Genomic DNA, 70891 nt, shown 5'->3' with positions numbered 1-70891 from the left:
CTTATTGGGGACTTGCTCTTGAATGCATTTATAGGAAAAGGTGGTTGAAGTAATTTGGAAATGAGGGGCCTGGCAAAGGGGGAAGGGATCTGAATCTCTGGGAAAAAAAAATCTTTATTAAATGGTACCCAGTTCTGTATTCCTTGTTTTCCCTCCTGCCCTGTTTTAATCTTGTTTTAATTTTGTTTTAATTTGTTTTTTTTGTTGGGGGGATGTGTGGTAGTGGAAGTGAGTGTTTGACAGACAATAAACCGTGCAGTGACAGTGATTAACATTCACAAAAGGTAATTCAGGTGGGAAAAAGCTCGGCAAGTCTAATAAATGCTTCCACAGGAGGATCTGCCTCTCAAGTTCTTGAGGGGAAGTGACACAAACCACAAAAAGAAAACCCAAAACCCACTCTGGGATTTTCAAATTACCCCTGGAGATTGGGCTCGCAGATCACTGGTGGTTTTAATGTGAGCAGAGCATCCAGATGGGGAAATACTGGTTCCCATCACGTCGGATGCCTGGAGGACTCCCAAGTCCTGCCAGGAGCAGTTTCTGCAGGCACTGGGGACTTTGTGCCCCTGCTCTGGGCTTCAGCTGCTCAGAGCTTCCAGCCTGCTGAGTCCCAAGGTTCTAAATAAGCTGTGCTGGGTGAAAGCCCTGAAACTGGGAGAGAAATAGAAATTCCTGAATGTTTCCTGTGCTTTGCAGAAGGCAGAGCTGGACTGGGGAGCTGGATGGGGTCTGATGTTCAGGCAGTTTTTAGCAGGACTGGCCCTGTGCTGGCTTGTACAGAGTCACCTCTGATTGTCTCTTCTGGGCATGTCATCTGTCCCAGCTGCTCTGTCTGCTGGCCAGCGATGGCCTTTTGGACAGATTTATGTCACACCCCTTCCCTGCACCATGACCAATGTCATAGGAAACAATGAAGGAAGCAGATGCACATTATTTCTTAATTATTATTACTTTATTGCCAGCTATAAATAATTTGGTTTTTTTTCCCCCTCCAAAACCAGGTTCCTATTTGCTTTTTTTTCCCCTTTTCTTGTTGTTACTCTAATGGGCTGTCTCGGCTCCACAGCCATAAGAAATCTTGGCTTGATGAGGCTGCTATGAAACATTTAATGTTTTAAATTATAAACTCAGAGGGAGAAAACCAGTGATGCATGATTAGTCGAAAGTTTTAAACATAATAGTCGTATTTTTCATATGCATGTACAGAAATGGCTCATGTCAACTGTAATGTGATTTTTAATGCATATTAATAGAGTCTGTTGCAATGTGGATGGTTTGAACACCTTTTGGCAGATGGCTGTGGTATTAGAGATTGCACAGTATAAATTAGTCATTTAGGGAAAGAAAACAATGCTGGGGTGCTAACATTGACTCTGCTCAGAGATGCGGTTCCAGCACATCATTCCTGCTACCAGAAAGATTAGAGGCAGGATTAAATTTGCCAGGGAAATGAAATAAATGAACAGATAAATTCCTGAGTCAGGAAGGAGCTGGCTGTTGTTACAGCTTGTTCACATCCCTGCTGTGTCTCTGTCTTTTAGCTCCTGTCCCTTTAGAGGTCAGAAGGTGCAAAGCCAAGGCTGGGGCTCACCTCATCCCTGGCAGGATTGGAGTGGAGCAGCATCCCCCACATGGATCCCCAAGGCTGTGAGGTTCAGGTGTGCTGGATGTGAGGGATGGAGCAGCTCTGCTGTGAGGAAGGGATGGAGAATTGGGATTGCTCAGCCTGGAGAAGGCTTTGGGATGATCTAATTGTGACTTTCAGTGCCTAAACGGACTGAGGGATCTGGAGAGGGACCTTTGCAATGGCCTGCAGGGACAGGAATGACTTCAGACTGAAAGAGAGTAGGTGTAAATGGGACATTACGAAAAATTCTTCCTGAGGAGGCCCTGGCACAGGGTGCCCAGAGCAGCTGTGGCTGCCCCTGGATCCCTGGCAGTGCCCAGGGCCAGGTTGGACATTGGGGCTGGAGCACCTGGGACAGTGGAAGGTGTCCCTGCCATGGCAGGGGGTCACACAAGATGGATTTAAGATCCCTCCTGACCCAAACCCTTCTGTGATTCTCTGTGGAGGGCAGTAGCCATTGCCTTCAGACTGATGTAAGATGTGAAAGAAGCTGATGGCTGAGCATTGTGTCCTTTTGGTTTTGTGCTCTGAAGAGAACAGAATTAGCCCGTGATGAATCCCCAGTCCTGTAAGTGTATTCCACTTTCCAGGTAGTGGCCTGACAAATGGCAGGGATTTTGTAGGAAATCACTTTAGTGAATGCTAAAGGGCACTCATCTCTGAGCCAGAGTGCAGCAGCTGCTTGGGCAATTTATTGCTGTGCTCAAATTCCAAATCGAGGCATTTGTTTGTAATCACTGTGCCTGGTAACCCTGGCATGGCTGGGGGAGCCTAGAAGGAGATATTTAAAAGCAATCTGCATTTTCTCCCTTGGAAAGCTTCGGAGCCATTATCATTCCCTGAGTTTCCAACAGGAGAGGCAGTAGCTTTTGGCTTCTGCTGGATGAGGATGATTGTCAGGGCTCTTAATGAGCTTTGTGCAGAGCGAGCGCTTTCAGAACATATGTGTGCGGTGAGAACCTCGCTGCTGCTGGCTGGGCACGCTGCTCCACAGGCAGCCTGCCTCTCCTGAGCCTTGGAACATTTCGGTGTTTCCAGACACCCATCTGGAATTAGGGCAGGTCGCCACTACAGGAGCTCATCCCTTTGAACGTTGCTCCGTGACAAAGCCAAAGTGGAAGCGAATTCTAGCGCGGATCACAAAGTGTGTGCCTCTTTTTACTAGACAGGGATGTGTTTTCTCTGAGAAGAGAATTGTGCTCCAGACCTTCGAAAAGGAGCTTTGTGAGGTGAGGTGGGGGCTGATGTGAGTGCACAATAACAGGCTGACAGGTTTGCACTGTGCTCTGACACGTCGTGTCAGGGCTGCTGGAGATGGAGCCCAGCTCTTTGCTGGAGGTGCAGGAATTGCAGATGGAGTGATATGTAATTTACTGAGCTGCTTGTTAATTCTGTGAGGTGATGAAATCTCCTGGGCATATAATCACTACAAATGTTTGCTTGACTCTACCACATAGCTAGACATTATGCTCCACAAGTTTGTACCTCACTGCAATTACGGCCTGGCTATAAAACGCCACTATTAGGCAGCAAAATATTAAAGAACTATGGATGAGACTAAAGGCATTTTAAAAATGCTTTCTGTGCCTTGGAATTACAACCATTCATCCCATCTCCTGCTGATTACACACTTTGTAATAGCTATTGTTTCCACGGCTGGGGTTTAATTTTCCTCAGCACGTTGGCAGTGCTGGTGATCTCAATAACAATCCTCCCAGCCAGGCTGCGGGGAGGCCAGCGGGGAGCAGCCTGACTGACAGATATTTGAAGCCTTTTTGTGGTTCAGGATTACTGAAACATTCCCAGGCAGACCTGTTGGAGTGGGTGATGTGTGGGATCCCAGCTCTGTCACCTGTAGGGGAGCTGGGGTGGCTTTGGGGTCAGGTTGGTGTCGTTCCTCCCTGCAGGTGACACTTCAGCCTGTGGAGTCAGGAGCAGAGGAAGTGCCACATTTCCATGAAATTAAAGTCACTCTCTCACTGCTCATGGTTGAATTGCTGCTCAGGGGCTTTTCAATGACACAGGCCAGCCCCAGAATTCAGGTATGTGTTTTGAGCTGAACATTTTGGAGTGTAGGGGTCACCAGCAGGTGCTTGGTGAGGCTTTGGGACACGTAACACCATTTCCATCTACACAGCAGTCACGGAATCACTGAGCTTGGAAAAGCCCTCCAGGATCATCGAGTCCCATCTGTGCCCCATCCCCACCTTGTCCCCAGCTCAGAGCACTGAGTGCCATCTCCAGGTGACACCTCCAGGGATGGGCACTCCAGACCTCCCTGGGCAGCCCCTGCCAATGCTTCTGCACCAGGTCTGACAGCAGATGAGCCACACTTTGCACCGGTCTGGACGTTTTCTGGAGTCCTGGATTGTCCTTTTGAGCAGGGAGCAGTGGTGCTAGAGACAACATCCAGCTCCTGGGATGGTTCCTCCTCACCTGCAGATTCCTTTCAGCAGCCCTGGAGCTGATTTTGCAGTGAGAGCCACTCCCAGACGCTTGGGATGCCCAAACTTGTCTTGGATTATAGAAGCTTAAAGTATTTGTTAAAAACACTGATTTCTTTGAGTGTGAAAGTGGTATCCCTCCCTTGTGCCCAACAAGCTGCTGTGAGCCCATTTAAACATTAGTCAAGCTTGAGAATGAAAACAGCTTTCACTCTAATAAAGCCAAAGTTGCAAAATTAAAAATGCTGTTATTACAAAAGAAAAGCAGACAAAATTAGCAAACAGAAACTTTGTGTGCACCTGGATTAGGAGCTGTTGAAGGCGTTACCTCCAAAGGAGGAACCTTGTTTGTCTTTGCTTTGGGGAGTTCAGCCTGACAGTGCTTGGATTTTGGAGAGGTCTCTTGGGGGTGGAAGCCCACCTGGAGGTTTCACTCTCTACTTTTTAATTTTCTGTCTGTTCCATAATGTAAGAGGCATTTTAGAGCAGCTCTCAGGCTTCCCTGGTTTCTGCACTGATTCAAAGGATGTCTGTGTGTTTTTGTTTACCTGCCTGGTGCTCAGAAGAGTGCCAGTGACCTTGGTTTGTGGTGAATGGATCTGAGGGAAGCAGAGGCAATGGGGGCACTGCTGGTTTTTGTTCCTCTCAGGAAACACACAGCATTGCAGTTCTTTGGTGATGTTTATAAACATGTAAATCATATTAATAAATCCCCCCCAGAAAGATTTTGCAGAGATCGGTAGCAGAGAGTGGCCCCAGCCCTGTTTCTCTTCACCAGTTGCTTCTGTTGCAGGAAAGGCATGAGGTGTTGTGGTGCACGAGTGGAATTTGACAGGTTTCCCATGGAAACAGAAGATCAGAATTTTATTTCTTCTTTGCCAGTGAAACTGATGTCAGTCAAGCATCTGTGCTGTCCTCAGAGGATACAACCTGGTGTACACTGGAGTGAGGGCTGAGTCCTCCTGTGCCTGTGTACTGAGTAGTTTACAGTCTTTTCTGCCTTAATGTATCTTATTTATATATGTATTTAAAAATTGCTTGGTGATATGATACTAGTATTTCTTTTGGAAATAAATTTCCGCTGTGGCTCCAGCCTGGGGAGTTCAGGCAGGTTTGAAATACTCTCAAAGGCAGATTTTGCTGCTTTGCTGTCTGATCCCCTTAGACTGCTGTTGCCACTGCAGGGTCCCCAGTTCCCTGCTCAGGGCTTTGAGACCCAGACTCTTTTCATTTCTTCCCCAGTGAGTTGCTGTTCCAGCCTCACCAATTCTCCCGAGTCCCTGTGCTGCCTGTCTCTGCGCAGCGCTGATCCCAGCTCAGCTGCATTCCCACATTTTGCCAGCACCACCCCTCTTCCAGGATCTGTTCCCTCACTCAGGGATGTGGAACAGCAGCTGCTGCTGTCCCAGCCTCGTTTGGTGCCTGCTCTCATTTCCTTTGTCCTGAAACCTCCCTCTCTCCATCTCCATTTCACACTCCAGATCCCCCTCTCTGCTGCTGCTTCTCAGCACTTTTGTCCCTTCAGCCTCGTGGAATCGTGGAGTGGTTTTGGGTTGGAAGGGACTTTAAAGCTCATCCACCCCTGCCATGGCAGGGACACTTCCACTATCCCAAGGAGCCCCAAGTCCCAATGTCCAGCCTGGTCTTGGACACTCCCAGGGATCCAGGGGCAGCCCCAGATGCTCCAGGCACCCTGTGCCAAGGTCTCTCCACCCTCACATCCCTTGCTGCTTCCCCATTTCTGCATGGGGAGGACCCCGAGTGTCTGTACCAGCTGTTGAAACAGCTTTGCTCAAAAAGCATTACATTTTTGTTCCCCTTTTCTACCTCCAGTGCCAAAGTGGTTCTAATGAAGGGCCGTGTTGGGTTTTTTTCACCCTAACTTGGCTCTGCTGTCTCCTGTATGGAAGTAGGTGAGAATCTCAGTCACACCTGGACCAGGTAAAAATGAGTCAAGACACATCTGCTTTATGAAACATCAGCTGGAGCTTTTCCCCAAGCAAGTCAAGCCTTTACTGGCATTGGGTCAATCCTTTAATGCTGTTCCCAGGGTTACCTGCTGGGAAGAACAGAGGGAACAGTTCTGTGCACACCAGTGGCAGAATAAACCCAATGATTCCCTGATCCTGGCTGGGAAATACCATAAAGCATCCCAGAGGTGTTGCTGGACCTGGCTGCTGACTAGGAAGAAATTCTGAGGGCAACAAATGTGTAAGAAACCTGTTTGAAATCTGTATTTCTCAAGAATTCTCTCATTCACGTCATGAAACTCACCTCCATTTCCTGCCTCTGTGTGAACCTGCTTAGTGTGGGTTGTGATATCATTTACCTGATCTACTCCTCTGTAATTGCTGGGAGAGAAGGGAAAAAAACCCAAAAATCTCTTTATGAAGTGCTCTGCCAATTTACCACGCCATAAAAGAGATATGCCACAGTTAGTACTAACATCTAATTATGTAAATTACGTAATTTAATAATCATTATTAAATCCCAGAAAGCTTTATTTCTTTTCCTTATTGTTGATGGTTGTCCTTGATAGGAAAACGTCACAATGCCTATCATAGAAATTAATTTTTGTGGGGATTTCACACCATTGCAGGGGCTTGGAGTGCAGGAGGCTGCGAAGGCAAAGGCTGATTCCCCTTATCTTTGGAAGAACAAATGTTGTCCACAAGGAGAGCAGGGAGGGGAGAGAAAACTCTCACAGCAGCAAATATTTAATTAAAAAAGCTGCTTGGGCCAACTAGTTGTGGCAGCAGCTGCTTAAACAGAGATCTGTCCTCTAAATAACTTCAGCTAAATAAAGGGAGGAAAATGAGAGTGGAGGGGAAAGCTCCAAGGGTTTGTGCTGTAATTGCAGAAGTGGGTTTCATTTTTTTGCATTTTGGTGTCTTCAGTAGCCATGAGCTCCTTCTCCGTCTGTCTGGAAAAACAGGATGCTTCAAGCTCTGGGAGTTCTGCAGAGAGGAGAGTGTCAGGAAAAGGCAATGCATCACCTGCTGCCTGTGCTTGAGGTGTACAAGGTCTCATGAGGAGGGCTTTTCTGCCATGTAGAATAAAACAGAGTTTGGTAGGTACAGAATTAGCTCTTTTCTAGATTCAGGGAGACTCGTGCCAGGGAGCTGCCCCAGCTGTGGGAAGTTTTCTGCATTTAATACCAGACTCCTGGGGAGTTCCCTTTGCACCTTCTGGATCTGCCACATTGTGAGCTGCACTCCTAAAGGGCTCGTGCCATTTATTTAGCATGAAATGTAATTTATAATAACGTAGTCCCATTTTTTAGGGAGTACCTCAGAGCATCCCACAGGCTCCCAGCTGCAGTTCAGTTCCATAATAAATGTTGTTTAGTTGGGCTGGGCAGGATAAAGGAATGTGAGGTGTCCCTGCAAGGGCTGTGTCAGGAGAGCTCTTCAAATGCTCAGATCCCTAAGGAGTAAATCCATGAAACTTTTCCATGCTCTGGGGACATTTCCAGGCTCAGGGCTGCGGGGAAGTGCAGGAGCAGAAGTTTAGTCAGAGGTATTTGAGAGACAAGTGTATGGAGGGCCTTGTGCATAACTAACTCCTCTGTGGTATTTTTAGGGTTTTTTGGCCACTTTCAGGTTTGTCTTTATAAGGAACATAATGAGTATTTATGAGATAATGATTAGAGGTCATTAAATTTATCCATGATGTGACACAAACATAAATACAAACAAGTTGACCAGCAGTACTGACAATTTCTTCTTTAATTTTTTTTTTTTTTTTTTTTTTGAGAAGAAGCAGAGCAATGTCTGTGATGCTGTAGGAGCTCTGGATGGAGTCTGTAAGGCAGTTTTCATGTATGTGGCATGGGAAGCACTTCTCCCACTGTGCAAATCATTGATCAGAGCACCACTTCTGCAGGTGGGCTGGGGAGCAAAAGCCACCCTTGTTCTGAAGAACTTGGTGGTGTGGACAGAATGGGCAGTGAAATCCTGGTTCTGCCTGTTTGACATCCAACATGAAGCTTCCCCTTGCAGTTCTGCAGAACTTTATCAGATTTTAATTGTTCAGGCAGAACTTTCCACTCTTGATATTTGCTTGCTGTACCTTTAATTTGATTTCATTTACTTTAATTTCCGTCAAGGTGGAGTTGGTTGTTTTTTTTTTTTTCCCAAAACTGGGGGACAATGATGGTGGGTTTGTGCTCAGTGTTCAAAGCCACATCGTGGGGAACCAGCAGCAGCTCCAGCTTTTGAAACAAAGATTTCATATTTGGGGTTGGGGTTTAGGTGAGTGGATTTTACTGTTGCCATGGAAGGCAAAAACCAAAACTAAAGGAAAAGCAGGCACCTAAATTGCCCTCTAGTTATTGGGCACTTCCTCCGGGTTGTTTTTAAACTTTCTTGTGTGGCCTTGGGAGATACTTTACCAACCCCTCACCGGTTGAGGAAATAGATTTAGTTTTGCCCAGTTTCCTTCAAAACACTTTTCCCTGGGTACTGGGTAAGCAGGTAAATCATATTTTCCCAAGCAGTCATGTTTTTCCAAGGCTTTTAGGCCGTTTGAACAGTATGTTTTGCTGCCTGTGTTGCTTCCTCATTGTTTTCTTCTCAGCCACCTAGCTGAAGTCAAACTGTACCTCTAAAGATCAGCTGTGCCTTAAAATACACCCCGGGCTTGTGATGTGCCTGATGAAACTTCTCCTGTGATCACCTGGAGGTGCTGCAGCCACTGACAGCTGCTTCTCTGCATCCTGCCAGTGCTGGAAGGGATGATGAATGTGGATCCCGAGGAGAGAGAAGCAGAATTACAGAGTCTCTTCCCTTTCTTTCACAGCTACAGTAGATATATTCAATGTATTGTCAGCCAGCTGTCTTCAGTGTGGCTGATGGATGTTTTGATTTAGTGCCTTGGAGTAAAAAAAAAAAAGGTATTAATGGAGAAAAGCAACTGTTGCAGCTAGAAAATCATTGGTATTTGGAGTGTTTTGAATGATGCTTTTTCCTTACAATGGTAAAACTACCAGAGCAAGTGCAGAAAATTGCTGCTGTGCTCAGAAATAATTCTCACCTTATCAACAACTTGATTTCCCTGAAAGGTTTGCCAAAAAAAAACCCCATTTCCATTAACAGAAGCTATAGGAACAAAATGATGACCAGATAAATTGCAGCATTATGCTACTTAGGAGAATGTCTCAGGCACTGCTGGTATGATTCTGAGCTCTTTACTCCCTGGAGATCCTGACAAAAAATGTTCCCATCTTCCTCATGAGTCTCCAGGAATGATCTCCTAAAAATGCAGGTGAAACAAGAGTGTCTCCCATGGGTGGGCTGGGCTGCTGAATGTGTGTTTTTATTTAGGTTTATTGGGGGTTTTGTTGAGCTGTGGAGAGTAATGGAAAAAGGAAATTGTTGTAGATTCCGGGTGAAATCAAAGAAGGAAATGCAGAATCGGGGTGAATTATCCATGCTCCTCTAATGCCATCCCTTTTGCTCAGGTCCTCAGATTCCTAATGCACAAACTGGGGCAAATCCTCCAATTATTGCCATAAACCAGTTCCTGTGGTGGTACTGCCTTGGCAGACTGTAAGTCCCACTGGATCCTCCTGTAGAATCAGACCAAGATTCCCAAAATGAGAGGTGCTGCTCCCTGTCCAGACAGGACCTTCAGGATCTCAGACTGCTGTGGGTGGTGTTTCACTTGTACCCTTCAACACTTCCATGCAGTCTCTGTGTGAAATCACTGCATTGCACTTTTTTTTTTTTTGGTTATTTTCCCAAGTAATCCCTTGTATCTCTGGCAACGTAGAAAATGTTGGAAGCTTAATGGCCTTGACTTACTGGGAAAAGCAGGAGTGGGGGGATTCTGCAGGAAGCTGAAAGAGCTGATCTCTGTTGTTACAGGGGAAGGAGGAGAATCAGAGGCTGGCAGAGTGCAGAGCCTGCTCGCTGTGAAAATCCCCATGGTCACGAGTCACTGGCTGCAATTTAAATTAGGAACACGCCGTGTCCCAGTGACTTCCATTGCCGTTATGCTGCGATTCAGGGTGAAACTGAGAGAGGAGATTTGCTCCAGTTTTGGGGTCAGTTTTTCTTGGGGTTTAAGATTTTGTGTGTGAAGCCTGCCCAAGATTTTTTCTCTCGAGGTCTTGGGAATACCCTGAGCATCTCCCGAGTCCCTGAGGCAGAGAAGCTCTGTGAGTGTGCATTTTTCCTGGCACAGATGAAGCAGGGAGCTCAGATTTAGGGGTTTTGATACCCGACAGAATTGCCAGTGTTGTACGTCACGGCTGAGCTCACCTGCCTGGGATGCAGCAGGAAAAGATGATCCTCAATGGATCAAGTGGCAATAATAGCTGTTTTCTGCTGTTTATAGAGGTGATTCATCTGCAGTTAAATCCCTTTTCCCCCCTGTTTGTGCTGTCACCTCATTACCAGCACAGGGAGCTCTCCAGCAAACACAAGCCCACGCTGTGAGAATCACCAACACCAAGTGGAGCCCTCAGTGCCCTGCAGTGGTTTCTGCCTTTGTCAGGTGATTTTCCTGGCACTGAGATGGTTCCTGTGCCTGGCATGGAGCCCATCAGGGGCTGGCTGTGTAAATTTTCCCCCTCCTTCAGTACCTGAGAGGGTGCAGGGTTCCTCCCGTGGCAGACTCCCCTTGGCTGTACCTTTGGAGTGTGTTCTGTGCTGTTCTCCCCGAGCTTTCTGCTGACTGAACAATCTCATTAGCCCAGGCAGGGCCTGCCAGAGCTCTGCCTGCCACATCCCTGCCCACATTTCCCAGTCCACAGAGCTCTCCTGGCTTTGTGTGTGCCAAGGATGTGCTGCAAGCAGGAGCTGGAATGGCTCAGAATGGCTCAGAATGGCTGTGCCATGTGCTGGGCTCCAGGAGAGCCTTTCCAGGTGAGGCAGGGCTGCTTCAAGGAGGTGTTTGTTTGTACTAACAGCAGAGAGCTCATGATTTTCCCCACTGTTATGTGTTTTGAAAGAGGCAGAACGAGTGCACAAAAGCAACAGGCACCTTTGCAAATTCGTGTTGAAATTTGGGAGAATTTGCATCGCCTCTGCTGGCACAGGCTGTCATTGTCAGTCTCGTCTGAGCACAAACTGCAGCCTGCTTCCCTTCCCTTCCCTTCCCTTCCCTTCCCTTCCCTTCCCTTCCCTTCCCTTCCCTTCCCTTCCCTTCCCTTCCCTTCCCTTCCCTTCCCTTCCCTTCCCTTCCCTTCCCTTCCCTTCCCTTCCCTTCCCTTCCCTTCCCTTCCCTTCCCTTCCCTTCCCTTCCCTTCCCTTCCCTTCCCTTCCCTTCCCTTCCCTTCCCTTCCCTTCCCTTCGTGCCTGGCTGCCACAGCCTCATCCCCAACACCCACCCCACCTGCTGCTGTCCTCTGCTTTCTGCTTCATGCTTGACCTACCAGCTGAAATGCTAATGGCTGTTGAAAATTTCAATTAATATAAAACTACTTTTGGCCAGAAATGTGCTAAACTCACTTAGGAGATGTAGCACCTCAAGGAAATGCAGAATGGCAAAAGCCTCAGACAACAACTGAATTTTTAACAGGTGTGTCTGCAAAGCTCAGATCTGGGCTGGTTTGTGACCAGCAAGGAGGATGATGGTCACTGTGTGGTTTTAGATCATGACATTCCTCTACTACAGCATTGTCTCCTCATGCTGGGATAATTTCCGTGTTTTCATTGGTTATAAAAGGAATGATATGTGGCCAAAGCTTCAGGTGAAGGGGATAAACCAGACACACGTGGGGGGATTAGGCTGCTCTTACATCTGTAAGTGTGCATATGTAAAGCCAGACCCTTATTTTATGGTGACTAGTACAGGAATTATGCAAAGTACACTTTGTAGTGCAGTGAAGGAATGCAGTCTAAAATTTCAGCATGATATTTTGAATTCCACTCTAAATACCTTAGAAACTTGCTAATTAAATAGATGTGGGTTTTTCAGAAGTCTGCACAGCATCTCCACAAGCAATTTGTGCTGCAGGATGTGGTACATGCACCTCAAGTACACTACATTAAATCCAGATTTCCCCTGAAAGAGAGGTTGGTGCCACAGTAGAACTGGATGAAGGTTTAAAGGAGATGAATGTGAAAAATATTGATTCGTTCCCACTCAAGAAAAGATTGTGTCTAGAGACCTAAATTTGTCTTGTCACAGGAGCTGCTGTAGTGGCCCCAGTGCTCAGAGCTGCTGCCCAGTTAAGCCAGTCCAAAAATGAACTGGAGGAGTTTTATGCGCAGTGAGGATGGGCAGGGAAGCAATTAATTAAATGAAAAAGGTACTTAAATTTCTGGAGGAGGGGCCTGTTGGTATTAAAGAGCAGGTCTGTCCCAGAAACTCCCCAGGAAGCTGCAGGAGGACACAGGATTTCTGTTCTCCCTCTGAGCCAGAGCCACTGTGGGGTCACCTGGTGCCCCATTTCCCTGCTGCTCTCTTCAGATCAATACAGATGCTGGAGTTCACTCACATATTTCAGAACTTCCATAAGGGGGGGATTTGGCTGCAGGGTTGTGTAGTCCTGCTGGAAGGAGTGACCACATGGTTGGTTATCTCAATTTACTGGGAAGTGCCACCCCGGTAATGCCATCACTGAAGTTTAATGAGGTGTCCATCACCAGCAGTGGCCCATTCACAGTTCACATTTATTCCTTTGGCCACAAAGAGGCTAAAGCAGGTCTTGATTTCCACCCTGGATTTTCTTGGGAGTTTTTATTGCAAGTGCTGCTTGGAGGCACTTTGAGGTTCCAGCAGAGCAAGCCTGATGGGGCTGGCAAACCTGGGCTCCTGAGCAGCTCTGCAGGTCACAAATCACATTTCTTCAGCTTTCCATCCCTGTGTGTGTGTGCAAAAGCCATGCCAAGCTTTGAGAAATGTGGTGCTTGTACTCGGTGCTTCAGCTGCCAGATGGACAAAAGCAATTCAATCAGCTCTCCCAGGTGCTGGGCCATTATGTGGGCAGAGGGATGACCAGGAGAAATCATTTGTGGCTGGCTTGTAAACCATTTCAGAGCATAGGGTGTGATCTGATGAGACTTGAGGGGACTGCACTTGAGGGTTTTGCTGGGAGCAGATAAGGGAGTGTTTGTGAGGATGCTGGTGCTGGATGCCTTTTCCTGGGCTCACACCCTTGGGTTCCAAGATGCTCGTGCACCTCTTGCTTCCCCTCAGGGCAGATCTCCAACAGAAACACCAAAACCTGAGTTTCCACAGTATGAGCACAGGCCCCAAAAACTGAGCCATCGGTCAGAGCCAGGGGACAGGGGACAGCACCGTCTGTCACCTGCCCAGCCCACGGAGACCTGCTCCCCCAGACAGCCAGGACCTGGCAAGCTGGCCTCCAAAATCCCATTCCTTAAATTCCTTCAAACTTTGGCCCAGGGAAATTAATTCTGTTGCACTCTTTATTTAATTGAATGTTTTACTGCTACACTGAGCTACAGCCTTGCGTACGTATTTCTTTTTTAATTATATTCATTCCATTTTCGGAGAGGTTTTTCGTTTTGGGAGCTGAAAGACTGACAGATTACAAAATTGGGAAGGTGCAATAGTTGCAGTCACAGTTGATTATAATAGTGAAATAATGCTGAAGTTGTGTAATTACAGTGAAAACTTTTCCTTTAGATGTGCTGTCTGATAATGTTTATGGAGTCCTTGGTAAGATAAATAATGCATGGACTTCTCTCACTAAACCTCCTGAGAGTGGAATTGCATCTAAACCAGAAATATCTCTGAGCCTGTTGTGTGCTGCAGTGTGTTTGGAAATACTTTGCCACGGAAGGAAGAGCAGCTTTCTGATTTGGGTGATTATTTTAATCACCTCCAGCATATGCATCACGGGCTGCTTTTTTAAGAACTGACAACATCCCAGAATAGGTGACTGGGGAAGAGTCAAGTGAAGGTTATCCTCTCCCTGGTACTGACACTGGGGTGTCAAAAATCTTTTTGGGGAAAGCAGTGGGTAATATTGACACCTGAGCTAAAATGGGGTCCTCAGGAACATTCCCTCTCTTTTCCAAACTCTTCAGTGACTCTGCACATTGAGGGGTCTTCAGGGGGAAGAAAGATCTATGGCTGCATCAAAACTGGTGCTGGAGCAGTACATTTATAGCAGAAAGGCAGCAGAAACCTCCACCTTTCCCAGCTAATGGGTGAAGTAGGGAGCTCCTTGAGGTGTGGGGGAGCTCAGAGGTGATTGATTCATTCTGTGAGCTCCTGGATCCCAGCCCTGCCTGCCATCCCTCCTCTGGGAGCTGCTCTGGGGACACTTCAGAGCACTTGTCCTCACCTGGTGAATTTTCCACTCCTCACTTGCTTGAAGACTTTGCAGTGGAGCCCCTGTGCTCTGTCAAACTTTTTTTTTATTATTTTTTTTTTTCCCCCTAGAGTTTTTTCCTGCTGCTCCATAACTAAGGTCACACTAGGGAGGCTGTCATTTCTCATTACAAATAATTTACCAGTGCTATAACATCCATGTCACTGAGAAATTAAGCCTGGTTCTAGTTAAAGAAAAGCTTAGCCAAGGGATGCACCAGTGTTATGCTGTGGGTATCCATTACTTTCCTCAAGATTTGTGCTGTACAGGACTTAAACAAGGAATATTTGAAGAGGGAACCAGAGAACTGAGGTTGATGCCATATTTAGTAGTGCATTATAATTTCTCTTGGAAGTGGTAAACCAGTAATCTGGGAATTTTGGCTGTCATCCTGCTACTATTTGTGAGTAATTTTAATGCAGTAATTACATGTGGGGAAAATTGTTCTCTAGGTTGATGAGATAAATGGAAATTTTTTTTTTTTCTTGTTTGGTTGTCCAATATTTTTACGACATCATTCTGGAAGCAAGGGGATGTAATAAAAGAATCTGGAACTGCATTGCTCCTTGGAAATACTGATAGTTTGAAAGATTTGCTCAGTGTAAGTTAAAGGCAGCTCATTAAACAAACAAATGAGCTGTCCTTAGAGCAATCAGTATTTACTATTAACTGAACAGCACAGTAAATAATGAATTGCAGGTAAGGAACTACAGATAAGTATTTGCAGTGAATTCAAATTACTTGACTTAAGCCTGAGGCTGAAAAAAGCAAATAGAAAGAGAGAAAGAGAAGGAGGAGGGGGAAAGAGGGAGGGAGAGGAGGGGTTGCAAATGTAACATTTGTTGTAGCAATCGGTGTTCATTTGCTGTGCAGAAGAAAGGTTTTCTTGGGCAATGTGGTGTCCCCATCCCTGGTGCAAGGGCTGCTGCAGGGAGTCCAGGTGAGAACAAAGGAGGATGTGGAATTCCTGGGAAAAAGGAGAAGACCTGGGGGAGACCTTATAAATTCTTTCCAGTACCTGAAGGGGGGTTGCAAGAAAGCTGGAGAGGGATTTTGGACAAGAGATTGAGAGACAGGACACAGGGAATGGCTTCCCACTGCCAGAGGGCAGAGATGGATGGGATATTGGGAAGGAATTCCTCCCTGGCAGGGTGGGCAGGGCTAGCACAGGGTGGAATTCCCAGAGCAGCTGTGGCTGCCCCTGGATCCCTGGCAGTGCCCAAGGCCAGGTTGGACACTGGGGCTGGAGCACCTGGGACAGGGGAAGGTGTCCCTGACATGGATGGGATGGGATGGGATGATTTTTAAGGCCTCTCCCAACCGAAACCATCCTGTAATTCTGTGGAAAGCAGGACTCTGGGCCTGACCCAGCTCAGAGAGCAGGGCTGCTGTTTTTCCCAAGGTCAAAATTTTGAGAGTAGGTCCCTGGCACTCTCCTACCCCAAGGACAGAGCTGTGCTTTGGCACCAGTGAGACCCAAACCTGCCCAGGGCTGCCAAGTGCCTGCACAGCTCCCTCAGTCATTTCTCCAAATTAGTTAGGCAGAGAAATTGTTCATTTGCTAGGAGCTGGCACATGTTGAGAAGTTTGGGTTTGGAGCTCAATCATCATTGGAGTGAGAGATTGTGCTGCCTGAAGTTTGGGTGCGTGGCTGTGTCTGAAGCCAGGATGGATGGGCTGGCTGGGGAATATTGCTCATTAAGGAAGGGGCTCGGGGTTTTTTGGGTGCTGGAGGTGAGAGGGGATTTAATCAGGATCTCTGCAGTTTCACCTGAGGCCTTGTGGGACAGCTAAAGGCGTGACAGGCATCCTAAACACCTAAAGCTTGGCTAAACCCTGCCTAAAAGTCACCTTAAAAAAGGTGAAGAGCTTGGCCCAGGTCTCTGCAGGGAAGATGTGCCTCAGCTGGCTGCCTGCTGAGCACCAGCACTGCCCAGAACAGGGCACAGGAGGGACCGGTGAGTGGGGCACATCAGGGGATGTGTGTGAAGTGTTGGCATTCCCTAACCTCTGTCACAGCCAGGAAATTGTCTCTGCTACTCCACCAGGGACAACAGGCAGAGGAGCAGGAGGCTTCTCTTGCTGGGAGGTTGTCACAAGGTAAATATCTCTGCAAAGAGCCTCTGGCTTGGTTCACATCACCCCGGGACTGCACCTCGTGGAAATCCCTCAGAACAAACCAGCCGAGGTCCGAGGCAGCTGCAGGGAGGTGTCCAGGTGGAATTATCTGCTGGATGTGCACAAGTCCATCACTGCTGGTCCCCCTGTGCTGGCTGCTTCCAAATGCTGGTGCTGTCAGCCCCCAGCATTAGTATTCGAGCCAGGGAACAGGAGTGAGGTGCTAGACAGGCCAGCTAATTACAGCAGCCTGCAGAGGCAAGTTGGGCTGTAGCACACGATGAAGGATGTCCTGCTTACTTGGAGTGTTCCTGCTTTGCTCTGGCACTTCATTAAAAAAGAAAAAAATAAGAAAAAGAAATTAAGGTGTGAGCTAATTGGTTCGGTTAAGGAATTGTGCTCTTGTTTTCTTGGATTTAGTCTGAATTTATACAGTGCTTTGTGACACTCATCTAAAACAAAACTTGCCGTGACCTTAGCAAGCTGCAGAGCTGCTGTAATCCCAGCTCCCCTGCCTCTGGCTGCCATCCTGACCTGCCTGCTCCTGTCCCCAGAGCTGTCAGCAGCAGATGGGGGAGAGGAGGCTCTCGCTGCCACCAGCACACCATCTGCAGGCAGCTAGGCTGCTCGGGTTTTTATGAGCCTAAATTGCAACTCTGCATCCATGGGGTTTTCTATCAGAGCATCTGTTTTACTGCAGATGACACAGATCTGGGGCTGAGCATGTGCCAGGAGCAGGTGAGCAGGGGGACAGCCCCATCCTGCAGTGACAGCAGCCATCAGGTGGCTGCTGGCTGGGGCTGCTGCGTGTCCTGCGTGTCCCCTGTGCTGTCACACAGCCCAGGTTTGGGCAGGCTGAGCTTTGGAAAGCTCCACTGCTCACAAGTCAGAGCCAGGAGAACTCAAACCGAGGGAATGTCGGCTGCCACAATCAGAACTACTGGTGTTGCCTTATTCTGGCTGATTTACACCAGGCTAGCTGAGCCTGTTCCCTGTCCCCTGTCCCTGTCCCCTCCAGTGCCCTTCTGCAGAGCGGGGCACTAAGCAGATTAGTCACCTTCTTCCATCAGCAAATACTCCAGGCCTAAGATACTTAAAAGACATCTGGTTTTTAGCCTCATTTCTAAACAAATGAGGCTTATGTGCTTATAGTGTCTGTCGCTTGCCCCTCGTTGGCCAATTTCAATCCTCAGCCGGGGATTTCGGTCTCCCAGATGTGAACCTCCAGGAAGTTTCCGTGGGCTGGTGTCCGTGTGAACAGGAATCCTGGAGGGAGGGCGAGCAGCACAGGCTGTGCTCATCTTGGAGGTGAGAGGAGAGATGTGCTGGGGGAAAGGGAAATCTCTGTTTGTAGGGAAAAGCAGCCATGAGGAGAAAACCCCCATGTTCTGGAGGGTGTAGCTGAGCCCTGCCTCTGCTCCAGATGTGCTGGGCAAGCACAACCATCCACAGTGCCACCTCCTGCTGGCCCCACATGCCAACTGCTCCTGTGATCCCGGATTGCTTTTCTGATCCCTGGATTAACAGGGTGGGACGTGCGAAGATACAGGAGCCGTGTGTGAGGCAGGCTCAGCCTGGCAGGGGATTGCCCTGGTGCAGCTCTGCCCTTGGGCTCGCTGCCGTGGAGCAGAACTGGCCAGGCCATGCCAGGCTGGGCTACCTGCTCAGTCTGTGGCTGCTGCACAGTGGCCTTGTAGTCAAAAGTGTTCTTTCAAAGTTATCCTGACAGCTGAGGTGTGAATTGTCCTGAGACTGATGTCCCTGAGCACTGCTAGAGGGTGCCACAGCTTGTGCTGGTTGATAATTCACTCAGGTACCGTGGATGAAGTTGGCAACTGGAATCCTCCGTGCACCCACTTCTGCAGAATCACAGAATCCAGAGTGCTTTGGGTTGGAAAGGGCCTTGAAAATCATCTTCTCTCACCCCATCCACGGCAGGGACACCTCCCACTGTCCCAGGTGCTCCAGCCCCAGTGTCCAACCTGGCCTTGGGCACTGCCAGGGATCCAGGGGCAGCCACAGCTGCTCTGGGAATTCCACCCTGTGCCAGGGCTGCCCACCCTCACAGGGAGGAATTTCTTCTTGATTTTTGATCTAAATCAGAATTCTCTCCTTTATTTCTCTGCAGATTTCACTTAAATGCTCATTAGAACTGTATCTGTCTCCTTTCTGCAGCTGCACGACTTTGTTGCCTTGTAATTTAGATCCTAAGGATGTCTAATGGAATGTGTAAAACCCACGTAGAGTAGTTCTGGGACTGTTGGGGAAAAGCAAAGTTTTCATGTTCTGGTTTCTAATAATGAGCTAAATGAGATTGTGTCCTTTTTTGAGCATAAATGAAAGATAAAAGACAGATGAGATTTATGAACAAGGTCATTAGTATACCAAATTTCTCTCATTAGATCTGTTACATTACTTTCCAACTTACACAAGTCTCATTACAAAAATTTATGAACTGGAATGATTACAAACATGCCATATCCTAAACCATCCCTACTTTTAATTGCCCAACAGCAAAAAAATAATTATAGTTCTGTGCTACAAGAGAGCTGTACTTCCGTGCATGTGGGGGTTTTTTTGTGTTTTTTTTTTGTTGTTTGTTTGTTTGGGTTTTTTTTTGTTTTTTATTTTTGTTAGCATTTAAATAGAGGTTATTCTTGAAGCCAGGGGATGGGGCAAGAGGAAAATGGACCATTTAGTACAATTCAGCAGCAAACCTGAAATATTGCTTTAATTTTATAAACTTGTCAGACCCAGGTTGATATTGCAGGCTAATATTGCTGTTTGTTCTCCTCACCAGACTCCCACTTTCACATCCCTGTGCCTGATTTGAAGTGACAGTGAGCAGAAGCATAAGGTATCTCTCATTCTGTTTGGACTCCTTGTTTACAGAAGAGTGATGGAGATGCTATTAAGCACAAAAGGCATCACCATATGCCTGTTTTTCTTTGTATTGAGTTTGGCAGCAGCTATTGAAATACCATTATCAGGTGAGTTGTAGCTATTTGCTGTGCACTTTGCTGTTTTGTTTGGTATTCCTTTGCAGCTACCCCGAAGGAAAAATATTAAATCCTCCTTTCCAGTTATATTCCATTTGGAGTTTAATCTCATCACAATGTGGCCTTTGGGAAATTCAGGTCTGATCAAAAACTAAGCTGTCCTGCTTGGGCCTGCTGAAATGGAGCAGTAAAGTTGTCTAACAACATCTCTCGGGTGTTTGCCATCCAGCACAAGGCTTAGCTCCAAGGGTTTGGGTTTGTCCTTCACTTCAATTCCTCATTTTGGCTCTGAATCCCCCTAAAGCTTGTTTGATGTGCACATATCCCTCATTAACTGTGGTGCAAGATGCCATTCCAGCCAGGGAAAGGAGCAGGTGGATGTCTGGATGTCTCAGGGCAAATGTTGGTCCCCAGAGAAGGATTTCACACTCCGTGTCCTGCCCTGGGGAGCAGCTCCTGCATCCCTCACCAGCTGGGATGAATTCAAACTGCTTGTTTTACATGGATCATGAGCTTCCAGGACATGTGTAAAATACAGGATGAGGCTCACAGGGAGCAATCCAAGGGAAGCCAGAAGAACCCTCTGCCTGGAGTACAGCCCAGACCTCCTGAGCTTTGCATTTTTCAGACATAAATGGGCCAGGAGGGCTGAAAAACTGCATTTTGTTTTTCTGTTTTGGTTGCAAAAAGGAAAAAAAAAACCAAAAACAACAACAACAACAACAAAAAACCAACAAAAAAACACCACAACAAAGCAAAACTCAAAAATATGAGGGTTTATGAATTATAGTGGGGAAAAATAAAGAAGTAAACCTAAGGAATGATAAATTTAGGCTATTTTCAGTGTCCCAGAGTAGGACATGGGCCAGTTTCAAGGCATCCTGTGGATCTGCCATGAGCTCTCAGCACTCTGGAGCCTGCCAATAGCCCTGGCTGCAAAGAGGAAGCCAACCAAGCAGGTTTATAGGATATTTTTGTAAAACTATCCAAATTTGCGTTGGGAAGTAGAGGGGTTTCTTTTGGCTTTTTTTTTTGTGTTTTTTTTTTTTTTTTTTTTTTTTTTTTTTTGTTTGTTTGTTTGTTTGTTTTCTTTCAGGAAGGAACTGCAGTGGCTCCTTGTGTTTCAATAAAGCCAAAGTGGAGCTGTGACTGTAAAGCACAGGGCAAACTCTCTGGGCATCCACTGCTTTTATGAACCCGCCCCAGGGAGCCACCTAACCCTTAATTAGCTGTAACGAAGCATTTTATATTATAATAAAAAGTTATTTCTGATCAGTGGAGCTGGTGGGCTTGGAAGCGTTCAGCTTTGAGACCATGTGGTATGACAAGACACTGCATTTCACTCCAGCTTTGAGTTCCCTGGACTTAAAGCAGCACCCAAATATCATTTTAATTCTCTTCCTGGCTGTTTATAACAATGGGGTGATCCTATTATCCCAGCTCCACTGCAGGGAGCATCCTCCTTCCTCTGTTACACAGGCTTTTGTAACACTTTAATTCCCTCAGAAAAAACGAAAAGTTAGTGCAGCCTCCATGCGTGACCACGCAGCTGCACCCTGGGGCAGACATTAAACCAGCCTTGCAGTCCATGGGTTTTCCTGGCAGTTTTATCCAGGGTGGAGGCAGCAGTTTGCTACTTCATGTGTGTGCATCCGTGTCTGGATTAAATCCAGTTACTGACTTCACCTAGGAATAAATTTGCCAGGTCACAGCCCCGTGCTTTGGCTTTGGCTCTGGCGTGGTCCCAGCTCTGCCCTGGGTGGGTTTGGAGGGGAGTGAGGGTGGGCACTGTCCCTCTGCCAGCCTTTCTTTGGTCCCTGAGGCAGTGACAGTGATCAGAGGGTACTGTCCCTGCCAGGGACGTGATGATCTTCTTCTTCTTAAGCCTCACTTTCTGCAGGAATAACAAAATCCTGCCATTGTCCCTCTCCACTCAAGGGGAGCCAGGTTTGGCTGGAATGGGGTTTTAACCCAATTCTTCTTTGTCTTCAGTTTCCCAGCTTCCAACAATCACGGAGCAATCCCACACCCAGGTTGCCTACCCCTTTGATGAGGACTTCACCATTAAATGTGAAGCCAGAGGAAACCCCCAGCCCACGTGAGTACTGCTTGGAGAAGCAAACAGAAGCTGAGTCTGCTTTTAACCTTTTCCAAACATTGTTGTGTCTGTCAAGAGCTGCTGCACAAAAAGCTGCTCATCATCCTCAGCGGGGTTAAGGTTTGGTTTTCCTTTCAGGCCGTTCAGCTTTTGTTGCTCCATCACTTCCCCTCACCCTGTGAATAGGTATCAGTGTGGTTTTCCTTGCTGGGGGATGTTTCGTTGCTCTGGCACGTGCCAAATTCACCCCTCGGTTTTAAAAAATAATCTTGTCTGAGTTGTTCTGCAAAAGATGGGCTGTGTCATGGTAATCAAAGGGGCCCAGCTGTTCCTCTGCCTCTTCCACAGCAACCCTAAAAATCCCAAACACATTAAACTGTGTATTCAAACACCACATGTGCATTTTAGCAGATACCTTGTCTGCACCTAACATCAGCAGGGCTGTGGTGATGGTACAGATAGACACGGAAGGAGTTATTCAGGTAAATATCCAAAGGTAAGCTCATTTTACACCAGTGTAGAAGAAAGATTTTGAATGAAAATATTATTAACAAGAGTGTAATAATAACCCAGTAAAAACTCCTCCCGAGGTTTTCACCACTGAATGCTGTTTGGACTCAATTAATAGCTGGTTTGAAGGTCATTTTTTCTCTTTAATACTTCCCTTCTCCTTTCTTTGCAGTACAATTTAAAATGCATTCTTTTATTTAGATCAAGACGATTTGGTAATTGTTAACTGAGCTCTGAATGGGGATTTGTAGCATGATAACAAATTCCCTTTGTTGCTGTTTGTCTGTGCATCAATGAAAAGTTTCCTGGTCTATTTAAATGATGTGGTAGTGCCTCTTAGGTGGGGGGATCCCACATTCCCTCCATCCTGGAGCAAGGCAGTTTTGCCAATATCAGTGAAGTGCCCAAACAACAGTTTTGTTTGCATTATTTATTCTCTTGAAACAAAAAAAAAAGCAAGGTACATCTGCCACTAAATTGATGTAACACTGTAATTTCCAGCTGTCTGGAACATCAGTTTAGGCAAATTTCAATCCATCTGAGAATTGCAGGTACAGGAGCTGTGACAATTCCTTGAGCAGCACCAAACTTCTGATGGTTCTGTGGCAAGGAGAAACTCAACAAAATCGTCTCAGTTTCTTCTGGTTCAGCCGTGGTGGAGGGTGGGAAGAGCTCTTGTGGATCTTTGCCATTCCCAAGCAGCGATTCCAGCACGGCCACAGCCTTTGCAGACCTCCAGGTCCTGTCAGGGTGTGCCTTTCCCAGATGCTCTGTCCATCACTGTCCTTGCTCCAAGCTCTGTGCTCTTGTCTCATGTCATAGCCAGTTGTCCAAAAGCAGAGCTGTGTGGAAGGAGAGATGTGCCCGAGAGGCAGCACGAGACAGAGGAGCACAGTGGTCGTTCTGCCATTCAGCTCTCTCCTCTTACATCCAGTTTTTCTTTTGCTTTGATAAAACCCTCTTGGTCCCACGTTTACCCCTGGTTAATACCAAAATGCTGTCCTGGTGCCTGCCCACTGTAACTTTTTTTTTTTTTTCATTTTTCAGCTTTAACTGGACTAAGGATGGAAAACCATTTGATTTATCATCTGACCCGAGGATAGTTCCATCTAACAACTCGGGAACTTTTGTGATCCAAAACCGGGGAATCATCAACAATTTCCAAGGCAAATATCGCTGCTTTGCATCCAACCTGCTGGGAACTGCCATGTCAGAAGAAATTGAGCTGATTGTTCCAAGTAAGGGCTTTGCTTTTGGTTTGAATTTCTAATTATTATTTTATTATTAAAACGATAGCTGTCTTTCCTCAAAAATAAACGGGAAAGAATCGCTCACTAAGATGGTGCATGGTAAAACATGAATTTTTTGTTGTTCAGTGAACATTCAAAGAAAAAGGTCATTTTTTTTTTTTTCTCCTTGGAATGATTTACTTTAATTTCTGGTTTTGAGGACAGAAACCAAATCTGGATACAGGATTTCAGACCACTGAACTATCAACTCCCACAGGTTATTACTGCAAAATAGCAATGGATGCAAATGTTGGAAAGCTCCAGGGGAAGTGATTTGATCAGCTAGGAGTTCATTAATCTGATGTCAGCAGCATTCAGAGTTTGGGATAAATACTGATGGAGATGAGAATAAAGCCCTGGAACTGAATGGAAAACAAGCTTAAAAATAAATCAGGGAAAATTACTGATCCTAGAAATTTGTGCTTCCACTATCAGCACAGAGGAAGGGCAGAGGGGGAAGTGAGGGATTAAGGACCAGGTTTGTAGAAGTGGGATGAAATTTCTGGAGAGAATCAAAGAATCATCAAGGTTGGCAAAGAGCTCTTAAAATCACCGAGTCCAGCCCTTAACCCAGCTGGCCAGGTTCAACATTCAACCATGTCCCAAAGCTGGAACAAGTGGTTTGCTCCAATCCATTAGATCACCTGTAGCTTGGAATATGAGCACTCATTTCGGTTCTAAATTCAGGGTTGAAACACACGAAATGAGAAGAGGAAAATGGGAAGCAGAATCTTCCCAGTGGGAGTAGAAAGGACAAGAAACTTCCCCAGCTCCATGGTGAAGCAGGGTGAGAACCTGAAGCAGGTTTTATGATGCACTTCAGTGGCAGAGATGGAGAAAAGCAGCAGTACAGAGGATTTTTTCAAATTAGATCCTGCATTTCCAAGCCCCTACAGTATTTTGTTATCAAATACCTGACAGCTCCATGCTCAGGTGGAATCCACGTGGCAGGGGATGCATCCACAGCCTTCTCAGCCCCACAGTGACAGGAGGTGGCTGCTTTTGTACAAAAAAAAAATCACTTCTGGCAGATCAGGGCAGATGAAATAGGCTATGAGAAATGTGAAGAAACATTTTTGTCCTGTCTTCAGCACAGGAAATAATCCTGAGAAGCATTTGAGGCATAGCCAGGGCTGGCAGAGTCGTGGTGCTGTGGGCACACTGAAAACAGGACATTGCAAGGGCTGGGAGGGTTCCTGGGAGGGAGCTGCTGAGGATGCCATGTAAATGGATTTTATGAGTGCTCCTCATGAAAGACATGCTTTATTTTCTTTCCGTCCACTTTTATGGATTTCTTTTTCCCTTGGGAAATCTGTTTCATGTTGCAATGTGCCCCACAGTAATCCCTGATGCCAGAGCCTGGTGTCTGGGGAGGAATTAGCAGGATTCCAGGTGTTGCTCTGTGGTTTAGTCTCCACCAGCTTTAAGGGAAGAGCCTTCCAGAGAAGAGGAGAATTGCAGAAAGCTTTAGGACACTAAGCTGAGGTTTGTTGAACTGAGGTTTTTTGAGCAGCTGATGGCAGCTGGAGTTTCAGGCAGGGACAGGAGAGTGATGCAGTTAAACTTCACACAGGACGTAGTTTTTCACTTTGGAGTCTGGCCGGGGCAGTGGGGTTAATACAACTTCTCTTTGAAACATCTCAAATGTCTCATTACATTTGAGAGGAATTAAAGCACTCAGTGTCCTGTTTGTACCTCCAGCAGCAGAGTATTCTGATACTCCGTTGCTGCTGAACTAAAAAGATGTTTAAGATGGAAAACGAGGGGTTGATGTCTGTATTTGGGATTACTGAATCTGTATTCAGAGAAGAGATTTTTTTTGCTTTTAATGAAAAACAGTCAAGAGTAGCTTAAGTAGATATTAAATATATTGAGAGTGGATGGCAACAAATTTATGGAGAGGTTACAAACATGGTTGTTACCAAAAGCAAGAGGGATTTTAGTGCTAATATATGCAAAGTCCTAAACTCAACAAAAAAAAGTACATGGCACGGATAATGTATTAGTGGGATTTATCCAATTCACACATCTTTTAAAGCACATTTGCTGCTATTAGAACTCTTCTGCCATCAGTTCTTCCATTGCTGGGTGCAACAGAATCTGCAAATTAAATCAGGATTCAGGGAGGAGTAGAAGGCACCTTTGATTTTCTAAAGTGCTGGATGCTCAGCAGCTGTGGCCCAGTGAAAGAGCTGCTGGTGCACAGATCTTCTGTAAATCAGGCCCTGCCACAGAGGGGCTGGGGATAAATCACCTCCATTCACCCCAGGATTTGGAGCAGGGACTGGCACATGTGAGATCACTCCGTGCATTCGTGATCATGGTGCAGAGGTGGCAGAGCTGTGCCTGCTCTATTCAAGTCAGATGTAAAGCTCCTTGGCAGAGTCACCGTGCCAGGGAAGGGAAGAAAACCCCAGCGAGGCAGAGCAGGGCAGTTTCTTTCATAAATTACATTTCTACTGCAGAAGCAGAATAGTGGGTCTGTAAGGCTGCTGTTGAAAAGGAGAACAAAAGACTGTTTACTCACAGTAGTCATTCCAGGCAAGCAATAGAAATGTCAGCAGAAATGATCATTAAATCTCACCTACATAATGAAAATAGCCCACCTCCCCTATGTAGGATGACATTAAGGAGAGGGGGAAGAATGGGCTCTGAGGATCTCGATGTGTTTGCAGCACTAACAAAGGCCAGATTGTTACAAGATACATTCAGCATGAAAATGAATTTAAATGGTGAGAACACAGACTTCAGCTCCCCTCCTCCAGCATTTTGGGAATCTGCTGCTTGAATTAGTGAGCAGGCCCAATGCCAGAGGAAGGAGAAGAAGCACAGTTTAAACTTCTTTAATTAACTGTGCTGTAAAAGACTCTTCATGGCAGACTGAGTTAAGATTTATGCTCGGTATTTCTAAAGCTGCTTCTCCAAAGGATCAGAGACCTGAGGATGGAAATATTGGCTGAATGTAAAATCTTCCCGTGGCATGCTGTGCTCTGCCAGTGATGTTAGTGCAAGAATTCCCAAAGAAAGCCGGACCCGAGTTAATATTCAAACACTCAGGTGTGAATATCCTGAAATCAGGAAAAATACTGAGCTGATACTGAAGTAGGATGTCTCAGTTTTGTGAAGGCTTTGGTGTAGCTTTATGGAAGAGAAAACAAAACAGAGCAATTCTCTGAGACTTTGCAGGTGATGGGAATGAAATTTAACCCTCTTGCCTCCTAAGCCAGTGACCTCCACCTATGGCAGCTTTTCTGGCCATCTAAATCATTGGGCTCACTCCGATTCTTGCCTGTGGCCATCACTTTGGAAATGGTAACAGAGATTTACACAGAAAAAAAGCTGTCACTGATCCCATTCCACATCCTCGGGAGAGACTGGAGTCCCAGCCACGCGTTCCCTTCCACACCAGCCAGGCTTTGCTAACTTCTTCAATTTAAGGCAGCAATTAAAAAAAATCCATAAACAAGCAGGGTCATATCTCATAAACAGTTCAAAGGCTGCAATGGAAATTGCAGATTTAACTACTGCTGCTGCTCCATGGATCAGAATATCAATTGAGGCACGGAGATGAGCCCTGGAAACTTCCCAAGCTTCACTCAGTGCAGCTCAACATCAGGGATTGCAAGTTATGGTTAAGATTCCTTAAAATTTTGGGCTGTTTGCTGTACAAGGTACAGATCCGCATGAAAAATCATAATTAAAAACTAATTTAAGTGTCTAAGTAGCTGGAAATTTTGAGGTTATAGAAGTTCTTGACTGTTTCTGCTTTGCCTCACTTTTACATCCTTTAAGGGTTTATTTGCAAGGAAAGATGTGAGACTTTCCAGGATGGATCAGGCTAATCTCTCCTTTATCCCAGGATATCATCAGTGGAATCCACAGGGAAGGTTATAAAACCAGATCTGGGTAACAGTGATGCTTTACTACAATAATTTCACAATGTATTTACTAACTGCCAGTCTGCCATCCTGATTTCACTCCCATTTTACACCTGATATTGGTAGAAACAAGACATGGGGATCTCAAGAACATTTACCTGGATAAATGATTTTCCTTTGGTCATTTTCTCAACACTTGACCCCAAAACCCCTTAGAACACCTGCTTGAATGGGCTTCATTCTCACATAAACAGGAATTAATTCCCATAATTGGTACAGTTTTAGTGTGAAGTCATTGCAATCAGCAGTAGGACAAAAACTGAGCTGTAGGGCAAAAACTGAGCTGTAGGACAAGGTGTTTCTAAATGGATCCCTGAGTAAATCTGGAACAGTGTTGGGGACTGGAGCTCCCAGCTATGCTTGCTGCATTTCTGAATCTCTGTTTCTGCTAAACTCAAATTAAGCCTTTCTATTGCACTGCATTGGCCTCCCTGCTGTTTGCTTTAGTTGAGAAATTGCATTTTCTGAAGGGATAATAAGGAGGAGAGACTCAGGCTCCTTTCTGGATTTTCTCCCAGGCCCCCAGATTTGCCAGTGGTGCTTCAGCCTGGTCTCAGGCACAGCTCAGTCATTAAACTTTGAGTCACCCCAGGGATTGAGCAGATCCTGGCTCCTTGCACAAATGACCCTGGCCACTGATAATCTTCCATTTCCATGGTTCACAGACTGTCAGAGCAATTCAATTCTGGTTTTTGAGTGCAGCCTTCTCAGGAAGAAAACCGTTGGTCAGTGAAGCCTTTCCCAGGAGTATTTGAAGTGGTGCCACAGTGTGATTTTAGGAGATTCTCCGTTGCTGGAGTTGGGAGTGCAGGTTCCCATCTTCCCCATGGCTGTTCCACTCTCACCCCATAATCTGAGTGTGCTGAGAGCCCTCCTGGCCTTTCTCAGAGTCACTAAATCCCTCTGCCCTCCCCTGTGCTGTGGAAATATGGGAAGCAGCACCCGGATCTGTGCTGGATTCTCTGTCCCCTCTCTCCACATCCCTGTGGGGGGATTCCATGGAATACTGACCTAACAGTTTCACTGCTATCACTGCAGAGACACCAGCTGCGTTTTCCAGTGGCCATGTGCTGCACTGGGACCTCTGTTCAACATGAAACACTTCCGTGGCACAATTTATTTTGTGTGATGCTGTGGAGTTTAACTCAGCTTCTCTGATTAGCCATAAATCAGTGGTGATTGATTCTGCAATATCCTCTAATATTTGCAGGAGCTCAGCAAAAATATCCAAAATATTTCTTCATAGACGTCCTGAAGATTGATAGGCAAAAGGCAAAGACTAATGTGACAGAAACTTTTTATTTTTAATAAATCTGAATTCAGAAGTTGGTATTATTTAGTCTTTAAAACCACTGGGACCCCAGAAAAAAAAAATTATGCTTGTCATAATGTTTGGCTCAGGAATTCATCATGGGTTTTCATCTCTTGTAAAGCTTCAAGGATTAAACCATTCAAATTTATCCATTATGAAGATGAAAATCAAAGTTTTTCAATGCTTTTCATGGTGAACTAAGCAAAAGAAAATCCATAATGGAAAGCCCCAAATGCCCTGATCACCTGTGGTGCAAGTATTTGTTGGAGGTGGAGGACATTTGGGATCAAATTGCTGCTTCCCCCGGTGAAGTCCAGCTGCCAACATCTGGGCCCCACATTGGAGATGAATGTCTGTGCTGCCAGCTAATGACACCAGGACTGTGACTTGTCACTGTCTCCTGGTGGGACACAGTAAATTTCTGTATAATTCTGTAATTACTGGCCACAGGAATGCACTGAGAAGCCCAGTGATTATGGCACCCAGCTGGGATATCAGAAACCCAAATTTAGTTCTGCTAAATGAGGCAAAAAATGGGTTTGAACAAGGGGCTCCAGTGTCCTAAATAAGTGATCCCATATTAGTCCATTTGCTGATCTCCTTGGTTTGGTCAGAAATCCCTTATCCTTCACCTGATCCATCTTATTTAAAGTTTTGTTGTGAGTGATGTGCTTTGGGGAATAAGCAAGCTTTAGGTCGAGAAATTGTCTTTTTCTTGCTGGAAAATATTCCAACTCTGCAGTCAGCAGATGTGTTTCCCAGGGCTTGAAGAGTGCAGGTTACTGAAGGTACTGGATATGAATATGCAGCTCTTTTTTTAAATCTGAAATTTCACCTACAGTGTGGGTGATGCTCATTAGCTGCATTTTGCCTCTCCTAAGAATTCCTAACCTATTAATAACCCTCCTGGAGATAAAATCTCTGCAGAGTTTGCATTCAGGCAATCAGCACTGGAATGATTGCTTCTTTTCATGTTTACTAATCCTGAGACCCGTGAAGTGTCCTCAGAGTCCTGTCCCTGCATTTCTCCCCCTCTCCTTTCCTTTGCATCCTGCGCTGTGATGTTGCAGATTCCCTGCTGGACCACTGATGTCTCAAGGTGTGGAGCTGCTCTCAGAGCTCCCTGGCATGACTTGGGCACCAGGGAGGTGATGTTTGCTGTGCCAGTTTGGCTCTGCACAGCCAGGACCTTCTCCATCCTTTGCTGTTTAATTGCTGCTCATTTTGCTGCTTGATGCTGGTCTGAAGTGAAACTTTGGCTAGTTTGGACTTGCCTGAAATGAAAGCAGGAGGCGACGTCAGCCCTGAAACTGCCTTAGCTCAGTTCCTTCAAGGAGTGGTTCCATTTTGCAGGCTGGTTTCTCTGTGATCATCTCCCAGCTGAGCCTCCTGTGGTCTGGGGTCCAGCCCAGCCACGCTCACCATTTTCCCACAGGAGCTCCAGTGGCATTTTGGGCATGCAGATTTGCCCAGGTGTGCCAAGCACGGATCAGGCTTTGAACAAAACGCTGGCATCAGGTGCTGTGGGTGATGAAACATTGATCCATTCACAATTTAATTTGTGTTTAAGCCCAGCTAGAGCAGCCCTGGGAGCTTTGTGCCAAGCCTATCCCTGCACCCTGAGCCCGCAGGAATCACGGCTGGGCTCCCCTGGAGCAGAGGCTTCACACCAGCCTTCCTCTGCTCCTGGAGATGGGGAAGAGCTGGGACAGCTCCATGCACGAGCCTGTGTCTGTCCTCACCTGCAGTGACTTGCAGAACCTTGAGATCCGTGTTTTATCCAAGGCTTCCCAGAGCATTCCACGCTCCCAGGCTGGATTCTGATCTCCTGGGAGCAGCTGGGGCCCCATCAGTGCTCGCCCCTCTGTGCCAGGCTTGTCCTTGAGTGGCCTTGAGTGGTCCCTTCCAGACAGCACAAAGGAGCTAAAGAAAATGTTTGAAAAGAACTGTGTTAAAATGAAGCCAAAGCAAAGCACAGGACAGCACAAACAAGTGTTAAACATCCCCATTCAGTGTCTGGCTTTGGATAGGATGCTCCAAGGACTTTGTGAACTAAAGGATTCCTATTCTGAGTGTCCCAGAACACAGGGATTTCCTACTCTGAGTAAAACTCATCATTACTCTGTTCTTCTGTGTAAATTAAAATTGATATTAAAGGCAGAGAATGCTTTTCTCCGATGATGTAAAGGTAAATATTTTATTAAAACTGTATCCAGGGGAAAGCAAAAGGCAAAATTTCAAAAGGTGCCAATAAAAGAGGAACTTCTTTGTGCAGGTGTACCAAAATTCCCCAAAGAGAAAATCGAGCCTCTGGATGTGGAGCATGGAGATTCTGTGATCCTGCACTGCAACCCCCCAAAAGGCATCCCCCCTTTGCACATCTACTGGATGAACATTGGTGAGTAAATGGTTTTCTGCACAATTCATACAAGGGGGCTCAAAGTATTTGTCTTTCAGAACAGTTTCATTGCAGAGTCATTATGGATAGGAATTGTAATTGTGCAAGTGCTTGGGAGAAATATTGAAGAACAGCATTTAAAAATGGAGAATGGAGATCTGGTTTCACATGAGCCAAAGTTGAATTGTTGAGTGCATTGACACAGCATCTCATTAAATACGAGATATCAAATAATTTATATATTGGTGAGTCTGCCAGGGATGAGAAGTCCTGCATTTAAAGGAGAGAGGACATCACATGTCACTGTGTTATGTCTGTCATCATTGTTTTCCTCTTTCCATAAATTGATGATTGATTTATGATACTAAGGGAAAAATAACCCCCCAGGTTTATATCACTAGTTCCTTGAGGGTTTCTGTCCCATCATTCTGCAGCGTTTGCATTCTGCAGGAATTTTTGGCTTTTGGGAAGCAAAATAGCTCTGTTTTTTAATTACCATTATATAGGTACATATTATTACATAAAAAATATTTTTTATCACTTGTATACTGAATATTAGTAAATAACCCATTGGTTCTGCTGGATTATTTGCCTCTTCACTTCAGAGTTTCATTCTCTGTATCTGAAAGCAAGCACGTCCCACCTCACAAATTCCTTTTCCTTGCCAGATTTGCAGCACATCCCACAGGACGAGAGGGTCTCCATGAGCCTGAAGGGAGATCTCTACTTTGCCAACGTGGAGGAGAGCGACAGCAGGAGTGACTACTGCTGCTTTGCAGCCTTCCCCAGGCTCAGGACCATCGTGCAGAAAATGCCAATGACACTGAAGGTTTCCCGCTGTGAGTGTGGGGCTCAGCTCTTGCTTTGCTGTTGTTTCTCAGCTCCCCAGGCAGCAGTGCATGCAGATGTGTGCCCTGGCTCTCTCAACAGTCTTGCTGAGTTTATTTCCTGCATTATTAACCTCGTTCTTGGGGCTAGATTTCACTGAGAAAAGCTTCTTGCTCTGGCCTCTGTTTTGGGTAGCCGTTGTGAGGTATCAGTTTCTCCTGTCCCATCTGGGCCACCAGAAAGTGATGCCTTGGAGTGGCTGCCTAGAACAGAGGCTAGACAGGATTAGGAGAATAAAATGGGTATTTATTGGAGGCCTTCAATAGATACAGTTTGGGCAGTCAAAACCTCCCAGAGGCTACACCCAAGATGGACAATGGTCGCGAGTTTTTCAGGCAATTATAAGTTTGGTTCATTTACAGATCAGGGGTTAATCCTCCAATCACAGCTCTGGGTAATGAAGTCATTCACCCCAAGTTTGCTCTCCCCAACTCACTTTTGTTTCCATCTCTGGGGGCCTGAGGCACTGAGGTGTCCTTGATTCCCAGCCTGGAGAGGAATTGTTGTGTGTGCCCAAAATGGGAGAGCAGCAGCCAGCACTGAGTATGGAGTTTGGAGTTCTACACTAAAGAACCGCAGGGTTACAAATACATGGAAAATATAAAAGCTGAAATCCTAAGGCATCACAGTCAGGCCCCAAAAGTCCCTTGTCCCTCCTCCTGCTGTCCCCACAGTGAAAGCCAAGGATGCATTAGGGAAATCTGCTGCTCTTGAATCCAGCAGGTCCCCAGGGACAGGACTTCATGGGTTTTGGGGATTTTTGTGGCCACCTCCTTGCTGGGCATGTCCTGGTTTGGTCCAGCTGCAGCAGTGAGGTTGGAAGGATGATGTTCCCCAGGTTTTTCCAGGCAGACGGGAGCAGCAGGAGCACAAGAGGTGTTTCCAGTTCCTTGATGAAATGATGTGTAGGGATTATGAGATTTCAGTTGTTAATTAATACTTCTGATCTTTCAGGCCTATACAGCCCAGAAAGCCAAGGAAAATTTTGTGTTCATGAATGAAACCCTCATGTTAAATATAATTTTTGAGCGTTTTCTTGCTGGGATAAAAAGATAAAGGATTAATAGTGGCTTTGTGTGTTTAATGCTTGCTTAGACCGTATCTCGGGATAACAATTGTGAGAAAAACATCCAAATTAAATGTTGCTCTCAGTGGCTTTTCAAATCAGTTCAGTCCCCCACACATGCACACAGAGATTAGAGAAAAACAAGATGGGTTTTGGCTGCTGGTAGCCCTGGAAGTGGCCCAAAAACCCACTTCAGTGTGTCCACCTTGTCATCAAAGCTACAGGACTTGGGCCAGGAAAAGATGAGAGGCATGAACTGAAAGGGTTCTGTAAACTCAGCTTGACATTGCCCACTCCACTGTGTGCCAAGTGCCTGGTGAGGGACTGCATTAAAAATAAATAGAACAGAAATAAGCAGTAAGAAACAAGAGAATGGATACATTTTATAACATTTCTCTTTGTGGATGCTTAGTGATGTTTATTACTGTAGATAGCAAGGATGAAATGCTGATTATATCACCCATGAAGTATTTCTCAGAATAACACAAATCTTTAAAGCATTTTCATTGTATTTCTAAAACTCTGTTGCTCATCTCTTGCTTTCCTTTATATTTTTCATTCTTTCTTTCTTTTGGGGCAGAAATTGGGGGGTGGGGAGGGGCATGGTTTTGTTTTGGTTGAATTTATGGTTTCTTTTGATTCTGTCTCAACCCTGCATGTTTGTTTGGTTGTCATTTTTATTTATTTCAGTAAAGCATGCTAATGACTCAGGCTCACCTAACGCTGCTGTTACTAAGGGTGAGTTGAATGCATCTGTTTTTAGCCTTTGAACTGAGACTCCTTCAGCTGAGGTGAAATGGGAGCTGCTCAAAAGCACATCACAAAACCCTCTTGATTGTGATGGGATGGATTTAAGTGGTCCAGGGAGCACAGTTGGCTCCTCTTGTGGTTTTTGAGAGCAATCTGCAGGGCTTTTAATAAAAAAGGCAGGTTTTTTACTGGAGAAAAGATCATTCATGCTTCGTAAGGAGGTGGAAGTGAGGACATTGATGTCCTGGGTTTCTCATTTTATCAGTTCAGAGCAGGAGCCAGACCTGGATGCTCCACATCTTTTCCTGGCAGTGGAGAGGACTCTGGGATAAGACAGCCAAGGTTTGACACCCAAGTTCATGTCCCAGGGGTCACCCTGGGGCTGTGTTGCTCCGGGATGAGCTCCGGGTGTGGATTTATGGAGTTTGGGTGCCCTGTGTTGGCTGTGCCCATCCCCTCGATGTAGATGGAGGTGCCCTGTGTGTCACCAGCACAGGGGATGCCACAGCCAAGCACTTCTCATCCTCAGGATTCCCATCTCCCACTGCTCTGCCTCTCTGTGGAGCAGATCCTGGAAATATCCTGCTCTCCATGCAGGCAACGGTGGCTGCAATTCACCTTGCTCCTTTTGTATCAAATATAAGAAATTCAGAGTCTGTAGCTCTTGACTCTTCATTTCCTTGGTTAAATGGCTTTAGGAGTCCATTTTTTTTATTTTTTTTTTTTAAGGCCAAATTTTAACCTCCTCTAGGAGTTTTTCTTTTTTTTGCCAGACAAGCACTGAGGTTTTTGAAAAGGGATTATCCTGGAGTGTTTTGGGATGGATAACTCGGAGCACTCATCACTCCTCTGACTTTGCCCGTGGAGCTGAGCCCTGGGAGCAGGGCAGGCAGGGCTTGTGCACCGTGCCTGCCCCTCCAGAAGCAGTTTTTCCCTCGCAGGGATGTCTGAACTCGTGCTGGGAAGGGGGCCTGGCTGCCTTGGGCAGCAGGAGGTGGAGGGCAGAAGGGAAATGTGTGAGTGTGACCAGAGGCACCAACGTGTTCTGCTGCAGCTCAGAGCACTTGTGACACAGATCTGTAGAGATACAAAGCAAGGGGAAATTAAAATTAAAAATGGGAAAATGGTTCAGGGAGATCTTATGTGGTCTTTTACCAAATCATCCATAACTGGCTATTTTTTAAGAACTAGCACTGTTTGGGGACTGATTCATTAGTGTGCTAATTGTTCTGATAGTGATAACTGGGCAGCCACTGAACCCTGCATTTTTCATCCTAAAACCCTTGTTTGGCAGGCTGGAACAAATGGGCTGTTGGAGTCAAATGCAGGTCAATCTTGTTTCGCTATTTTTACAGTCTTCCTTACAAATCATATCTCCATTACTGTAGGTTTAATAATTGGAGCAGGAGGGACACTTCTGTGGGATGTTCAAGTCAGGAAGGCTGGGGTTTCATCTGGGGTTTAAAAGATGATGGAGCCAGTGCAAAAGAAAGGTGCTGAGAAAGGTGGTGTGCACCTGCAGGTCAGGAACTGAGAGGATCAGACTGCCTGAGGAGTGATAGGAAGGGCCAGTGCTTGGGGGAAGAAAAAAAAAAACGGGATATAAAAGGATGTAAAGGATATAAAACTGTAGGAAAAGGAGTTTCCCAGCACTGCTGCCTGTTGATATCACTGTACCTCCTTTTCTGACTGTTATCAGGGGAAATAAGGGCTCCTGGCTTAACCTCAGAGTGGATGAGTAAAAAAGAAAATGGACAAATCGATGTCAGAAATCTTCTGGCTGCAGTGATGTTTGTGGCATTGTTGAAGAACATCTGAGATTTCCCACCTAACTTCTGTTTTATTTTATCTTTCAGCAAATTTTATCAAGGAAAGGAAACCCAAACTGCTGATCCCTCCTGAGTCTGCTGGCAGTAGCTCATCAGTCACTGTCATCAAGGGAGGTGTCCTGCTCCTCGAGTGTATTGCTGAAGGGCTGTGAGTAATGAAAATGCTGAGCAAACTTAATCACCTTTGGAGGTAGAAATGAGCAAAGAAAAGGGGATATTACAGATAGTGCAATATTTTTAAGTGGAACTCCTGTGCAGAGCTTTTTGTAGCTGTAAAGCAGCACAGGGTGCATGCAGCACTGGTGTACTGGTCATGCTGCAGCTTGTAGACAAGTAATTTAAACCATAGTGTGGTAAGTATGGAATATTTTTGACTGTTCTGTTAAAGAAATGGAAACTTTTTCAGTATGCTGCTTTTGAGATGTTGAGAAACTAAATAATGTAATCATCAGCTTCAGTGCTTTTGTTCATAATCTGTAACTTTTTTTTCTGGTTTTGCCAATTTAATTTTTCTTCAGTGCTCAAAATTTAAGATTTTCCACGTATAAGATCTCAGTTTTTTAAAAACAAAGTTCTTGAGTGATGTAACACAAGACATCCCTTAAGGAATGGTTGGGCCATTGAGGGAAAATGATCAACCTGAGTTAGAGCAGGAGGTGCTGGCTCAGGTGGGGATGTGAGCCTGGCTGATTTCTGTGTCCATTCCCCAGCACCCAGAATTCCATAAAGGATGTTCATTCCACGGTGTCCTTACAAATGACAGGATATCCAGGAACAAATCCATGGCTATGTAGGAACACAGCCCGTGTCAGCTGCATGATTGATCCTGCTAAATCCAACAGCAGAGGGCAAACCTCAAACCTTGGACACTTCCAGGGATCCAGGGACAGCCACAGCTTCACCCTGTGCCAGGGTCTCCCCACCCTCACAGGTTGTTTTTTTTTTTTTTCCTAAAAAATCTTCTGAATCCCCTCTAAACCTTCTCTCAGTTTGAAGCCATTCCCCCTTGCCCTGTCACTCCAAAATATTTTAAATAATCTCTCCCCACCTTGCTGACTCCCTTCAGGTAGTGAAAAGATTAATATGGGGAAAGGTTGAAATAGCTGCTTTATAGTGGGAAATCAGGACAATTTTTGTCCTTGGAAATAACACAGGACAAAATAAGGGTAAGTAAGGAAAGGGACTGAGAAATAAATGTTGAGTGCCACCCTCACAGGGAGCTGTGATTCCCTTCTCAGTCCTGTGGCTGCTGCCCCAGCTCACTCAGCCACGAGCCCTGCTTTGCTCTTCCAGTTTCCCACTTTGTCCCACGTGCCTGTCAGTGCAAAAGCTGAGCTGCCACCAGAGAAACAGAGAATCTGTGCACCCACTGACCCCCCCAGTGAAAGCAGAGACCCTTCTGCTTTGGCTGGGACACAGCTTTGTGTGGAGCAGAGCTTTAAATCACCGTACCCTGGTGCTGGACGTGGAGCTGCAGACTCTGCTTCACGCAGAGATAATTCCTATTAAAGTTTCTGCAATTATATTCCCTCCATAAAATTCCAAAGTCAGGATATTTATCTGCCTGCACATGTTCAGGGCATTTTGTTTTTCCACATGGGCTTGAAAGGGCATTGCTGGTGGAAGCTGGCAAGGAGTGGAGTTGGCATTCCCAAAAGGAGGTGAATTACTTGCCTGGGTTGGATTCACTCCAGGTATCTGCACGGAGTTTTGCTTCCCTGTTGTAACACTTCCTTGTCTAATTCACTCCCCATCAAGCAAATCTGCCAGCCCACAAACCTCCCCAAAGCCACAGCTCTGATTTCAGAGGGTTTTTCAAGGGGTTTTAGTTGGGAAATCACATTGGGAATACTCAAGTATGAATTTTGATGTGCAAGTGTGAATATCAGATACAAGAAGAGAAAGCCAGAGAAGTCTTTCTGTCCCTTTGGAAAAAGGGAAAAAGAAAGAAATATTTTTTGTCTCACTCAGTATTTTCCAGGAAACTGTTTAGAAAATTAGTTTCTTGAACAAAAATGTTATGTTTTTTTTTTTTTTTTAGCAGCCACTCTTGAAACTACTTCTTTGGCTTTATCACCAAGCACATCTTTTCATCAAAATCCTTCAAAAATGCAACTTTTAGAATACAATGTTACTTTTCTTTGCTAAAATTCCCACTTACAGCAGAAAAATGATCAGCCATGCCTACAGCTCTGTCTGCCAAATGTCCACAGACCATGGAAGTGGATTTCAAGGAGCTCAGATCAGGGGCACCCGACTGCAAAACAGGGAATTAAGGACATTTCCAATCTGTCATTTTTAAAAGATTTATATCCTGAGCTGTGGCAGTGTCAGGAGGGCACGGCCTGGGAGCTGGCTTTGGGACAACAGTGGGATGAGGGCTCCTGGAGGGAATAATGGGATATTTGCTGTGCTCAGGGCTGGTGGATCACCAGAATTTCTGGGTACCTGGGGCTCTGTGCCTCGTGCCTGGGCACGGAGCCACGGGGACAGATGGACAGGAGGCAGCAGCTCTGGCACTGTGGCCACGTGTCCTGTGGTGTGCCGGGGTCTGTCCCCAGTGCTGTGTCACTTCTGGTTCTTCCTAAGGATGGGAAGAGCCTTTCAGCCACCTCAAAGAGGGAGGCACTGCAATGGAGCCTGGCCCTCCTTGGCTGTCCTCAGGTGCCCTTCTGGGGCAGGATGGAATGAGCTGCAGCCCCTTTCCTGCTGTCCATGCCAAGACACATCCAAGGAATGCAGCTTTGCCCTGGTGAAAATCCCACTCACAGGACTTGTGTAGAGCAGGGAGCAGTAGAGCAGCTGCACAGTATAACCCTTAGGTAACCCCAGAGCTTTCAAAGTTTTAAAAGCTCAAAATCCTTTAAAAAACACCTCCCAAACCCCAGGTGTAAACTCCAGCAGCTCTGCCCCGTGAAGCATCACAGCAACTTCTTGCATTCAACTCAAAATCTTCTTTTTTTCCCATTTTTTTCTCAGCCCAACTCCTCATCTCAGCTGGGTCAAGGTCACAGGAAACATGCCCAAGGACGAGCCAGAGACAGAGAATTTTGGGAAGACTCTGAAGATTGACCAAGTGACAGCAGCTGATGAGGGGACGTACCAGTGCACAGCCAGCAACCCCATGGGCAGGGCCAGGCACGAGTTCCACGTGCATGTGGAAGGTGATCAGTGCTCTTCACTAACATCATTGGTTTGGGGCAAAAAGGTGGGAAAAGGGGAGTGAAGGAGGCTCTTTGTTAATGTGACTCAAGCAACTCCACCAGTTTATGCCAGCCTCTTGGATTTGGGAAGGTTGGCACAAAGCAGCACCTCTAAAACAACAACCAAAAAATAGAAGCTTTTTGGTTTTTTCCCCCTGAACCATGAAGGCCTGGTAACAGTATAAATATGTGGGCAGGTTCAGTACTCTAAAGATGGGAGGGAGTCAAGCAGAGATATTGATGAAATGTCTTGCACTGAGCTGAATGTCTGACAAAAAGATCTAATTATTCTTTTTGCTCTTAAAAACTGTGAAAATGGTATACTGGGCTGGATCACAGGGACATTTAGCTCAAGTTATTTTCTTTGGCTCCCACCAGAAGTGGGCTCTTAGGGAGGGCTGTGAAAATTCAGTGAGCAGACAAGGTGCCACCCCTTGTCTCCTTCACCTGTTCCTTTGCTGTGATTTTTGTATGGGCACAACCTGAGCTGGGCGTGTTTTCTGTAATGCCTGGAAAGGATCATACAACTTGTGAAACAAAGTAAAAGTATGATTTCTACTGCTTTTTTTTAGCAGTTAAAAAATGGAAGTATGACCTATTTTGTCACCTCAAGGCTCCTTTTTCCCTTCCCCTCCTCCCCAAACCCTAAGGTGTGCATCAGGTGGAGATGCCCTTTCCCAGGAGCCAGCAGAGCTCTGAGGAGTCATTGCAGATCCAAGAACTTTCCCTGCCACATTCTCTGCCTGTAAATGGCTACAAACTGAGAATCCTGAGGCCCAGCTCAAAAACTTGCTGAAAACCTTTGCCTGATGAAAAATGCTCCAACCTCTGTGCTGCACTTAAAAAATAAAATAAATCCTTGGCAGTTTTAGCCTGTTAGAATCTTCCAGGTGCTTCATTTTCATCAGGGCTCCTCATGCCTCTGTGGTCACTGGATTTCTGATGGGAGAAGAGCACTTTGAGCTCCCTGCTCTCTGTTTGCTCAGCAGCTGAGGAAAAGATTTTTCCTCTGATGAGTCCTCTCCATTCACTCAACCCAACCTTGTCCCTTGCTCTCCTCTTTCCCTTGCTGGAAATGTGGCAGAGGAGGATCCCAGGGCATGGCAAGTTCTCGGCTGTGCTGGAGGGGAAGTGCTGACTCCTAGAAATCATTCCAGATGGTTTGGAGCATCTCTGCTGTAGCAGAATATTTTAACAATCTGGCTATGATTTTCTGGGCTGCAAAAAAATCGATTTCCATCAAAGAAATTGCAGGAGCTGCAAAAACTGAAATACCAGAGAAATAGCATTAATTTAGCAGTTGAGAATATTGACCTTCTTATCCCACAGTTTCCAGAGGAAGGAAAACTTCTTGGCAGATTGTTATTCCATCTTATTAACAAACAAATGCTTAGAAAAAGAGAAAAGAAGGAAATAATCCCACCGCAGCCACTGCAGTGTAAAAAAAATCCTTTTCCAGCTGCTGTTAAATCCATTTTCCATGTGTGTAAATAATGGTGGCTCCTGTCAGCAGCAGGGATTCTTCCTATTAGGAGTCACCTCACATCCAAGGCATCAAGGTAAACCTGAGCCCAAACACTGCTGTCTTCTAGAATTTCTGAGCAGCAAATGTCGCTGTCGTTAGTCAGACATGGACACGTTCATCATCCTTGCAGGAGCTCCTGTGAGCACACTCAAGGGCAGATCCTGAGCATTAATTTCAGGAGGCTTCAGGCAGCTTGTGCTGACGTTGGGCTCCTCACACCTGACAGGTTCCTCTCACAGGATGCATGCAGGGAGAAGAAAATTAAATACGGAAGGAAAAGTATCTGCTATTAACCTTCAGCAATCCTCAGTGGAGTGCTGGGGTGTAAATCTGGATTTTTCTGTTGCTGTGCCACGTTTTCTGTTCTTCTTTCTGGTTATTTGAGGACCTCAATCCAACACCCCACCCTTCTAAATACCAGTTTTAATGATATTTGCATGCAGCCCACTTGCTAATCCTAGCAAGTCTGAGGGCAGAGATTCTGGCAATCATTACCAAGCATATGAAAATATTCAGCAAGCAAATTGCTTGACTGTTTGAGCATTTTAATCTCTCTTTGCAAGGGAAGATGTAGACTGGAATACCTGAGCAGACATAAAAACCCTACTGTTGTTACTAAAATAAGAGAAAATTATTTTTAAGAAATAGCAAAGCAAGCCCACAAATATTTTGTACTTCAAGTGTTTATTTGTTTGTTGTTTGTAGTTTACCAAACCCGACAGAAAATGAATATATAACCCCCAAATCTTGGAGGATTATAATGATCTAAAGTTACTTTGATCTCAACTGAGGCTCCTAGGTGGGGTTTAATAGAAATAATTGTTACAATGTAATAATTAATTATAGTAATAATGTAATAGCTAAGGTCCTTTGCAGTTATGTCTCGTAATACTTTTATTACTCAGCCAGAGCAAAAGAGAAGGGATTAAATTAGTGGGAAGCAGAACTGGATGTTTTAATCAGGCTCAAACTTTCTGTTTCACTGGAAAATTGCTCCAACAGGGGTGCAGAGCCCAAGGTGGCAACAGCAGCTGCAGCTGGCCCTGGAGTGGGATGGATTCCCAGCCTTTGGGAGGATGGGAGGAGAATTTGAAGCAAACTTGACAAATTGGGAAAGTGCAGTGGGATACAAAGGATGGGCTTCAGTAAGCACAAGTGCAGAGCAGTTCTCACCAGGCAGCACTAATTGGCTTCATCAGCACAGGCTGGGAAATGCCTGGTTGGGTTTATTGGGAGAATCCACTGGATGGCAAGAGGAACATTGGTGGGAGGTGTTAGTCTGGAGAAAAAAAAAAAAGGCAAAACCCATCATGGAAAATAGAAAGAAAAGTGTTGTAGTAAGAGGCTGCTGAGAACTGAGAAGGTCTCACCTAAAGCAAGCACATTTACAGCTTCACCTTCTTCAGGAAAGGTCAGGAGAAGGCAGCAGGGATGGTCACAGAGCTCAAAATCATGGCATTTGGGGGAAAAAAAACATAGATACCTGTAATTCAGGAGCAATTACACCTGGGGAATGCATGACAGCCTTCAAGAGGAATGGAAGTTTCTCCACAAAGTTCCCTGAGGGTGATGGAAGGCAGGGGAGAGTTCAACTGCAGCCAGGCAGAAGCTGGTTAGATGTCCCAAATTTGTTCTGTTCATGGGGAAAACACAGTGGGAGAGGCTGAGGGCAAGGTTTGGATCCTTTGTGGCTCTTTGAAATGCAGATGATCCTGCTGTGCTGGAGATGCCCGTGTTAGATCACTTTTAATTCCTGGATCTGTCAATATTTCCGATACAGATATAAATCAATCAGGAGAAACAAATTGATAACTCTTACCAGGAAGAATAAATGATGCGGTGAAATAACTGATTACCCAGCCCCTGGATTTTGTAGTTGCTAAAAAAGATGTGTATATTTTGTTATATTGTGTGTACTTTAAGTACATCTGCCACGTGGAAAAGAGGTTCTTCAACCTTTCTGTGAAACTGCATTTCACACCTGGCCAAATCTCATTGCCTCTGACTTCACAGCCTCTTCACTTCCTTGGAGTACCCACAGCAATTGCAGTGCTGAGAAGAAGTGACATCAAATATCAGCTCGCACCTCCAGAGTGTGGGCACAAGTGGAGATAGGAAGGGATCCTTCAGGTGGTTTCTATTCGGTGTCTCCAAATCCTGTCTCAGTCTGTGGCAGATTTAGAGGAAAAATTCCAAACCAACCATTTAATCAGGACTGCTACAAACCTTTTCACCTCCTTGCCTCTGACTCATCTTTTCCTGATGAAACCATGGTGTATATGAGAGAGAAGAAAAAAGATCTGCAAAACCAAAATATCCTGGTGTTTGGAGAAGTTCTTTTTTTTTTTTTTTTCTTTTTTTTTCTTTTTTTTTTTTTTTCTTTTTTTTTTCCCCTGGAGCCAAATACCAGCAAGCTTGACAGATGTGGTCATGTCGCTGTGGGCTGGGATGTAGCACTGAGTGAGGATGTTGGTAGAAGAATCCCTGCTGTGTGAAGGAAATGGGATGATTTTATCATTTGCAATAAGCTTCAGTGGCTTAAATTTGACTTCAGTCTTTGTATGTTAATTAAATCATTCCTGGGTGCTCTCCTGTGGGAATGCTGGTCTGGGTGTGGAAACGCATCACACTTTAGGGGTGTTTTTTAAATATCTCTGTGAATGTGAGCAGTGATGGTTTGCTCCAGCATATCTCACAGATAACATCTGTTGCTGTGTTACCAGGCAACAGCTCTGTTAATCTCCAAAGCATTTTATGAGCATTAACTAATGAATCCTCACGTTTTCCCTGCATTAGCTCACCTTTTTAATAGGGAAAGAGGCCCCGTGATTCTCCCAGCACTTGTAGAAGAGGTAGTGTTAAGTCTGGTGTTAAAATCTCTAAGTTTGGTGCCTTTCAAGAGGAAATGATGAATTCAAGGCTGTGTTTTGGGTTGAGGCTGCCCACTAAAGGCTCAGGGATCTGTGTTCAGTCAGTGAATTAAGCATTTATGAGATAAAATCTCTTTTTCTCCCCTTCAGTTCCCTTCCCTTTTTATGGATGCCTATTCCCAGCGAGGTTTGGGTACCTGATGCTCAGGGGCTGCTCTGCAGGGCAGAGTTTTCCCAGATCTTCCCTGGAATAGCTGGGGAAGGAGAGCACAGGGAATGCATCAGGACACGGCTGCTCCTCTGCCACCACCCTGTGGGCACCCAAACCTCTCCTCCCCAGTGAGAGAATGTTTTACCATTCCTAAACGTGTTATGGATCAGCCTCTGGTCCGAATACACGATGGAAAAAACAGGAAATCGAGGTGATGGTGCATTTCCACAGTGGATCAGTCCTGTCCTGGAGCTCTGTCAGATCCCAGGAAAGGTGATGGGAGCTATTGCTCGTGCCTAGGGAGGGGGATTCGAGCTGGATGGATATTCACACCTTGTTTGTCTTGCTGAAATGGCCTCACCTTAATTCATGAATCGCACTCACATCTGAGGGTCCTTGTGGAAATGCCAACCCATTCCCTCCTTCCCAGCCTCTCCCCTCCCGTGTGCCTTCGTGCCCATTCCTCCCCCTGCCCGACGCTCACCAAGCCTGCAGGACAGGGTTGGCATGTGCTGGTGCTAATTCTACCTTTCCTTTACCTGGGGAATACAAGGAATCCAGCTCGGCGGTGGGATGGGCTGTGAGCAGCGGCTGGGAAGTGTTGGTGGCGTTTGCCATCTCCTGGAGAATGCCAGCAACAGCACAGGCACACGTTGGGCTGCGACTGATGCCTTAGGATTTCAGCTTTTATATTTTCCATGTATTTGTAACCCTGCGGTTCTTTAGTGTAGAACTCCAAACTCCATACTCAGTGCTGGCTGCTGCTCTCCCATTTTGGGCACACACAACAATTCCTCTCCAGGCTGGGAATCAAGGACACCTCAGTGCCTCAGGCCCCCAGAGATGGAAACAAAAGTGAGTTGGGGAGAGCAAACTTGGGGTGAATGACTTCATTACCTGAGGCTGTAATTGGGAGATTGACCCCCAAAATGCAAATGGACCCAACTTATAAAAGTGTGAAACCCCATGACCCATCATCCATCTCTGAATGCAGCCCCTGGGGGGCTTTGTCTGCCCTAAATGTACCTGGAGTCCCTTCAATAAACAGAACAGCATTTTGTTCCCTTAATTCTGTCTGGCCTCTGTTTGTATGCCCAAAAAGGCATCATCTGATCCCTGTTCTGTCTCTTTTCCCAGAGCCTCCTCAGTGGCTGAAGAAGCCCCAGGGTGGGGTCTACAGCGTGGGGACAAACCTGGTGCTGCTGTGTGAGGCCATTGGGAACCCTGAGCCCAGCATCCAGTGGAAGCTCAATGGGATGCCCATCGATGGTAGGTGCAGGGCCAGGGTGCTTCTCCAGGGCCTGTCCAGGTGGGATGTACCTGAACCACTTGGTGGGACCCACAGGTCTCAGCATGCTGAGTGATTGTGTGGTTTGGCACCTCTTCAGATATGAATTGTTTATTAAAAGGACTAATATTTAAACCAGGATTCTTGAAGAGGGTGGTGGTGAACCTTGCACCTGTGGAGCAGTGGTACCTTTGAGGTGCTGCCTCTGCCTCATCTGTGACTCTCCCATCTTTTTGGGGATTTGGGACAGCTCGAGGGCTCCTTTGTGTTTCTGGGCAAGCCCAAGTGGCTTGGGAGCACTGGTGTAGCAGCATTATAATTTTAAAGGATCTCCATGGGGAATTTGCTGGAATTTGGTGCTCTGGAGCACTTTCCTCCGGCCACGAGACTGCTGGCAAAGGCAGAGCCCTGGAACTCACCAGCTGTCAGGCAGGCTCTTGGTTGGATCCTCAAGATGGTTCCTTTGGCTTCCAAGCAACGAGGAGAGCCTGGGACCTCCCCAGACACCGTGTTCCTCCAGCTCCTGACACAATCTGGTGTTCTCCAGGCAGGACCTTCCGAGGGAGAATCTCCACCAGGGAGATCAGCCTGACCAACCTGCAGCTGCGGGACAGCGCCGTGTTCCAGTGCGAGGCCACCAACAAGCACGGCACCATCCTGGCCAGCGCCAACGTCGACGTGCTCAGTGAGTGCCCCGGGCTGTCCCCTCCCAGACATCACACCCAGAAACCCCAGGCTGAATCCTCACATTAGCCTGGGGCTTGTCACCATCTCATGGTTCCTTTGGACTGGCCCCAGGTTTTAAGAAACGCTGTCCAAATTTATGCCGTGGGTTTTATCATGGGCAATGTTAAGTGCTTAGCGCAGACGCTCCTGAGCTTTGATGTATTTTAAAAACATGGCTGTGGTTGGGCTTGAAAACATGAATTCAAGCACAGTGAAACCACTGGGGACTGATTTGTGACCACGGTGCTGGTTTTGAATTATTAAGTGTATTTTTAATCTTTGATTTCAGTTGTGATGCTCAGTCTATTCTTTGAAGAAAGGGATTGAGGGGAATTGATTTAATAAAAGAAACATCTCCAGAGGCAGCAGAACTGGGTCTGTGTTCTCTCCTGGATGCTTCCATTTCTGACATGTCCAGCAGTAAACCCGTTATCTCCGAGACCTCAGCTGCTCAGTACAACTCTTCCAAACAGCTGTGAAATTCCCATTAAACACCTCAGCCTCTCACCCTTGCTGGGAAAGGGGGGGATGCAAGGCCAGTATTTCTATTCCTAGTTCTGAAATGCACTGCTGCTCACCTTGCATTCTCTCCTGCAGACATTGCCCCCCTGATACTGACCCCGGATGGGGAGAACTACGCCACAGTCGTGGGTTACAGCGCCTTCCTGCACTGTGACATCTTTGCCTCACCTGCAGCAGATGTCAGATGGTAAGATACTGGGAATTGGGATTTTTTATGTGAAAAAAGTTCCTGCAGGCTTCCCCAGGTATGAAAAGTCTGCTAGTTGTTATTTCTATGGAGTTAAGAATAGAAATTTGCAGCAAAACTGTATATGATGTAAGTTTTCTGTGTTTAAATGTGTTTTTAAGAATTCTGAAAAACTGGTTTGGGAAAAAAAAAAAGAGTTCCTGGAAGTCCCCAGTACCTGTTTGAGACAAATGCCAGGCTATACATTAAACAAAACCATGCTGTTTATAGCTGCAGCTTCATCAGTTTAATGTTGACAACTCTTCAAGTTTGGACACATTATGGAGGTGGAAATAGTGACTTCCAGAACACATTTACCTGGACATGCTTCCACAGGGCTGGAAATCACAGGCTTGTCACAGCAGGTGACAGGTGCAATAAAATTACAGGTGGCAGCTGTAGATTAAAGACAGGGTATTTTAGGGAACTTCTTAGACTCTGTCCCTGTGTGCAGTTTGGGTTTGGTGTGCAGGACTCTTAAGTCCCTTTATGATTTGCTGCACGTGGATAAAGTGTCTCGCTAATCCCAACTTTAATTGCTCAGGGGCAAGACCGTATCCCAAAAACCCCCTGCAATAGTCCCTAACCATGAACTAACACTTCTGCAGTAGCCCAGGCCTGTTTTTACCATCTTTAGGACTAAGGATGACAGCATAGAGCCCCTTTCAACCTTTCACTACGACGTAAACAAGAACGGCACCCTGGAGATCAGGGACACCAAGAAGGAAGATTCAGGATCCTACGCCTGCTGGGCTGCAAATTCTGTAGGGAAAAGAGCAATCACTGCTAATCTGGATATAAGGGGTAAGAACAGAAAATAAAACTTTCACAGCTGCTAAGATTTTATGTTACTTTTTCAGGAAGTAGTAAATATTCAGTCCAGGGTGCAGATTTATTCTGTGACTTTAGGAATTCTCTGGATATTACGACCTGAAATTGTCACAGGTCTCTTTTCAGCTGCATTTCTCCATGCTCACACGGGGTACTCGTTTTCTTCTGGATGCTTGGAGAGGCTACACAAGCCGCCAAAAAATTGCATTTACACATTGTCTTGAAAGCATTTTCCCTCCTTTTGGTCACTGCTGTGTTACACTCGGGGCAGGCTCTTGGCTGATCCTTGGGAGCCTTCCCTGTGCTCCTGGGCTTGGTGGGGTCCTTGTTGATCCAGATGTGTTCCTGCTTCTCCCTCAGCTGTGGGATTCCCTTTCCTAAAATTTCTTCCCATCTGTTGATCAGAAGGCACATCCCAAATTGGATGAACTCCCACAGTGGACACCAGTCGCGTTGCAGGACTTTGCACTGGGCTTTTGCCTGTTCGATGATAAATATTTTTAAACAGAGAGAAAAAAAAATCCTCAGATATGTTTACTTACAAATTTTAGATCCATCCCTTGCACCACAGCTTTGTTTTAAGGGTTTTGTGTGGTTGGTTGGCAGGAGGGGTTTTCCCACAGGTAGCATTTAGTGGGTTTTCTATAAATTTACTTAGGATTTAGGGCTTGCCAATAATAATAATAAAAAAAAAACAACAAAACAAAACAAAAAAACCGCTTAAATACTCATTTAGCAAAGCTCTCTGATGTAGGTTTGCTGTGACAAACTTGAGGAAAAAGCCCACTCTTTGTATTCCATTTCCACCCACTCCCTTGGCTTTGGGAATTTTACAGTGATAATAAACATGAAAATGTACAATGAAATTCTTGAAGTGCAACATTTCACTGCAGAAATAAATTCAGCTAAGCACTTTCTTCTTACTTATTCGTCTGTTTCTGCATTCAGATTACAGTCAATTAAAAGAACAAATTTGATTGCAATAATTTTTTCTCACTTGACTTTAATAAGCTTCTAATTTTTCTTGGATTATTTCCAAAGCTTATTTCAAATGGCAATTAGACATAAAAATCATATTCAAGCCTTTAATTTTTTTTTTTTTATCATCCATTTCATGACAGGGTACTAATAAGGATTTTCACCTGTAACTTTTTTTTTTTTTTTTTTTTCCTCTGGACCTCTTTGGTTTGGAATGAACTAAAAAAATATTTCAAGATAAAAAATGTTTGAAGATGAAGAAAACGTTTCAAGATAAAAAACAATGAAATAATGGCAAATATCTATTTCAAATCCCACCATCCTTAACTTGAAATGTTTCGACATACAAGAAAAAAATGTTGCTCCTGATGTTGATTTGTGTAGATGTAGTGCTTGGTGAAAATTTGATGTAATAGCCCTTCTCTCACCTAATCAAAGTGTTTTTCTGTGATCAATCAGATGCTACAAAACTTGTTGTTACTCCGAAGAACCCCCGAGTGCTGAAATCACATTCAATTTTATTGAAATGCCAGGCTGAGTACGATTCCCACTTGAAACACAGTTTTAAATTATCCTGGAGGAAGGATGGAGATGAGCTGCCAGTCAACAGCACGGGAGGTGGCAGGTGAGTGGGGAAGGAACAAGGCTGTCCTTGATCTCAGCTGGATAATCTGGTGTGGAGCTGGAGTTTCATTAAACATGAGCCTTAATAGCTTGAAATGCAAATTTTTGTCTGCAAGGAATTCTTCATGTGACATGTGAATGGATCTGCATTTTATACACATCTATATAAATGCAGCAGTGTGAGTTTTGAGCCAAATGGGTTTGGGTTTATTAACTCTGTTACCATCATAGCAGAACATAAAGTTATATATTAATATATACATAATTCACCTATATATTTTTATGTATAATATCAATGTTGGTCCAACCCAAAAACACAACCCAGCACAGGTTGTTTTTCCACTTCAGTGGAACCAGTGTTTTCTCATAGTCTGCACTTCTTTGGCCAAAACAAAGTCTTTGCAATGTTGAAGTGATGGAAAACAGGTTTCAGGGCTTCTGCCATGAATTTTGCCTACGTATGAGTTTAAGATTTGCAGGTCCAGGCTGAATTTTGCCCTCTTTTTGGATTTCTATTGACCTCAAGGGGGTGGAGCTCAGCCTTCATTCCATAGAGGGGACCCACAGGGGGCAGATCAGATGGCTTTATTAATTACCACAGGAGAGACATGGTTTCCCAAATACTGGAGAGGCTGAAAATCCCACTTGAGCCCTTGTAGGATGGTGAGGCAATGCCATGGAAATTCCATGTCTACCATAGAGCCCTGCATTCTTGGCAGCTTCCCTGGTGCTTTGGGCATGACACAAGTGCCTTGGGAATGCTCAGTTTCCCTCAGTCTTTCAAAAACTCCATCATAAACCCCATACGTTTGTCTCATTAATGACGTGCCAAAATCCTGTGTCCCACACACTCATTCAGCCTCCAGTCACGGAGACTAAATTGCCACAAAATACAAATTATAGTCCTCAGCACAGTGTAGAGCAGAGCCACAGTGACATTTTCATGTCACAGGCCAAGTGTGCAGCTCTTTAATGAAAATGTCCTGTGCCAAGTTCTTTTATGAACACTTTTTTGGAGAACGACATCTTTGTGTTGTACTCATCTTGCATATTTTTCTCATCCTTATTACCTGGGGTTTTTGTTTGTTTGTTTGTTTCGTTGGGTTTTTTTTTTTTTATTTGTTATGTTTTGTTTTGTTTTTTATTTATTCTGTCCTGCAGGATAATTCTGGACAGGGATACCCTGTTCATATCCAGCGTGCTCCTGGAGGATCAGGGAGTTTACAGATGTGTGGCCAGCACTGCCCTGGATGCCACCGAGGCCGAGGTGCAGCTGATTGTTCTGGGTAAGGTCAATTTTCCTGCTCTGGAAACAGCTCCTTGCAGCAGGAATCACCACTGCAGCACTTCTGCTTCTTTGCTTCTTTTCACAAAGCCTCGATAACCCAGTTTCTCACAGCCTCACTCTCCTTAAGCTCAGCTCTGCTGTCCCTTATCTCCAGGAATGGCAGTGCTGACATAAACCTGATTTATTTTCATCTTTGGTGTAGTAAGATGAGGCAGAATTTTTGCCTTAGTTCAGTGGCTGCAGGAGCTGCCCAGGCTGGAAGATGTAAGAGCTTACTGAGAGTGGTTCTGCTGCTGCTTTGAACTTCTTGGCCAGTCCTCCACTTTACTGAAGGCTTGCACAACAAGCATTGGACTATTTTTTGAAGGCCATCAGGCCAATATTTGGATGCGCAGCTGCTCGGGAGATCAGCGCGAGTTAATCACCTGAAAGGAATTAATTCTGTCTGTGAAAATGAGCATAAATGATTGTCCAGGGACAAAGAGCCTTGACCCCCTGGGTCTGAAGCTTGGCCTTGTGAGAGCATCCTCACAACCTGCATCCCTCCCTGAAGGAGCACTTGGAATTTAGAGGATGAACTTGTGGAGTGCTGTGCACCCATTGCACCCAAGGGCAGCAGCCAGGATTCTGCTTTGTGCTCACAATTTCAGCCAGCCTGGTCCAGGTGAACGTTTCCCCACCCAAGGGAAAGGGGCTGGAATTAGATAATCCTTAAGGTTACTTCCAACCCAAACCATTCTGTGATTTTCTGATTCTCTGACAGCTTTGCATCATTGTAATTACATTTATTTTTGCTTCATTTTACATTCTTATTTATTGCTTGCAGTGGTTGCAGCAAGTAAGTCAATTGACCCTTCAAGATGTTTTTCCACTTTAAAGGAGTGATATTTTTCAGTAAATAGTAAATTAGGAAGATGCTGAGCACATTATTTATGGTGCAGTGTCCTTCAGTGCTGTATAATTCAAAATGTTTGTAGACTATTCGTTACTTCATTTATGAAAATTTCATAAAGTGCTTTATTCCTTTTTAAAAAGGTACTTTGAAGAAGAAGAAAAATAATTTTGTGCTCTTTTCCTTTGTTTATGGTATGTGGGAAAGGTCGTGGTGAATTAACAACATCTGTTATTTTCCAAGTGAAAAATTCAGGTTTTTGCAATCAAGAAGTTGTGGGCTGACTGAAGAAAAAAATGGAGACATCAGATTAGGGGCAACTAAGAGTAAAATAAATACTCAGAATAATTCTAAGTATTTGTTGTGTGTCTAATGAACAGGTAGAGGGGTGAGAATATTTAAGATACACCATCACTATCTTTAAATTAATATATTGAATTTTAACCAGCTGTATTCCAGGGGTACAGCAGCAACATGGCTGTAGATTAAACTGTGTTTTCCTGATTTTTTTTTTCCAGGTACAAGAGAAATAGGGAAAGAAATACAAAGAAAAGAAAAAAAAAATCCAAATACAAACTTTTTAACTTGTTGTGTGTACCCTCAGAAGAAAAGTCAATATTGTAATTTTTAAAAAATCAGTACAAACACAGTGAATTTTTTTCACAATGACAAAGAGAGTCGTGGTGGTGGAAATCACTGTTTCTTTTCTGGAAGAAATTACTTTGTCAGTCAAAAGTTTAGTTGGGACAGCATTATTTGAACTGGCAGGAAGTGAATTTCCCAGTTCCCCATTAATGCAGATCCCCATGGTTGGGATAATGAATGTTCTCCTTCCACTCACACCCTCAAAGGCCAAGTTCAATTAATTCCTGAGCTGAGGCAATCAGATGTTGGGGTTGATTTGGAAAGAAAAATCTGTTGCTACAAACACAGTAATGAAGGTAGAAGGAGATGGATTCGAGAAGGATTTTGTGTTTATAAGGGAAAATTCAGCACCAGAAGATTCAGGATCTTTCAAAGCAATTCCCACTTCCCACAGTCTGTCCATCTGGAAATTGGGTGTTTGTTCTACCACCATCCTCACTGGCTGTGCTTTTCCAACCCTCTGGAAAACGCCAGGAGAAACAGAAACACCTTACTGTGCCCCTGACACTTCTTTATTTCTCAGATGTTCCTGACCCACCAGAAGACCTCCAGCTCTCGGAAAACCAAAACAGGAGCGTTCGACTCTCCTGGACAGCTGGGGCCAGCCATAACAGCCCTGTTAATGGTAGGAAGGGGTTTTCAGCATCATTTTATGGGGCTGTTCAGAATTCTGTCACGTCCTGGTTGTCCCAGGACACAAACCCTGCTGACGGCCAGATTTAATCACTTTAACTATGACACTTCATTTCTGTAAGTTCACATCCACCCACGCTGCTCACACCGAGTTGGTTTTTTAACCTTTTTTTTCCTTTGTTTTTTGTCTCTTTTCCTGCCCAGAGTCGATTATTGAGTTTGAAGAGAACCGCTGGGAGCCGGGGAGGTGGCAGGAGCTCAGCAGAGTGCCAGGGAATGACACCACAGCCCTGCTGTCCCTGGCCCCATATGTGAATTACCAGTTCCGCGTGGTGTCCGTCAACGCCGTGGGCAGGAGCCAGCCCAGCAAACCATCCCTGCGCTATGTGACCCCTCCAGCTGGTAAACACAGCTCTGATCTCATCAATATTAGTGTTTTCTGGGCCTTTTTTTTGAGTATCTGTGCCCTCCCATGCTCCAGAGGGTGTGAAGAAATCAGAGTGGCTTGCGCTGTTCAGTGGCAGCATCAGGGGTTATTAAAAGTAGGTCCCGTGGTGGGAATTCTCCCCAGCTGGTTCAGTGGGCTGGAATAACACCCAGTAATTTTGGTGGGGCAGGTGACCATTTATATTGACTGTATTAACTAAAGCAGTGCATTTTCAGAGAGGTAAAACCAGCTGGAGGATGTCTCGTGACAAGCCGTATTCTGATATTTCAGATATTAATGATATGGGTGCCCTGCTGGGACGGATTCTTCAGTGATGGGTAAAAAAGAGCAGCCCAGCAGTTGCACATGAAATCTCCAGGCACTTTTTTTAGCATTCGGTGTGCAGTTAGAACAAATCTAAATATTAATGACCCAACTTGCTGCGCTGCATAGAATTCCCGAGGATGTCAAAGGGAGGAGTCCACACTGCTGGGTTTTCCTACACCTCCAGCACCTCGCTCTGCTGATTTCCCACCCTTTGCAGACTTTCATGGACAGACAGTTCCTGAAGAAGGGCTGGGTTTACAGGGAGCCTTTCAGGAGCACTAAGCTTGTCAAAAATCTCCATTTACAGAGCATTCACTGGGGCAGAGAATGTTACTTCCCTGAAAGTCATTTTAGAGGCCAGCTGTTCAGCACAGCATTTGCATTCCTTGACATTTTCTCTCTTTTTTTTCCCTCATTTACACCAATTTCAGGTCCTTCATCTTTCCAGCTGTGTGTGTACCTCTAATGATGCACCTTCTGTTTGCTATCCCCAGAGGGAGAAAAATCTCTTCCTTGTAATCCCCCCACATCTGGTGCTTTCAAATCCAAAAGTCACAGTTCCATTTTAGCTGGTGGCTCTAACCAGCAGGGGCACTTAGGAATCCAAACTGCATGAACGACGTGTTTGAGTCCCATCAGCTTTGCTGATCCAACTCATTCATCTCAGGAACGTTTTTTGTTTAAGTGTCTGTCACTAACAGGGAAATTTCCCATCCTTTTTGGCAGTTCAATGCTAAATGCAAATAAATGGGACGTGCAAACTAACCATGTCACCTGTGTGGTTTCAGCTCCAGATAAAAACCCGGAGAACATCCGAGTTGAAGCTTCTGAACCCAATGAAATGGTGATGAAATGGGAGGTAAGGCAAGACTAGCAAATCCTATAGGAACTATCCTTTATTCTTCTGAAAGGTGAATTTGACTTAAATGTATTCTGGATTTTCAGCCCGGGTATCGTTTTTTGTTTCCAAAGACTTCTTTATGTCTGACTTTACAGGACATTAAAAGAAAACTGAATTCTTGTAAAGCATAGTGAGAATTCGCCAACATTTGCTCTTCTTTGCTTCTTGTATACAAGAAACTGCTTCAAATAATTGTGGTCTTACCCTGCTCTGCAATTAAAATTACCAGCCAGACCTAGGGAGAGGATGCGTGACTCATGGCTTCTGCCCTTCCAGCCTGGAAGTTTAAAAACGCCACAGATCCCTTGCCCAAGAGAATGTGAGCTTGAATTTTTACACCAAGAACAAAAGGCAGGTGGATAAACCACCAAAGCCTGTGATGTGCATGAAAGGAATTATGTAAAAGTCTTGAGGACCGTTTCCAGACTTCAGATTTCTTGGGTTTTAAGCTTCGAGCTTCTGTGCCAGCAGTTGAGTTATGTATTCCTTCATTTAGCACAAATATCCACAACAGTGGAAGGAAGCAGGTTTTTGTTGAGGCTGGAATTACACACCATTTGCATGAGATTTACTCCTCAATCTGCTGCTCCCAGCGAAGAACAACAAATGTTTCCCCAGTGGGAAGTCATGGTTTGGGGTACAATTGTATCCAAAAGGAGATGGCCCTCAAGGTCCAGGGGCTTGGATTTGAATGGGATTTTTAGCCCAGGGTCAGGGGAGACAATTCTGCCTCTCAGAAAAGGTTGGATTTGATCTTGGAGGTCTTTTCCAACTTTTTTGAATCAATGAAACACAGAGTTTTAGTACCCAGTATGTTTACTGGGCAATACTGGGATAGCAAACTCATCTTTGAGCACCAGGAACTTCATAATGACTGCTCAGACAGGGCAAAAGTGGAAGTGAAAGCTGAGCCTGAAAGGAGAGAGTGGGATGGAAAGGCTTGGTTAAATCCTGTTGAATCATTAAAATGTTGTCAAACAGGATATTCATTTATTTATGGCATTTCCTGTGTGCTTTTCAGAGGAACTGCTGGGCACTGCACATGCTATTTCTGACAGACAAAGGCTGCAGAATGATGTTAATCTGCCTAGTTTGGATTAAGAGACCAGCTGAGTTTTACTGACTGGGATTTTCAGCCAAGGATTTGCAGCTTTAAGGGAGATCAAACTGAGAGTCAAGCAGTGCTGCAATTTAACTCTGTACAAGAAATCATATTTTTAGGAGGAATTCTTTACTTCTCCATCTTCTCTTGCAAATCCTGTTCCTTGGGAACTTAGCTGTGGAGGTGGTGCCTGTGAGGAAGCTGCTCAGTCTCCCAATTCCTTTGCCACAGACATCCCAAAGGTCCTCACAGCAGATCAGATCAATGGGAATTTTTGCAGATCCCCCAAATTTAGGTCTCCCCGTGCATGAGGAGCATCAAAGGGGAATCACTTTCTACTGGTTTCTGATGCAATTTCCTGTCAGACCTCTTGGATTCAAACCAGCTGTTATATATTTTATATTTGCCTATATTTAAATATTATTTAAAGTAACTTCTATGGTGGGAAACACCCACAGCTGTTTCAGTGTGTAGCTTTTTTTTGGTAGGATAGGTGATTATTTAACTTTCTTAATTAAAGTACTTAATTTTCAGAGAAATAGACCCAACTTGAAGATGTCTCGTGGCAAGCTATTGCTGTACATCCCCCAGTATTTTATAAATTCATGCTCATTAGGTGGAAACCCTGCTGGGATGAATTCTTTAGCTGATTGGTAAAAGCAGAGTGGTCCAGCAGTTAAATATCCAGGCATAATTTCAAGCATTTGGTGTGTAGTTAGAACAAATCTAAATTTTAATGACCCATCTCACTGTGCTACATAAAATTCTAGGATAAAATGCAAATTTTATCTCTGCTAAAAGGCACACACAGCCTTATGCCAAACTGTGCGATTCAGTTGTGCTGAAAGCGTGCGGTTTTACCTCACACAGGAAGACCTGTGACAAAACAAAACCTGATGTGTGTAGGAGGCAGAAATGCAGCTCCTAGCAATTAATCTGGATTTTAATCCAAGCCTTTCACCCTCCTTTCTCTTGAAGTCGTGATGTTGTTGTTCCAACCATCCTCAAATTAAAATGACAGCAGAAAGTCAAAGCTTCGGGGATTTGCCCCTTTCTCTCTGTGTTGTAACACACATTCCTGATTTTTTCCCAGTTGCTTTTGGGATATTTTTCCTTTCATTTTATATTTGCATACATATATATATATATATATATATATATATATATGTAAAAACAATGGGACAGGTCTGCTGGAGTAGCTGTCTTGAAGCTTTTATTCCATTACAGCCATCAGCCTCATTTTACAGAACTAAGCAAGGGAGATAGAAGCAGCTTTAGCTGCTTACAGCAGTAGATAAGTTGTTCTTAGTTACATGGTCTTTGAAAAGATTTTTAGCCAATAAAATAAATGCTGACAAGCATTTGTTCTAGCCAGTTAGTAAACTTACACGTACCTCTTGCTTCTAACAATGCTTGCTTGTAGTGGTTTAAAACAATGCATGAAGCTTCATTAGTAGAATTATGTAAGCTAAATATCTTGCTTAACACATTTTCTAAGGCCTATCTCTGCACAGCACATAGCTCTAGTATTTCCTGGCCTTGCATCCCCAACTTTTTTTTTTTTTTTTCCGTTTCTTCACTCTGAGATTTGCTTCCCCGCAGCTTTTTGAGAGCCTCGTGCATTTTCTATTTCCTACATTCCCCCGTTCCCCTCGGCTGCTGTTTCGTGGTTACAGCACAGGCACACGAGATCCCTTTTTACTTTTCCCCAGCCGCTGAAGCCCGTGGAGAGGAACGGGCCAGGGCTGGAGTACAAGGTCAGCTGGAGGCAGCGGGGTGTGGAGAGTGACTGGAACGAGGAGCTGGTGAAGAAACACTCTCTGAGCGTGAGGAACGTGCCCACCTTCGTGCCCTATGAGATCAAGGTGCAGGCAGTGAATAATTTAGGATCCGGCCCGGAACCGAACGTCACCATTGGATATTCAGGAGAGGATGGTGAGTGGCAGGAAGTCACCTGTGAAAAGGGGGGTTTCCTGTGCTGCACAGGGCTGGGATGTGGAGTGATGGATTAGGCAGCCCAAAGCTGCTGGAATGCCAGTGCTCAGCCTGATGGGCTCCATGAGGGGTGGACGTGACCCGTGCTGGGTTTATTGGGAAAGGTCGCTTGTGCTCTCATTAATCTCAGTTGTTGGCTTAGTGTGGGTACTGGTTTGAAGGCCACGGTCCACGAGAAGTCTCTGAAGTGTAGCAGTCGTGTTGTACTTGGTAGGAAAAAAAAAAAATCTTTGGGTTCTCTGAGGCTTGACCCAACAGTTTAACACTGTCAGAAGTTAAATACTCTGACAATTAGGGACAAACTCGCAGGCACTGGGTGTTTGAGTGAATTTACAGATAATGCCACATTCCCACGTGTACTGGTGTTGCCTTGTCCAAGAGTCCCTGAAGAATGTGTCACCTTCTGCAACCTGGGGTTTCTGGCCCATGGTTTTCCATGGCTCCCAGGTGGAGTTTCAGTGCTGGAAATGGACTCGGTGGTCAGGCAGGAGAATCCCCACTGCCCACCCAGAGGTGGGAACAGGAAGGTCTGGTGGTGCAGAGAGGTGGTGAATAGAGAGAATTAGAAGAAAGAACTTCCATTGTATGTTTATTTTCTTTGTCTCTCTGTGATGAGTCTAATTGTACATCTACGAGTGGAAAATCTTCCCTGCAATTCAGTTGTCAATGGATCAAGGCCTCCTCTTTTTCAGGCACTGTAATAGCTCTCTGTGTTATGCAGTGATTAAAATCCTACTGTTTAATGAGCTTAGTTGTAAAATGGAATTGATTATAAAAAAAACCTTTATGATTGCCTGCTTGAGTACCATATTAATCATTTCTTTTATTCTTCTCACTGCTGTAAGCATTGCTTGAAACAGGAAATCATAAATAGTGGTGGAGAAATTCATGTGTCCCAGTGCACATGTATCCCAACCCTCAGCAGAAAAATACAGAAAAAATAATGTTTATTGGCCCATTCCACCCACTGGATGCAGGTGGAATGGCTTTTTGCTTGCCTGCAGTGAGATTGCATGAAGTGGTACAGCTGGAGCTGGAAAGCCAAGCACTGGAGCTGTGAGCAATGTGAATCTGGGCTCTTGGAAGTGTTTTTAACACCTGGGACTTCTGTTTTTACAGTTCCAGATGCTGCTCCTTCGGGCGTGTCGGTGGAGGTTGTGAACAGCACCCTGGTCAAAGTTTTCTGGTTTGGGATACCAAGGGACAGAGTTCGTGGGCACTTAAGAGGCTACAAGGTTACAAATTTCTCTATAAATATTTGTATATAGTTGACTAAATTATTAAATGAATCCCAGATTGCAATCTCTCATTTTTGGGAAGGTAAGAGAGACCATGATCATGCTCATCCCCATACAACATGATTTGTTACAGAATTCCCAATCTCCTCGCAGGTTAACTGGTGGAAAACAAAAAGCATGCTGGATGGAAAGAGGCATCACCCAGAGAAACACTTCCTGACGTTTTTAGGAGACAGGAACTCCGGGATGATTCCTGGCCTGGAGCCCTTCAGTGAATTCCACTTGACAGTTTTGGCTTTCAACTCCAGAGGAGATGGCCCTGAGAGCTCCCCCGTGGTGTTTGAAACTCCAGAAGGAGGTAAGACAAAAGGAAAGGATGGGATGGAGTGACATAAATTGAAACTGTCCTTGGGACAAGACAACTCCACTATTCATAGAACCCTTCATTTGAAAGGAAAGCTGTGGGTGTTGAGCTAAATTATATCCTCATTTAATAATAATAGGTAGGGACAGACCTGTTAACTCTCCTCTGAAAGCTCATCCCTGTGTCTTCCAGTCCCTGAACAACCACGTTTTCTCAGGATCCTGAACTTTGACAAGGACTCAGTCACTCTGTCCTGGGGACTTCCCAAGAAAGCCAATGGCCACCTCACTGGCTACATTCTGCAGTACCAGATAAGTACGTGCCTCCTTTGCTTTGAGTTCAGAATTGAAGCAGGATTAGTTCAGGAAAGCTCCCAGGTGTGATGGGCACAGGGGCTGCCAGAGGGCAGGCTGCAGTCAGCTCCCACAGCTGAAAGTTCTCCATGCACTTCTTCCCATGGAAGCTCCCACTGCTGCCATTCCCTGCCTCACTTTATGGGCTGATTCAATTATTTCATATTGGCACTACCTAATGTAGTGGCTGAAAAGACACGTAAATTGTAGGTGCATTTAACTGGAGTGAAACTCATTTAATACGAAGTGTGGAGAGCACTCCGTGAAGCCACATTAATGTAGATCTGCACATTATGTCAGGGAGCTTCTCCCCACCCTAAGGTGCCTCAGCAGAAGCACAAAGAACCACCTGAGTCGTGGTGTCGAGTAATCACACTGAAAACAACCAAATGCCAGGGGATTTCTTCCTTTCTTGCCTAGGAAAGACAGGAGAAGCACAGATGACCTCAGGCAAGACCGAGACTGCTACAACCCCAGTTGTGTGGTGTGGTGATAATTCAGTGTATTTTCTTCTTCTCTCCTCTCCCTGCTGAGTGCTCCCTCCTGGGGGTACTCAGGACACATTTCCATAGCTCTGACTTGTTGGAACCCCAGAAACTGAGAATTTTAGACTTTCTATGCTGACAGGCACTGACCCACAGGAAAGACGGCTTCCAAAATTGAATGATAGAACTGAGATTATGGGTGTGAAGTTTGAATAGAGGCGTGTAATATCACATGGTGGAAAACTTAGATTTTAAGGTTTTAGAATGTAGTAATAGGTATAAAGCAAGATGGAGGTTTTGTCTTTCTCCTTGTTCTTCGTGGGTCTGGGTGATCTTGTTTAACTGAATAGAAAAATCCACATTGTGGGCCACAGGTGGATGGTTATTGGGTTCAAAGTAAAAATAATTCAAGTGTCCATTTTTAATTGGACAGTTTGGCTTTAAAAGCCTTCTAGAAGGTGAGATACATCTCCATTTTTAGCTTGTTAGCTTGAGGTGCTGTAGAACTCAACAGTTTGTAAGAACGTAACATAGATTAAAATGACTAAACATCTGAGTCCGAACAAGAACTACCATCTGGACCTTTTAACCCCGACTCCGGCAGGAAAAGATGATAAAACTGACCGAGGTTTTATCCTCCCAGATAAAACTGACCGAGGTTTTATCCCCCCTTGCAGTCAACGAGACACGCGAGGTGGGCGCCGTGAGCGACGTGAGCGTCGCCAACCGCTCGGCGCTGAGCTGGCGCCTGGCTGGGCTCAGCCCCAGCACCAAGTACAAGTTCTACATCAAGGCCTGCACGGCCAAGGGCTGCGGGAAGGCGGCCACCGAGGAGGGGCTGACGCTGGCCCAAGGCGGTAAGTTCACAAAATCCGGTTTGGTGTGGAGGAGCTCTGAGAACAGAGGGAAAGCGTTGTGTGTAGGTAAAAACTTACAGAATAATGGCATCGATAACCTTGTGAAACCTTGGCTCAGGTCTGTGTTACTTTGGCTAAGTAGAAAAGAGTATGGGAAAGTGACTCAGCTGAAAAATGTTGTGTACAGGTAAAACCTTACAGAATAATGGCATCGATACCTTTATAAAACCATGGCTCAGACCTGTTACTTCAGCTAACCTTTCTACTTGAAAAGGTTATGGGAAAGTGACTCAGCTGAAAAATGTGTACAAGTAAAACCTTACAGAATAAGGGCCTGGATACCCTTTTACGAGGTATTTACAATCATGGCTCAGGCCTGCTACTTCGGCTAAGTAGAAAAGGACTCTGGGAAAGTGACTGAGCTGAAAAATGTTGTCTGTAGATAAAACCTTGCAAAATAATGGCATTGACACCTTTATAAAACCACGGCTTAGACCTGTTACTTCAGCTAAGTAGAAAAGGATATGGGAAAATGATTCAGCTGATAAATGTTGTCTACAGGTAAAACCTTACAAAATAAGGGCATCGATAACCTTTTGAAATCATGTCTTAGACCTGTTACTTCAGCTAAGTAGAAAAGGATATGGGAAAGTGACTCAGCTGAAAAACGTTGTACATAGATAAAACCTTACAAAATAAGGGCATTGATAACCTTGTGAAACCGTGGCTCAAACCTGTTACTTCAGCTAAGTAGAAAAGGTTATGGGAAAGTAACTCAGCTGAAAAATGTTGTTTATTGGTAAAACCTTACAAAATAAGGGCATTGATACCTTTGTAAAACCGTGGCTCAGACCTGTTACTTCAGCTAAGTAGAAAAGGATATGGGAAAATGACTCGGGTGAATTGGAGGTAGGAAAACGAGTTTTATCACCATGACATGCTCGCATCGTGGTCCGTGGTGGTTGGTTGAAGTCCATTTGTTGTGCTTTAATGGAATGCAGCTGATAATGGCCTAACTGCTTAAAAAGGCCTATTTTTTTTTCCAATAAAGAGCTTTCCTTTGCACCTGCCTGGGAACTCTGCACTGCTCTGTTTTGTAACAGAAAAATCCACTGGGAATAATCCAGGCTTGTTATTTCCTTTGTAATTAAGGGGAATAAGTTTGTTTTCCTTGCCATGAGAGCAGTCAATGGATTTTTTAATGTGGCCGTGGTGCTCTTCAGGGAAGCAGAGCTTACCTCTTTCATTTTGCTGTGCAGTTCTGTTTCTGTTGCCACCCATCAACTCCTTAAGCCATGCTGGAATAAGTGAATTGCATTCAGGCCCAAACAGAAAATTGAAGATGCAGATAATTTGTTTTTAATAATATTACAAAAATAAATTCTGCCCATGCAAGAAGATGGGGGACTGCCAGCAACATTAGGAAAATCCAGAGAAACATCAAGTTGACTGCATTTGCTCCATTATTTATGATTATTTAGTCAGAGAACAGGAGTGACCATTTGTGTGCCACTTACACCCTGTGCTGAAACACTGATGTTCAGTGTTTTCAAGGAAAATCCCAAGCACTATATGATGGCTCATCTTTCACTTGGAGCTGAAATGAAATAAAATGTGCTGTGCTCAGCAAGTCTGAACTCCACAGTACTGAGGAGCAGCTCCATGCTCAGAATCAGAAACCATTGCTGTGCACTTATCCCAGGGAAGGAGAATGTGGTAAGCAGAAGAGTCCTGGCTGCATCATTTTTAGCAAGGATTACAGTCTGCAGCAGTGTTGATGTAAAATAGAAAAATGGCCCATATGCTGTTGGACTTCTAAATTGCAGAATTCTTTGAGGTAAAACAGGTACAAAGTGTTTTAAACTTTCCTGTCCCAGATCCAGCCAGGAACTGCCATTTTTTTTCCTGGGTAGTAAAACTCTTTCTCATCTCTCTTGGCCTCCAGTCTCACTGTAGGATACAGGTACTCACCTGCTAGCAGCTATTAATCACCATGATTTAAAATTTATTACACATTAAGAGAAGATTTTTTTTCCCTCCTCCAAGCTAAAAATTACCCAATTTCCTCTCATTAGTTGGCTTTTTCTGCCTTCATTGAGCAACCAGAATAATGTGTTTTGACTCCTTGAAATAACCTTGTCATGATTTAGAGATGTTGACAGTAATTTTGTTCTCATTCCTTACTTTCCTAAACTCTGTTTCAGCAGTGGCAACAGTTGATTCTTGTGAAATCTTCTTAGACTAGAGTAGTATAATTAATGAAAGCTGCAAGGGTTCAGTTCTATGATTTATGTGTGCTCCTTGCTGCTTCTCAAGCCACCCTAAATTAGGGCACTGCATCTGTCACTGAGATACCATTAAAGTTCTGTGTCATTATTTGCTGGCTAAATTGCTCAGATATTTTTCACCTAAACATGATAGGCCACAAAAAAAAAAAAATAAAATCACTCTTTTCAGTGATCTCCTTGGGATTTGAAGCTGTGGTCTGGGGAGTGAAGCAATTGCTCAAAATTAAAACAATCTCTCTTTGTGAAGGAGGGGAGTAATTTCAGAAGTCAAAGTTTATCATTTCAAATGGCCCACGTAAATGACAGATATAAAACGTGGTGCCCTCTGAAATGAAGCTCCGTGATGGAGCACTCCATGTTTCTTTGGGGGTTGATTCCATGATTCTGTAACCACTCTGTTCCAGTTTAATAATAAATCCGTAAAGCTCTCGCTGCTCATTTTAAGCCTTTGCCATGGGTCTTTCAGAATTTCACAATGCAATCTGCCAGGAAAGTGGAGATGTTGAGGTGGCAGCTCTGGATTCATTCACATTTTATTTATTTTTTTTTACTTGATCTCCATCGTTGCCGTTGCTTTAATTTATTTGCTGTTGTCCCTGCTACTGTTGTCTGGAATCGGAAATAAAAGGGAATTTCCTTATTTAATACGTGTGAGCACCACTGAAAACAAATCTGTGCAGGGAAAATTACTCAGATATGAAACCCTGATAGGCAACCTAAGAATCTTTATCATTTCTTGATAAAATTATTCTTGAACCTGAGCAAAAGGGAATTTGGACTGTACTGCAAAATAAATAATAGCTTAATTTCTGTGCCTTCATCTTCATTTAATTCCACAGAAGAATGTATGTTGTCCTTGGAAAATTACTATAATTTCTGTCTTGTATTTTCAGGCAATATGTCTTAAATGACCTCCAAACTAATTAATTTTCCCCTTGAAAAATGTCAATTTCCCCAAGATCATTAGCCCTCAGAAACGTAACACAAAATAAGGTTCTTCCAGAAGTGAAAAGATTAATTTAATGTAGCAGCCCTTCTTTAACACAAAGCTCCTTTTCATCTTGTCACCAGTGTTGCTGGGGGATTACCAAACACGTATTACATGTTGAGAATTAGCATTGTGTGTCCAGAAATCCAAGCATTAATGAGAAATTCATCCACATGAAGCCACACAGTTGTAGGTTTATTCTCCAGAGAAGCCAGGAAATGAAACTTCACCATTTTCATCATATTCCAATGGCCATTTTCCAAAGGCTTTTGGAAAATCTTAGTGAGAGGGTCCTATCCTTCAGGACTAGGGTAACCATTTGGATCAAGACATGTGGGTTTAGCTGTCTTTTAATAAAAAATAATACAATACCTTTCCTATATGCAACCACTGGTGCTGTTAGCAGCAAACCCTATTTGTTCAGAGTCAAGAAAACCTAATGAAATCGGTGAATATTTCTTGATCATCACCTCACCTATAAATTTTTCTCAATAAACTTTACATACAACAGGTTTGCTAATCTCTGTAGTCTAAAATAATCCAAATTTAACATGAATTACCTCCTGTGCTGAAAAGCCCTGAAAATGAAGGATACTTGTGCTGCATATTTATACATTTTTAATAGCCAGGCAGCAGGGGAAAATGAATGGAAGTTCAACTTTGCATTTATTGCAGCAGATGTGTTTAGACAGGTATGGTTATAAATTAGGATGCTGCCCACAATTAGTATTAGCTCTCAGACTGCCAGGTTTGTTTTTGTTACTCTTTTTTTATATGAGTATATTTTATAACAGATGTGCTAACTTTTGGAGAACATTCTGGAAAATCTTTGGGGGTGTTTTCTGTTGTTTTTCCCTTTATACCATAAGCTTCTGTAAAAAATGTGTGTTCTGTTCTCCTCATAAATCTTGGAGCCCGGTAGGAATATTGTAAAATTGCAGTTCAGTGTTTAATGTTCATGCAAGTCCCATGGTGTGGCTGATGAATAGTGGGGGAAGATGAGAAGTGCTGGTTATATGCCTTTATTACTAATGCTCCTTCTCCCTTATTGGAGATTAAAAACCCGACCCAACTGCTTTCAATTTTCTGTAGCTAATTCCTGCATCTTTCAGGAAGTTCCTGGCCTTCCAGAACGTGCAGCTTTGCCTTATCTGTGTATCTTTGCTTTTATTTTTCAGGAGGTCACACTGCTTTTTCTATTCCAGCACCAAACCCACTCCCACTAGCAAAGCTTGCTCCACTGTAGGGCCCCTGTTGGCTGTGTCACACAGACCAGCAAGAAATGCCATGGAAAGAAACCTCATAATCACCCAGCACTGGACTCCTGTTCTGAGTTTTAAAGGGAAAAAAAGAGTGTTTTGGGAAAGGAGATGATGAATGGGGAGATGTCGGTGTATCCCCAGTGCCAGGTTAGGCTGGGCTCATCCTCATCCCAAGATGTCCATCCCAGCCCTGAGCTGCTCCATGTGCCAGGCCAGTGGCAGCTGCAGCATCAGACAGAGCAATAAGGGGACAGAAAAAGGGATTTTTTTTCCAGCCATCTCAGCTCCCTCCTTCTGCTTCTCTAAAGAGCTGATGGTTCAGGCTGCCGCAAGCTGCAAATAAACAGGGACAGAGAGGGACTGGTAATGTTGGTTTAACAATATGCACCACAAAGCAGCTGCCAGGAGCTCAAGGTTTAGGATTTGCTTGCCAGGAATTGAGGAAAAATTCTTCCTTTGGAGGCTGGTGGTTTGAACACTTTGGGTCATGTGGTTATCATGTCATGCACAAGTGCTGCATGGTATTTCACAGACATCGGGTTGAAGGTTCGCGTTCATTCCTGTTCCTTTATGGGTAATATTCCCATTTTTCTGATGCCTTGATTTTAGAGCATGTAATTAAAATGTACCTGTGGTGTCCTGTTGCTTAATTTGCGGTTTGATTAAAAACTATAGCTGGGTTTCACATACTTCATTTAGCAAAAATTACCGATAGATGGATTAATTTATGCTAATGAGCTGTGCCTCAGTATCAGCAGTGTTTCAGCTGGATGTTTCTCTCTGGGTCCCAGTGGTCTGCTCATTTAACTGCTTACTGTAATACGTGGAGAGTTGCCTTGAAAAACTTACCCTGAACTGCTGCTTTGACTGTGCTTGGATTTATCTTAATCTTTTTTCTTTTTTTTCCCTTCAGCTGTCAAATCAGCCTTAATCTCCAGCAGCTTCTTGCCTTGCTTATTTACTAGTTGAAGCATTAATGAGCATTGTTCCCCTGTCAGTGCTAATTGGCAGAGTAGTTTGCAGATTATACTTTGTGCTCAAGACTTAGTTCAGATGGCTTTGGACAAAACAGGCAAATCAGGCAATTGAGAACAATTCAAGAATTATTTTTATTAACTGCAGCCCCTCCCCAGATTTGTCTCCTGCCGTGGAGGACTGGGACACTCCCAGGCTGTAAGATATCCCTCTGTGTCATACACAGTTGTGAATTTGCTGAGCAGGCTGTTCATGTCCAGGCAGTGATTGTGGACTGCTGTAATGTCCTTTTTCCTGCTTTCCACAAAAGCTGTTCTGAAAAATCTTATTTAATGCCCACAGTCTGAACGCAGAGTTACAGGAGGTGTTTTGCAGCTAACAAGGTTCCATAACCAGAACTACTGGAATTTACTTTCTCCTAATCAAATATTAAACTCATCAGCAACACTTAAAACACCTAAATATCCATTTACAGGCAAATTGGTGAGTTGTTTGTACACCAGTGCTTTGTGCAGGCATTGTGGAATTTAAAAGGACACAGAAAATCACTGTCAGGAGAGAAGCAAGCACAACTCCTGCTGTTAATTTTTTCTGGGCGACATACAAGGATCCATATCCAGCTAACAAGCTGTCTGTGCTTCCCTGCCGAGTTCAGTTCAATGGGAGAAGCATCAAACCCCAGATTATCCATACAAAGCAAGCTCGTTTGCAAGTTGTAATTTTTTAAGCACGCATTAGTTAAAGCAGATCCATAATCCCCCATCAATATTAACTTTCATCCTGGGAGATGAACAAACCCCTTCCTGAACATCAGGATTACTCCAGTCTGCTGTTGATTTCATCCGACAGAACGTTAAAAATCAAACAGAGGGAATGTTTGGGGGCATTTTTTTGCTTTGGAAAATCAGATTGCCTGACGCCTAACGTTTAAAATTACGTGTTGTACTTGTCTGTTATTTGTAACTGTGCATTTCCTAGGCTTTTTGTCCATGAATGCCATTAATCCCTCTGCCTTGAATGTGTGCATTCCGTAGGTAAAGGGAGCGGCAGGATTTCAGACGCAGTAAAGCCCACCCCAAAGTTTCAGCCCAGCGAGGCCCTTGAGCCTGGCACTGAGTACACAATCCGCCTAGTGACTAAGAACTGGGTGGATAACAATAGCATTTTTGAAGATGTAATTGAGACCAGGGGGAGAGGTGAGACACGAAGCCCTCGGGGGTGCTGAACGTTTGTTTTTCCGTGTGCATCGATGTTGAGGTTCCATGCTGTGCAGCCCGAGTGTCCCAAGCTCTGTGCTCTGGGGTCCAGGTTGGCCCTTGCAGTTGAGTCCCACGGCAGCACAAACACATCCCGGGTTCTTGGCTGAGCCCTGTGCTTCACAACAGCCTGGAACAAGCCCAGACCTTCACAAACCTGTGCAGTGTCAGAGGGCAGCTGTGATAAAACCCATCAGTGGCCAGTTTGGTGATTTGCACGTACTGGGAGCACTTTTACCTCTCTCTCTCTTTCACAAAACTGCTTTTGCACGAGAGACTTAACAACTCTGTGCTCATCTTTCCTGTGTGGTGCTAATCCTGTGAGTCAACTGCTGTCTCAGAGCCACCTTGCCAAGTGTCAGTGTTGTCCATTGTCCCCTGCATGCTCCCCTCCATCCCAAATGTCACACTCTGGACACATTCCTGCCTCACATTGAAGCTGAGCACCATCAGTAGTGATAGACTGATTCCATTAAGCTCCGGAGAGGAACGTGATGTGTTCCTGTTCTTGTGGGGTGCTGCCCTATCCCTCTGATTAATTTTCTCCCTTTTTCCTCCTCTCCCATCTCCCCAAGCCTACGCTGGCATTTACGAGGGGATTTCCACCCAGGGCTGGTTCATTGGGCTGATGTGTGCCATCGCCTTGCTCACCCTGCTGCTGCTCACGATCTGCTTTGTCAGAAGAAATAAAGGAGGCAAATATTCAGGTAAATGGATTGATATTGTCCTTTCCCTATGTTCACATGTTAATAACCAACATCCTTCAGAGGTTTCTCTCTGGGGGCTGCAGGGCCGGGAGCACAAACATCCAATTAGGATTTGTGGCTTTTGATAAATATCCACGGAAGGGATTTTAATGAATGCAAGCAGAGCTGTGCTGTGTGCTGGTCCCAGAGCCTGCAAAGGCCTTTCCCAGCACTCCTGGGATATTCCAGCGTTTAAAATCCTTGCTGGCTGGACTCCATGCCCACTTTCCACCTGGAAATGCTGCTCGACCCACGGACAGAAATTCCGTGCAGCAGATGAACAGTGGAATGTTTTAAAATAAAAATTACCTTTGTCATTTTCCAGTGAAAAAGCGAGTAAGGATTTAGGCAAATGCATTGAAGCAGAAATCGGTTTGCCCAAAGAGGTGGTGGATGCTCCACCTCTGGAAACATTCAGGGCCAGGCTGGATAGAGCTTGGAGCACCCTGGGACAGTGGGAGGTGTCCCTGCCCATGGCAGGGGTGACACTGGGTGGCATTTAAGGTCCCTTCCAACCCAAACCATTCCATGATTCTAGAAATACTTGCTTATTAAATTAGGGAATGGTCCCAAACTCTTGGAAGCTCACAGGTTGTGTCCAGCCAGCTCCAGGCCAGGCTGGAGGTGATTTCAGATGGTTTTCCCATTGCTCTTGCGAAAGAAAAATCCATGGCAGAACACAACACAGAGATCTGTCCTTTATTTTATTTGCACAGTGAAAGAAAAAGAAGATTTGCATCCAGATCCCGAAGCTCAATCAATAAAAGATGAAATCTTTGGGGAATATAGGTAAATAGGACCTGCTTTCACGAGCCTTTGTGTTTCTTGGGGTTTTGTTTGTTTCCAAATGCCATCATTATTCAGGACATTTTTTTATGGCATGCAATTAATGCTGTTTTTAATTTTCAAAGCAAACCACATAGGAGTGGATAAGAGTAGGAATATAAAGGTATATCCAGTATATTTCAATCCATCCAAGCTGGGATATAAGGAAATGTTGATGTATTGGTGGTTACTTTTCACTTTTTTTTTTTTTTTTAACTAGCATTGTATGAATAATGTAAATATATATGATAATTTGGGGTGCTGCTGAAAAGCCCGCTGAAGTCAATGGATTGAATTCTATGTCTTCAGTGGGTTTTTGGAACTCAGACCCAAATCATGTAATAAGGGGAATGGTCATTTTGGGGAAGAAAAGAAAGAAAAGTTTGGAATATGGTAAAAAACTATTTTAAGAAATAAAAATCTCTCTACAGAAATCCCTGTAGGAGAATTGAAATAACCACTTTGGCTGCTTTAAAATAACTAAAACTTCTAGCAGTATGTAATTGTGATATGTAGGAAAATACATAATTATAAGAACCATGCTGGAAAACTGGTGTTGCTGCCCTTAAGGGCATAAAATTACTGTTGAAATCCCACTTATATATACTACATTATTTGTACTGGAGTAGGGCTTTTTTTTTTCTGCATAATTTCATCTTTATTTAATTTTTAATGCTTTCTAATGGGACAAATATTTAGAAAGGTAAGAAAGCCCTGAGGTTAATAACTTTGACCCCCTCCTTTTCCCCTGAAATCCAAACTTGTCTTTTTTTTATTTTTCTTCTGAGAAGAAATGCCCTGTGCAGAAAAGTAGTGATTTTTTTTTTTTCTGTCTTGTTTATGCACATATTGAGGCCATCCTGAAGAAATGAATCTCAGGTTCATTTCTCTGTCCTCCCTTAGATAAAATTGCCAAAGATTTGACACTGAGTTGGCATTAGCAGCAAGGGCTGTACTTGAGTAATTAAGTAACTAATCCAGAGGCCTAATGTAGTTTTATTTTATAGAATCTTTTAATGTTTTCCCAGTTGCCCCAAATGTCCTGTTTGGGCTGTTCTTGTTCCTCTTCTGTGGTGCCATCAGGAGGAATGTCCTGTTAAATTCCCCTTTTTTCCCAGTATTTTGGTGCTGGGTCTGTCCTTTTTCCTGGAATTTTCACTGAACAGAGACTTCAGATGCAGATGTTGGTTCTGCTTTAATTTTTTTTTTTCCTAGTTCCTCCCTTTTAGCAGAGGCAAACTCCAGTGACATAAACACTGGTAAAATAAAATAATAGCAGAAAAAAAAGGGGGAGAGCATCTTTATTGGTCATTTAAACTCAAAGAGGTGCTCCTGAAGCAGTGAGGTGTGACCCACTGATGTGATGTCACTTCATGCACCCCCCTCAAAAGGAAAATGAAATAAACAGGCCCTGAATGCTGTGCAGTGTTCAGTAAAATGAAAAGTGCCTCTCTGGGAGGTTCCAAAGACTGGACATCAGCCCTGGTGGCTGGAACAGACCCCTCCAGTCCTCTCCAGCATTCCCTTTTCCTTCCCCTTCCCTTTCTGTCCATTCTGTCTGCCCAAGGCAAAAAAAAAAAAAAAAAACCAACCAACCAAAAACCCCAAATAGATGGGTATTGATAATTCCCATTAACCGATGACTTTGTGGGAATAATGACAAAATCTGGTGTGGGGAGGAGCTCAGGTGTGTGGACATCACTTGTGTGAGGAGCACCAGGGCAGGGCTCGGAGATCAGATCATCCTCACTGCTCCATGCATCCCTCTTCCCTCCCCAAGGCAAGAGCAGTTTCCCTCCTTGCCAGTGAGAGGCGGATTTTTGGAAAGGCATCTCTTTATTTTGTAGTGACAGCGATGAAAAGCCACTGAAAGGCAGCCTCCAGTCACTTAACGGGGACATTAAAGCCACTGGAAGTGCTGATAGTCTGGTAGATTATGGAGAAGGGGAGCATGGCATGTTCAATGAAGATGGTTCATTTATTGGAGCTTATTCTGGATCTAAGGAAAAAGGATCAGTGGAAAGCACTGGGAGTTCTACGGCAACTTTTCCTCTCCACGCCTAAAATGATTTAATTGTGATATTTATCCTGGTTAGCTCTCCACAGTTCCCACGTGTGCTCGGGAGCAGGGTGCCTGTTGAGCTAGTCAGGAAAATCCTGACATCCAGGTAATACAAAAACGAGTCACTGCCACTAAAAGGTGATTTTTCCCACCCTAATTTCTATGTGTTTTCTTCTCAATAAAACGGAATAATTCTTTATTCTACATGATGTGTTAATCTGAGCAAACCAGAGTTTCTCAGTGTCCTTACCTGCTGCTCCAGGTGTTGCTTAGGCTTGGAATGTGTTTCTCTGTGTAGTATTTTTGCCCTGTGTGGCTGTTGTCACAGGTGTATGTGTAAAATTCCCTCATGGCCTTGCTTATAACCTCGAGGTTATGGCACCAACAAAAAACCAGGTTACTCTGCAAAGTGACACAG

General features: G+C 44.7%; 1 protein-coding gene across 3 annotated transcripts; it reads left to right on the top strand.

Moving 5' to 3' along the window:
- Positions 1-19049: 19049 nt before the first annotated feature.
- CHL1 (cell adhesion molecule L1 like) lies at positions 19050-70497 on the top strand. 3 transcript variants are annotated; one of them, XM_062500931.1, is made up of 26 exons: positions 19050-19473; positions 21475-21580; positions 23138-23328; positions 30905-31027; positions 31696-31866; positions 33672-33719; positions 35588-35708; positions 38540-38724; positions 44507-44638; positions 45205-45342; positions 45981-46092; positions 46769-46935; positions 48400-48565; positions 49726-49850; positions 51913-52014; positions 52227-52424; positions 53565-53635; positions 56492-56714; positions 57894-58009; positions 58166-58370; positions 58569-58691; positions 59892-60071; positions 66619-66780; positions 67416-67547; positions 68303-68375; positions 70259-70497. In XM_062500931.1, the coding sequence occupies exons 1-26, from the start codon at positions 19383-19385 to the stop codon at positions 70473-70475; spliced, it is 3678 nt and encodes a 1225-aa protein (XP_062356915.1). In that variant the 5' UTR covers positions 19050-19382; the 3' UTR covers positions 70476-70497. The 3 variants fall into 3 exon arrangements, with proteins under 3 accessions (XP_062356915.1, XP_062356916.1, XP_062356917.1); XM_062500932.1 differs by lacking the exon at positions 33672-33719; XM_062500933.1 differs by lacking the exon at positions 66619-66780.
- The last annotated feature ends 394 nt before the right edge of the window (positions 70498-70891 follow it).

This window comes from Cinclus cinclus, chromosome 12 (assembly GCF_963662255.1).
Source record: "Cinclus cinclus chromosome 12, bCinCin1.1, whole genome shotgun sequence".
NCBI classification, from domain to species: Eukaryota; Metazoa; Chordata; class Aves; order Passeriformes; family Cinclidae; genus Cinclus; species Cinclus cinclus.
The sequence above is the reverse complement of the archived record's forward strand: the minus strand, read 5'-3'. Positions and strand labels throughout refer to the sequence as shown.

Coding starts and splice junctions, on each gene's coding strand:
- CHL1 (XM_062500931.1), top strand. CDS start 19,383: ATGGAGATGCTATTAAGCACAAAAGGCATCACCATATGCCTGTTTTTC. Junction 23,329..30,904: donor AATTGAGCTGATTGTTCCAA/GTAAGGGCTTTG, acceptor TTCTTTGTGCAG/GTGTACCAAAATTCCCCAAA. Junction 46,936..48,399: donor TGCTAATCTGGATATAAGGG/GTAAGAACAGAA, acceptor GTGATCAATCAG/ATGCTACAAAACTTGTTGTT.